The sequence below is a fragment of the Rutidosis leptorrhynchoides genome, chromosome 9 (assembly GCF_046630445.1).
Source record: "Rutidosis leptorrhynchoides isolate AG116_Rl617_1_P2 chromosome 9, CSIRO_AGI_Rlap_v1, whole genome shotgun sequence".
Taxonomy (NCBI): Eukaryota; Viridiplantae; Streptophyta; class Magnoliopsida; order Asterales; family Asteraceae; genus Rutidosis; species Rutidosis leptorrhynchoides.
Genome location: NC_092341.1, coordinates 284,875,400 through 284,947,488, shown reverse-complemented (window position 1 = coordinate 284,947,488; position 72,089 = coordinate 284,875,400). Strand labels below are relative to the sequence as shown.

The following is a 72,089-nucleotide window of genomic DNA, read 5'->3' as shown; positions in this document are numbered from 1 at the left end:
GTGGTGGTGGTGGAGCTTGGGGTTGCCTTTCAGCTAGAGCAGCAGCAACACGCTCGTTAATCATTTCTTCAATTTGTGCTGCGGTAGGGGTTGATCTCCCGTTGGCCATGATGTTCTAAACAAACATTTTTGACTCAAGTCAAAATCCAGTATGCAAATAATAATAATATAGTATATAACAATCAACATGAAAACAGCACAACACATGTTGATTAAGTAACGCAAGCAGATATAAGTACCACAAAACTATGATAATGTAAATAGAACACTTGTGCAAAAAGTAAACAACACAAATTTCCATTCATTAAAGATAATAAGTTCCATACATTACAATAAGTTCGTACGATACATAAGTGAAATATGAAATTTCAAAAGAGATTACAATACAGAATCTAATACAAAGTCCTACGGTGATGGTGGGTGCAAGATGTCCAAAACCTGAGCCAACTAAATCATCATGTACGGACCATCATCAACAGGATCATTACAAGGTTAAGTACTATATGCGTTTTCAAAACAGAGTTTGCATTCATTAATAAAAGTGACGTCATAACAAACGTCGAATGTTTTACAATCCAAAAGTAAGCTTCACTAAGTAGAAGCATTAAATAAGTGTACGTGACCACAAAGATCGTTACATAACATAGTTCCAAAAGTATATAAGTTTGAATGCAAGATAAGTAGTCATGCGATAACAACTCTAAGCAGCGGGTTCTACAGCACGACTAGTATGATAGCGGAAGCGACTTCAAGCACCTGAGAAATACACGCTTAAAAAGGTCAACACAAAGGTTAGTGAGCTATAGTTTAAGTATAACAGTAATGTAAGTAGGCCACGAGATTTCGGTGCTACAACGAGCGTTTCAAAAGTATGTAAAAGTATATGCTTAACCGCGGGCACCCGGTAACTAACTTAACGTTTATGTACCCCCTGAAAGTGCACTTGGCAAGTGCGTATAACCTCGAAGTATTAAACACTCGTTAAATGCTAGCGCGACTAGCCCGAGTGGGGATGTCACACCCTATGGATCCATATCTAAGATTCGCGTTCACGGTTCAAAAACCAATGACTAAACGTTACCGAGCTAAAGGGAATGTTTCTGCCGTTATATAACCCACACATATATAAAGTTTAAGTACTCGTGCCTATTATGTAAAACATAAAATGCGCATGTATTCTCAGTTCCCAAAATAAGTTAAAGTAAAAAGGGAAAGCTATAACTCACAATGATAAGTAGCGGTAAAATAGTAGTAATGTAGAGTCGGGAAAGTGTGCAAGTAATCGGTCCAAAATTCCTCAACCTAAGTCAAAAAGTACTAAGTCAGTAGCTTGTCTTAAAAGGTTTATAAGTATGTAAATAAGGTCATAAGGGTCATCATCAAACATCATCAAACGGAAGGTATAAGTATGTTTTGTTCATAAAGGAAGTTTTAAAACGAAGGCTGACTTCGGTCAGTCACCACGGTCTCTATACCTACTGAAATAAGGTGAGACCAGTGGCCATGGCTCCGTATATTAGTCCCTTAAGCGTGGTAAAAATCTCAGAAGCAAACTCGTCTTAGTTTGACCGTGGCGACGGTTTAAGTGCGAGTAGGTCAGAATTTTCTGCACAACGTTAGAGGACCTAGTGACGATCGGAGGGCCATAAATCCTAAACCGTAACTCGTATTAAGACGAGTCCTAAACAAAAAATTATCTAATAGAACAGAGCTAACTGAATATCACAGTTACAGTAGCCCAGGTGTTTAGGTCTGACTCAGAAAACAGTAAACAGGAAACAGAAACAGAAACAGAAAACTAGAAAAGTAAATGGACTTAGTGACGCTCGGAGGGCCATAGACTCTAAACCGTAACTCGTATGAAGACGAGTCTTATATGAAAAGTTATCTACTCAAAAAGTTCTATCCAAAAATCAAGGTTAGATCAGCCCAGACCTACTGTTCTGTTACGGATTCAGCTGATCAGAAAGTTTGGACAGAACAGTAAGTTTAAGGGAGTTCCGGTGGTTTTGGTGCTTGATGTTCATCATGGTTCTCATCCTTGATGCATATAGCTTCAAGTGTACAACTCATGGATGTGTTTACATCATTTTAACCAAGTCTTGACCATCATAACCCAAGTGAAAGTCTAAGTAAAGTCATTAAGTTAAATCATAATTACCATCCCTTGAATCTTTACTTTAGTGAAACCATAGGTTACAAAACTTTGATTATCAACTAGTAAAGTGTAATTAGAGTGCAAGAATGAAAGTGATAAACTAAATAAACAAGTAACAAGTTCATGAGTTTCATACTTTTAAAGATTCAAGCCTAGGTCTTGATCTTTAGAAAGTAAACTTTTAAGTTTACTAACATGAATGCATGTATGATTTTTAGAACTTATGAACTTTAAATCTTTGAAACACTAATTGTAGAACCATAAACTAGAGAATTTAGATCCTTGTATGTTCTTGAATAACAAGATAATATGAAGAACAAACTAGGAAGTTTGGTTCTTGCAACAAGTAAGTAAACATTAACTAAGAACATGTAACAAAATAACAACAATGAACAAGTAACTAAACAACAAAAAGAATCAAGTAAAAGAGTGATGATGATGGTGGTTTTTAGGAGAGAAAAAGGAGAGGAAATATGCCTTGTTACTTACCAAGTAGAGAGAAAAATGATAGAAAGAGAAGTATCAAAGTGAAGTGTATGTAGAAGTGAGATGAATGCAAGTAATAAGTATCAAAAAAAAAAAAATTGAATCTTCCCCCTCCCCATACAAAGGGGACGGTTTTTGGGCCATCCATGGGGTGGTCAACATGCATTATTCTTGCATTGAAGTGTGGTGTTTGTGTGGAATGGGAAAAGCTAAGTGCATGAGGGAATATTGTTAGCATGCTTGTAAGAAATTGTCTTCCACCTAATTAATTATTCCATGTTTATTATTTACTAGCAATTAGCATAACATGGGCTCCTAGTAGTCCATCATGGGAGGTAGAGTGGACTCATTAGTCTACTAACATTTATAAGGCCCAAGTTCCATTACTTAACAAATAAATCCAACAAGAGCCCAATTAATTAACTAGTAGCCATAATTAATTAAAATGATTAATAAGATTAATCATGAATGTAAATAATATTCTAAAATATTATTCGAGTAATGTACGCATGTCACAAAGACGTTTCGGGCATTAAAGAATCAAGTACGGTTAATCATGGCAACAAGTAAATGGAATAACATACATTCGTTTAATCACAAGTATTAATAATAATTATTAATAAATAAAAGTTGGAAATTCCAGGGTCGTTACACATCGTATACGAGTAGGATGGTTGAAGTGGAGGGCTGCGAAAGGGGTGTTGTGCGACAAGAAGGTCCCACTTAAACTGAAAGGTAAATTCTTTAAGGTGGCAATTAGACCAGCCATGTTGTACGGATCAGAGTGTTGGCCAATGACGAAGGCCCAAGAGAGGAGGATGGAGGTGGCAGAAATGAGGATGCTTAGATGGACGTGTGGTAAGACCATGCTAGATATGATACCAAATGGAGTTTTTAGGGAGAAATTGGAAGTTGGGAACATCATCAACAAACTTAGGGAAGGACGACTTAGATGGTTTGGGCATGTTAGGAGGCGCCCACTTTTAGCCCCAGTTAGGAGAGTCGAGACCCTCGCCGTTGGCGGCGTAAGGAGAAGGGGTAGACCTAGACGTAGGATGGAGGATAGATTGAAGCTTGACATGAAAGAGCTCCTACTGACGGAGGACATGACTTCTGATAGGAGCCTGTGGAGGAGTAGAATTAGAATTATTGAGTAGGTTTTTTTTTTTTTTTTTTTTTTCATTGTGTTAGTTACTTTTATTATACAACTACATATATAACTATAACCAGATATTCAATAACCACACTATTTATACCCCTCTACATGGTTTATATGCCTTTGTATCTATGTATATATTTTTAGGCTATATATATGTACCGATGTATATGTTTGTATCTATATATATATGTATCTATGTATCTAAGTGCATGTATTGGTGTATGTAGGTTTGTCTGTCTTGTATCTGTACCTAGGTATATATATCTATGAATGTATCTATATGTATTTATGTTTAAGCATGAGTTTTTTTTTTTTTTCATGCTTTCGTGTGGTATATATATATCGATGTGTGTGTCTGTGTGGGTGCATATATGTATATGTATATGTATATGTATATGTATATGTATATGTATATGTATATGTATATGTATATGTATATGTATATGTATATGTATATGTATATATTTTGTTTGTCTGTATGTCTACCTAAAATTAAATGGTTATGTGCACTATTTTATTCATGCTCTTTGCCCTACTGTTGTGCATTACTGCTATATGTGTCCCCTTTATAGTTACTGTGTATGGTTGCTTCTTGCTAGGCGCTCATTACTCGTACAGGTACGTATCATTTGCCCTCTCTATTTCGTTCTTATGAGCTCTTCGGGCCGGAGGTCCTTTAGGAAGCAATCTCTTTTGCGCTAGAGTAGAGGGAGGGACGACCTTATCTAGGCGCGGGTTCTATACCCGCGGGTGAAGTAGTGACTTCCTTCTAATCTAGGGTACGAGGAATGATTGTCTACACTCACCTCCCCCATACCCCACTTTCGTTGGATTGGGTATTATTGTTGTTGTTGTTGTTGTTGTATTCTCATCCCAAAATATTAGATTTTAAAAGTGGGACTATAACTCACTTTCACAGAGTTTTACTTCATCGGGAAGTAAGACTTGGCCACTGGTCGATTCACGAACCTATAACAAATATGTACATATATATCAAAGTATTTTCAAAATATATTTACAACAATTTTAATACGTTTTACTGTTTTAAGTTTATTAAGTCAGCTGTCCTTGTTAGTAACCTACAACTAGTTATCCATAATTAGATGTACAGAAATAAATCGATATATATTATCTTGAATCAATCCATGACCCAGTGTATACACGTCTCAGGCTAGATCACAACTCAAACTATATATATTTTTTGGAATCAACCTCAACCCTGTATAGCTAACTCCAACATTACTGCATATAGAGTGTCTATGGTTGTTCCAAATAATATATATAGATGGGTCGATATGATATGTCAAAACATTTGCATACGTGTCTATGGTATCCCAAGATTACAAAATATATTAGAATACATGTATAATACAATATAAGTTCGCTAGGATATGATTAATATAGATTTGTTACCAATTTTCACGTAGCTACAACAAGCAAAAATAACCAATCTTGTTTTACCCATAACTTCTTCGTTTTAAATCCATTTTGAGTGAATCCAATTGCTATGGTTTCATATTGAACTTAAGTTTATGAATATATACAGAAAAAGTATAAGTTTATAGTCGGAATTACAGGTTACAAGTCGTTTTTGTAAAGGTAGTCATTTCAGTCGAAAGAACGACGTCTAGATGACCATTTTGGAAAACATACTTCCACTTTGAGTTTAACTATGATCTTTGTATATAGTTTCATGTTCATAAGAAAAATCATTTTCCCAGAAGAACAACTTTTAAATCAAAGTTTATCATAGTTTTTAATTAACTAACCCAAAACAGCCCGCGGTGTTACTACGACGGCGTATATTCGGTTTTACGGTGTTTTTCGTGTTTTTCGGTTTTAAATCATCAAGTTAGCATATCATATAGATATAGAACATGTGTTTAGTGGGTTTTAAAAGTCAAGTTAGAAGGATTAACTTTTGTTTGCGAACAAGTTTAGAATTAACTAAACTATGTTCTAGTGATTTCAAGTTTAAACCTTCGAATAAGGTAGTTTTATATATATGAATCGAATGATGTTATGAACATCATTACTACATCAGGTTTTATGGATAAACCTACTAGAAATGATAAAAATAGATCTAGCTTCAAAGGATCCTTGGATGGCTTGAAAGTTCTTGAAGCAGAATCATGACACGAAAACAAGTTCAAGTAAGATTTCCACTCGAAATAGGATTGTTATAGTTATAGAAATTGAATCAAAGTTTGAATATGAGTATTACCTTGTATTAGAAAGATATATTACTGTAAATAAAAAAAATTTCTTAAAGTTGGATGATCACTTTACAAGATTGGAAGTAAGCTAGCAAACTTGGAAGTATTCTTGATTTTATGAAACTAGAACTTATAGAATTTATGAAGAATACTTAGAACTTGAAGATAGAACTTTCGAGAGATCACTTAGATGAATAAAATTGAAGAATAAAAGTGTTTGTAGGTGTTTTTGGTCGTTGGTATATGGATTAGATATAAAGGATGTGTAATTTTATTTTCATGTAAATAAGTCATGAATGATTACTCATATTTTTGTAATTTTATGAGATATTTCATGCTAGTTGCCAAATGATGGTTCCCACATGTATTAGATGACTCACATGAGCTGCTAAGAGCTGATCATTGGAGTGTATATACCAATAGTACATACATCTAAAAGCTGTGTATTGTACGAGTACGAATACGGGTGCATACGAGTAGAATTGTTAATGAAACTGAACGAGGATGTAATTGTAAGCATTTTTGTTAAGTAGAAGTATTTTGATAAGTATCTTGAGGTCTTTCAAAAGTGTATGAATACATATTAAATACATATTAAAACACTACATCTATATACATTTTAACTGAGTCGTTAAGTCATCGTTAGTCGTTACATGTAAATGTTGATTTGAAACCTTTAAGTTAACGATCTTGTTAAATGTTGTTAACCCAATGTTTATTATATCTAATGAGATGTTAAATTATTATATTATCATGATATTATGATATATTAATATATCTTAATATGATATATATACATTTAAATGTCATTACAACGATAATCGTTACATATATGTCTCGTTTCGAAATCCTTAAGTTAGTAGTCTTATTTTTACATATGTAGTTCATTGTTAATATACATAATGACATGTTTACTTATAATTTATCATGATTAAACATAGTGTAACAATATCTTAATATGATTCATATGTAATTAGTAAGACGTTGTTATAACGATAATCGTTATATATATCGTTTCGAGTTTCTTAATTCAATAAACACAATTTTATGTATATAACTCATTGTTAAAATACCTAATGAGATACTTACTTATCATAATATCATGTTAACTATATCTATAATCATATATATGTCATCATATGGTTTTTACAAGTTTTAACGTTCGTGAATCACCGGTCAACTTGGGTGGTCAATTGTCTATATGAAACCTATTTCAATTAATCAAGTCTTAACAAGTTTGATTGCTTAACATGTTGGAAATACTTAATCATGTAAATATCAATTTCATTTAATATATATAAACATGGAAAAGTTCGGGTCACTACAGTACCTACCCGTTAAATAAATTTCGTCCCGAAATTTTAAGCAGTTGGAGGTGTTGACGTATCTTCTGGAAATAAGTGCGGGTATTTCTTCTTCATCTGATCTTCTCATTCCCAGGTGAACTCGGGTCCTCTACGAGCATTCCATCGAACCTTAACAATTGGTATCCTTTTTTGTTTAAGTCTTTTAACCTCACGATCCATTGTTTCGACGAGTTCTTCGATGAATTGAAGTTTTTCGTTGATTTGGATTTCGTCTAACGGAATAGTGAGATCTTCTTTAGCAAAATATTTCTTCAAATTCGAGACGTGGAAAGTGTTATGTACAGCCGCGAGTTGTTGAGGTAACTCAAGTCGGTAAGCTACTGGTCCGACACGATCAATAATCTTGAATGGTCCAATATACCTTGGATTTAATTTCCCTCATTTACCAAATCGAACAACGCCTTTACAAGGTGCAACCTTAAGCATGACCATCTCTCCAATTTCAAATTCTATATCTTTTCTTTTAATGTCGGCGTAGCTCTTTTGTTGACTTTGGGCGGTTTTCAACCGTTGTTGAATTTGGATGATCTTGTCGGTAGTTTCTTGTATTATCTCCGGACCCGTAATCTGTCTATCCCCCACTTCACTCCAACAAATCGGAGACCTGCACTTTCTACCATAAAATGCTTTAAACGGCGCCATCTCAATGCTTGAATGGTAGCTGTTGTTGTAGGAAAATTCTGCTAACGGTAGATGTCGATCCCAACTGTTTCCGAAATCAATAACACATGCTCGTAGCATGTCTTCAAGCGTTTGTATCGTCCTTTCGCTCTGCCCATCAGTTTGTGGATGATAGGCAGTACTCATGTCTAGACGAGTTCCTAATGCTTGCTGTAATGTCTGCCAGAATCTTGAAATAAATCTGCTATCCCTATCAGAGATAATAGAGATTGGTATTCCATGTCTAGAGACGACTTCCTTCAAATACAGTCGTGCTAACTTCTCCATCTTGTCATCTTCTCTTATTGACAGGAAGTGTGCTGATTTGGTGAGACGATCAACTATTACCCAAATAGTATCAAAACCACTTGCAGTCCTTGGCAATTTAGTGATGAAATCCATGGTAATGTTTTTCCATTTTCATTCCGGGATTTCGGGTTCTTGAAGTAGACCTGATGGTTTCTGATGCTCCGCTTTGACCTTAGAACACGTTAAACATTCTCCTACGTATTTAGCAACATCGGCTTTCATACCCGGCTACCAAAAATGTTTCTTGAGATCCTTGTACATCTTCCCCGTTCCAGGATGTATTGAGTATCTGGTTTTATGAGCTTCTCTAAGTATCATTTCTCTCATATCTCCAAATTTTGGTACCCAAATTCTTTCAGCCCTATACCGGGTTCCATCTTCTCGAATATTAAGATGCTTCTCCGATCCTTTGGGTATTTCATCCTTTAAATTTCCCTCTTTTAAAACTCCTTGTTGCGCCTCCTTTATTTGAGTAGTAAGGTTAGTGTGAATCATTATATTCATAGCTTTTACTCAAATGGGTTCTCTGTCCTTTCTGCTCAAGGCGTCGGCTACCACATTTGCCTTCCCCGGGTGGTAACGAATCTGAAAGTCGTAATCATTCAATAATTCAATCCACCTACGCTGCCTCATATTCAGTTGTTTCTGATTAAATATGTGTTGAAGACTTTTGTGATCGGTATATATAATACTTTTGACCCCATATAAGTAGTGCCTCCAAGTCTTTAATGCAAAAACAACCGCGCCTAATTCCAAATCATGCGTCGTATAATTCTGTTCGTGAATCTTCAATTGTCTAGACGCATAAGCAATTACTTTCGTTCGTTGCATTAATACACAATCGAGACCTTGCTTTGAGGCTTCACAATATATCACAAAATCATCATTCCCTTCAGGTAATGACAATATAGGTGCCGTAGTTTACTTTTTATTTAACAATTGAAACGCTTTCTCTTGTTCATCTTTCCATTCAAATTTCTTCCCTTTATGCGTTAATTCAGTCAAGGGTTTTGCTATTCTGGAAAAGTCTTGGATGAACCTTCTGTAGTAACCAGCTAGTCCTAAAAATTGGCGTATGTGTTTCAGAGTTTTCGAGGTTTCCCACTTTTCAACGGTTTCAATCTTTGCTGGATCCACCTGAATACCTTCTTTGTTCACTATGTGACCGAGGAATTGAACTTCTTCCAACCAAAATGCACACTTTGAAAACTTAGCGTACAGTTTTTCTTTTCTCAGCAACTCTAGCACTTTTCTCAAATGTTCTTCGTGCTCTTGATCATTCTTCGATTAAATAAGTATGTCATCGATGAAAACAATGACAAACTTGTCAAGATATGGCCCACACACTCGGTTCATGAGGTCCATAAACACAGCTGGTGCGTTAGTCAATCCAAACGGCATAACCATAAACTCGTAATGACCGTAACGCGTCCTAAAAGCAGTCTTTGGAATATCATCCTCCTTCATCCGCATTTGATGATATCCAGAACGTAAATCGATCTTCGAATAAATAGACGAGCCTTGTAGTTGATCAAATAAGTCATCGATTCTCGGTAGTGGGTAGCGGTTCTTGATGGTAAGTTTGTTCAACTCTCGGTAGTCGATACACAACCTGAATGTACCATCTTTCTTCTTAACAAACAAAACAGGAGCTCCCCATGGTGATGTGCTTGGTCGAATGAAACCACGCTCTAAAAGTTCCTGTAACTGACTTTGTAATTCTTTCATTTTGCTGGGTGCGAGTCTGTATGGAGCACGAGCTATTGGTGCAGCTCCTGGTACAAGGTCTATTTGAAATTCAAAGGATCGATGTGGGGGTAATCCCGGTAATTCTTTCGGAAATACATCGGAAAATTCTTTTGCGACGGGAACATCACTCATGTTCTTTTCTTCAGGTTTAACTTCCTCGATGTGTGCTAGAATGACGTAACAACCTTTTCTTATTAGTTTTTGCGCCTTCAAACTACTAATAATATTTAATTTCGCGTTGTTCTTTTCTCCGTACACCATTAAAGGTTTTCCTTTTTCACGCATAATGCGAATCGCATTTTTGTAACAAACGACCTCTACTCTCACCTTTTTTAACCAGTCCATGCCAATTATTACATCAAAACTCCCTAACTCGACTGGTATTAAATCAATTTTAAACGTTTCATCCCCCAGTTTAATTTCTCTCTCCCGACATATATTATCTACTGAAATTATTTTACCGTTTGCTAATTCGAGTAAAAATTTACTATCCAAAGGCGTCAATGGGCAACTTAATTTAGCACAAAATTCTCTACTCATATAGCTTCTATCCACACCCGAATCAAATAAAACATAAGCAGATTTATCGTCAATAAGAAACGTACCCGTAACAAGCTTCGGGTCTCTTTGTGCTTCTGCCGCATTAATATTGAAAACTCTTCCACGGCCCTGCCCATTAGTATTCCCTTGATTCGGACAATTTCTAATAATGTGGCCCGGTTTTCTACATTTATAACAAACAGCGTTGGTATTACTTGCTCCGACACTATTCGTTTCGGCATTACTTGTTCCGACATTATTTGTTCCTTTAGTTCTATTAAACTTTGGTCCATAGACCTCACACTTTGTCGCGCTATGACCATTTCTTTTACACCTGTTGCAAAATGTCGTGCAAAACCCCTGATGATTTTCTTCACACCTATGACATGGCTGTTTTTGGTTTTTGTTGCCGTTGTTGTTATTGAGGTTGTTGTTGAGATTGTTATTGTTGTTGAAACGGTTGTTGTAGTTGTTGTTGTTGTTGAGATGTTTGTTGTAGTTATTGTTAGGATTGCCGTTATTGTTACGATTGTTGTTGCGGTTGTTGGGATAGTTGTTGCGATTGTGGTTGTAATTGTTGTTGTTGTTGTACTGGTGACTCTTGTCACCGTTTTCCTCCCACTTCCTCTTGATTTGTTTCGTGTTGGCTTCTTCGGCCGCCTGCTCTTTAATTCTTCCCTCAATCTGATTTATGAGTTTATGAGCCATTCGACTTGCCTTCTGAATAGAAGCGGGCTCGTGTGAACTCACATCTTCTTGAATCCTTACTGGTAACCCTTTTACAAACGCGTCGATCTTCTCTTCTTCATCTTCGAATGCTCTCGGACACAATAGGCACTGATGTGGTAGCGGGGTGTATATAAAATAGCTATTAAATTTTATAAGGAAATACTATTAAATACGATACAATTTTACACAAGATATTTATTTATTTAGAGAATGGATATACTTAAACCTTGCTACAACACTTATAGGCAGTGTACCTAATCGTACAGTAGTGTAGTTTTTAGTAAGTCCGGTTCGTTCCACAGGGATAATCTTTAAACAAAACTTAACGCTATATTAGTTTACTTTTATAAAAATACAAATATATATATATATAAGTAATATTATTATTATAAAGGGGGGTTTTTACCGTTTAATGACCGGTTTGTCGATTTTAAAACTTTAGTCGCAGTTAAAACCAAATGTAAAATAATAAATAAATACAAGACTTAATTTAAAGCGTAAAGTAAATAACGATAATGAAATTGCGAATAATAAAAGTGCGATAAAATAAACTTGCGATAATTAAAAAGTACGATAATTAAAAGTGCAATTAAATACAATAACAATAAAAATGCGATAATTAGAAGTGCAATTAAATATAAAATAAAGGAAATTAAATATGAAATAAAAGAATTATGCTTATTTAAACTTCCGTAATCATGATGGTTGACGTGTTGATTTTAGTTTTATGCCCATGGGTTAATTGTCCTTTGTCCTGATTATTTAATATGTCCGTCTGGTTTTTGTCCATAACAGTCCATCAGTCATAAATATAAAGTGCGAGTGTCCTCGTCAAATTATCCTTATACCCGAAGTTAAATATTCCAACTAATTGGGGACTTAAACTGTAACAAGATTTTAATACTTTGTTTAATAATTACACCAGGATGTCGACTGAGTGTAACCCAAGGTTTTAATATTTTGTTATCAATTATACCAAGTGTCCTTGTACATAATTTCACCCCTGTTTTAATTATTCTAGTGGCTATTAATCCATTCCCGTGTCCGGTTAAATGAACGATTATTCGTACATATAAATACCCCGCCCATCGTGTCCGATCGAGTGTATATGGTAATTTATAGGGACGAACAATTGTAAATCTTTATATTAACATTAACAAACTATCATTTAGTTAAACAAATATAAAGCCCATTAATAGCCCATAGTCTAATTTCCACAAGTGTCGTTCTTTTGTCCAAACCCCAATTATGGTACAAAGCCCAATTACCCAATTTTAGTAATTAGCCCAACATCATGATTACTTCGGATTAAATAAGCATAATAATAACTTAGCTACGAGAAATTAAATTAAAAAGGTTGAACATAACTTACAATGATTAAAAACAGCGTAGCGTTACACGGACAGAATTTCGACTTACACCCTTACAACATTCGCTAACATACCCTTATTATTAGGATTAAAATTAAAATTAAAATTAAAATATAAATATAAATATAAATATTTACGTATAGATAGAGAGATGGATATATATGGATGATGATAATGATCAGAATTCGGTTGGCTTTATAGGGAATTGAGTTCAGGGGTACTCCGCGACTCGCGGCAACTTTTGCCTTCAAATTCCGCGAGTCGCGGAGTTTGAAAATACAGCTCACCAACTTTGGAGTCTTTCTTGCCGACGGATTTTTTTTATTTATATAATATATAAATAATTATAAGAATTATTTAAATATTATATTATATTTATGTGCATAGTTGACTTGTAATTTTTAGTCCGTTGCGTCGAGCGTTGAGAGTTGACTCATGTCCCGGTTCCGGATTTTCGAACGTCCTTGCGTACAATTTTATATTTTGTACTTTGCGTTTTGAATCTTGTACTCTTGTAATTTCGAGACGTTTCTTATCAATAATTGGAACCTCTTTGATTGTATTTTTTACTTTTGAGCTTTTTGGTCGTTTGCGTCTTCAATTCATCGAATCTGTCTTTTGTCTTCACCTTTTATTATTTAAACGAATATCACTTGTAAATAGAACAATTGCAACTAAAAGCTTGTCTTTCTTGAGGAATAATGCTATGAAATATATGTTCGTTTTTAGCATTATCAGGCACAACTCTGTGAATCATCGTTCATATGTGGTAACGTCGAACCCTTGTGTTCGTAACTCTCTAAGTTCTGCCTTGAGTTTATTGACTTCGTTTCTAGGACGGTACTGCTCGTTCATCAATTGCTTGAATGCCGACCACGGTAGTGCGTAAGCAGCATTTTGTCCTACCTGTTCAAGATAGGTGTTCCACCATGTTAACACAGTACCTGTGAAGGTATGCGTAGCGTACTTAACTTTGTCCTCTTCAGTACACTTACTTATGGCAAACACCGACACTTTCTCGGTCCACCGTTTCAATCCAATTGGTCCTTCGGTTCCATCAAATTCCAAAGGTTTGCAGGCAGTGAATTCTTTGTAGGAGCATCCTACACGATTTCTTGCGCCGTTAGCTGCATTACTAGATTCAGAGTTATTGTTGGTATGTAGCGCAGCCTGTACTGCGGCTATGTTTACAGCAAGAAAGGTACGAAATTCCACTTCGCTCATATTCATGGTGTGTCGAGTAGTCGGTGCCATTTCCTTCAAAATAGCCAACTGAATCAAGTTAATCATACAGAATATTAAGAGTAGTCAATAGTATTTCGTAGCATAATATGAACTCATTTATAAAAGCTTTTTCTTCATATTAGCGTTTTATAAGTTTAAATTCGGGTACTACCTACCCGTTAAGTTCATACTTAGTAGCTAATATACAATTCAACTACTACAATTCCATATGAAAATCTGATTATAATAATATATCACATATAAATATTCTTCAAACTTACAACATCGATATATTACATTTAACATGAAATATAGTACACTTTGATACAGGACAGTTTTAAAGATAAATCTAGTTAATACGCAAGTTGTTCAGCAAAGGAAATAAAGACACGTAATTCATAAGTCCAGAAACAAGTCATGCATTCTGGTTTTACTAAGACGACTTCCCATCCTTGGTCTTGTGGAAAATAACCGTTATGACCATTGGCTAGGCAGCATGTTGTAATGTCGTAAAAAAGGACGAGGGTTTCGTAATGTCCAACAGCCCCGTAATAATCTAAAAACCTTGTTTCTCACCCCAACTACTGAATCTGTCACTTGTGGGAAGGTTTTATTTAAAAGTTGCAATCCGATGTTCTTTTTCTCACTTTGGTAAGAAGCGAACATCACTAACCCGTAAGCATAACATGCTTCTTTATGTTGCATGTTAGAAGCTCTTTCTAATTCACGAAATCCTATGTTGGGATATGTTGAGTCAAAATAGGTTCTTAACCCGTAGCGTAAAATTGCATTTGGGTTCCCCGCATTTAACGCTTTAAAGAAAACACGGCGTAACTTACGGTCTCCCCAATGTGATATACCCCACCTATCAAAGGAAACCCTTTTATAAACTAAGGTATTTCTGGAAAGTCTTTCAAATGTTTGACAAGTTAATTTCGCCATAACTAAATGTGCTGATGAATTCTGACCGACTCTAGACAAGATTTCCTCAATCATATCCTCTGGTAGGTCTTCCAAAATATTCGGTTGTTTACTCTTAACGTCCATTTTGTTTTTATACTGTAAAATAGACAAGGATTAGATTCGTAAAAGATAATTAACAAACAATACAAGCAATTTTTACATAGAACATAAAAGTATAAGCACACTACAATACATATAATACACAACATGATTACAACCTTCTAATCTGAATCACTGGTTTCTTCTTCTTCGGACTTGGTTCGTTTTCCTAATTTTCTAGGAATATATGGTGTTCCTCTAATACGAGCCGTCGTTTTCCATAATGGTTTAGAAAAACCTGGTGGTTTAGAGGTTCCCGGGTCATTGTTATATTTTAGGAAATACGGATGTTGTCGATACATATAAAGTTCATCGGGGTTGGAATCGGGTTTCTCTATTTTTATACCTTTTCCCTTATTATTTTCTTTCGCTTTATTAAATTGGGTCGAGGTAATTTCTATAACATCATCGGAATCCTCATCGGGATCCGATTCATCGGAAAATTGGTAATCTTCCCAATATTTTGCTTCCTCGGCGGAAACACCGTTGACCATTATTAACTTTGGTCCGTTGGTTGAGGATTTTCTTTTATTTAATCGATTTACTATAGGTATCAATATTTCTTCCTCCGGAACCTCTTCTTCTTCTGGTTCCTCCTCTTCCGATTCATCCTCTTCTGGTTCCTCTTCTTCCGGTTCCTCCTCTTCCGGTTCCTCCTCTTCCGGTTCCTCTTCGAGAATTTATGAATCTTCCCAAAATATATTCGACTCTTCATTATTATTAGGTGAATCAATGGGATTTTTACTAGAGGTAGACATCTATCACACAATATCAAACACGTTAAGAGATTAATATATCACATAATATTTACATGTTAATAATATATAGTTTCCAACAACAAAAAATGTTAAGCAATCGTTTTTGAAGAAAAATACGGTCGAAGTCCAGACTCACTAATGCATCCTAACAAACTCGGTAAGACACACTAATGCAATTTTCTGGTTCTCTAAGACCAACGCTCAGATACCAACTGAAATGTCCCGTTCATATTGATTATAAACGTTCCATATTAATTGATTTCGTCGCGAGGTTTTGACCTCTATATGAGACGTTTTTCAAAGACTGCATTCATTTTTAAAACAACCATAACCTTTATTTTATCTATAAAGGTTTAAAAAGCATTACGTAGATTATCAAATAATGATAATCTAAAATATACCGTTTACACACGACCATTACATAATGGTTTACACTAAGAATATATTACATCAAAAATAAGTTTCTTGAATGCAGTTTTTATATAATATCATACAAGCATGGACTCCAAATCTTGTCCTTATTTTAGAATGCAACAGCGGAAGCTCTTAATAATCACCTGAGAATAAACATGCTTAAAACGTCAACAAAAATATTGGTGAGTTATAGGTTTAACCTATATATTATCAAATCATAATAATAGACCACAAGATTTCATATTTCAATATACATCCCATACATAGAGATAAAAAATCATTCATATGGTGAACACCTGGTAACCGACATTAACAAGATGCATATAAGAATATCCCCTATCATTCCGGGAAATCCTTCGGACATGATAAAAACGAATTCGAAGTACTAAAGCATCCGGTACTTTGGATGGGGTTCGTTAGGCCCAATAGATCTATCTTTAGGATTCGCATCAATTAGTAGATCGGTTTACTAATTCTTAGGCTACCAAGCAAAAGGGGCATATTCGGCTTCGATCATTCACCCATATAATGTAGTTTCATTTACTTGTGTCTATTTTGTAAAACATTTATAAAACTGCATGTATTCTCATCCCAAAATATTAGATTTTAAAAGTGGGACTATAACTCACTTTCACAGATTTTTACTTCGTCGGGAAGTAAGACTTGGCCACTGGTCGATTCACGAACCTATAACAAATATGTACATATATATCAAAGTATGTTCAAAATATATTTACAACAATTTTAATACGTTTTACTGTTTTAAGTTTATTAAGTCAGCTGTCCTTGTTAGTAACCTACAACTAGTTATCCATAATTAGATGTACAGAAATAAATCGATATATATTATCTTGAATCAATCCACGACCCAGTGTATACACGTCTCAGACTAGATCACAACTCAAACTATATATATTTTTTGGAATCAACCTCAACCCTGTATAGCTAACTCCAACATTACTGCATATAGAGTGTCTATGGTTGTTCCAAATAATATATATAGATGGGTCGATATGATATGTCAAAACATTTGTATACGTGTCTATGGTATCCCAAGATTACATAATATATTAGAATACATGTATAATACAATATAAGTTAGCTAGGATATGATTAATATAGATTTGTTACCAATTTTCACGTAGCTACAACAAGCAAAAATAACCAATCTTGTTTTACCCATAACTTCTTCGTTTTAAATCCGTTTTGAGTGAATCCAATTGCTATGGTTTCATATTGAACTTAAGTTTATGAATATATACAGAAAAAGTATAAGTTTATAGTAAGAATTACAGGTTACAAGTCGTTTTTGTAAAGGTAGTCATTTCAGTCGAAAGAACGACGTCTAGATGACCATTTTGGAAAACATACTTCCACTTTGAGTTTAACCATGATTTTTGGATATAGTTTCATGTTCATAAGAAAAATCATTTTCCCATAAGAACAACTTTTAAATCAAAGTTTATCATAGTTTTTAATTAACTAACCCAAAACAGCCCGCGGTGTTACTACAACGGCGTATATCCGGTTTTACGGTGTTTTTTGTGTTTTCCGGTTTTAAATCATTAAGTTAGCATATCATATAGATATAGAACATGTGTTTAGTTGATTTTAAAAGTCAAGTTAGAAGGATTAACTTTTGTTTGCGAACAAGTTTAGAATTAACTAAACTATGTTCTAGTTATTTCAAGTTTAAACCTTCGAATAAGGTAGTTTTATATATATGAATCGAATGATGTTATGAACATCATTACTACCTCAGGTTTTGTGGATAAACCTACTGTAAATGAGAAAAATAGATCTAGCTTCAAAGGATCCTTGGATGGCTTGAAAGTTCTTGAAGCAGAATCATGACACGAAAATAAGTTCAAGTAAGATTTCCACTCGAAATAAGATTGTTATAGTTATAGAAATTGAATCAAAGTTTGAATATGAGTATTACCTTGTATTAGAAAGATATCTTACTATAAATAAGAAATATTTCTTGAAGTTGGATGATCACTTTACAAGATTGAAAGTAAGCTAGCAAACTTAGAAGTATTCTTGATTTTATGAAACTAGAACTTATAGAATTTATGAAGAACACTTAGAACTTGAAGATAGAACTTGAGAGAGATCACTTAGATGAAGAAAATTGAAGAATAAAAGTGTTTGTAGGTGTTTTTGGTCGTTGGTATATGGATTAGATATAAAGGATGTGTAATTTTGTTTTCATGTAAATAAGTCATGAATGATTACTCATATTTTTGTAATTTTATGAGATATTTCATGCTAGTTGCCAAATGATGGTTCCCACATGTGTTAGGAGACTCACATGGGCTACTAAGAGCTGATCATTGGAGTCTATATACCAATATTACATACATCTAAAAGCTGTGTATTGTACGAGTACGAATACGGGTGCATACGAGTAGAATTGTTGATGAAACTGAACGAGGATGTAATTGTAAGCATTTTTGTTAAGTAGAAGTATTTTGATAAGTGTCTTGAAGTCTTTCAAAAGTGTATGAATACATATTAAAACACTACATCTATATACATTTTAACTGAGTCGTTAAGTCATCGTTAGTCGTTACATGTAAATGTTGATTTGAAACCTTTAAGTTAACGATCTTGTTAAATGTTGTTAACCCAATGTTTATTATATCTAATGAGATGTTAAATTATTATATTATCATGATATTATGATATATTAATATATCTTAATATGATATATATACATTTAAATGTCGTTACAACGATAATCGTTACATATATGTCTCGTTTCGAAATCCTTAAGTTAGAAGTCTTGTTTTTACATATGTAGTTCATTGTTAATATACATAATGACATGTTTACTTATCATTTATCATGATTAAACATATTGTAACAATATCTTAATATGATTCATATGTAATTAGTAAGACGTTGTTATAACGATAATCGTTATATATATCGTTTAGAGTTTCTTAATTCAATAAACACAATTTTATGTATATAACTCATTGTTAAAATACCTAATGAGATACTTACTTATCATAATATTATGTTAAATATATATATAATCATATGTATGTCATCATATAGTTTTTACAAGTTTTAATGTTCGTGAATTACCGGTCAACTTGAGTAGTCAATTGTCTATATGAAACCTATTTCAATTAATCAAGTCTTAACAAGTTTGATTGCTTAACATGTTGGAAACACTTAATCATGTAAATATCAATTTCATTTAATATATATAAACATGGAAAAGTTCGAGTCACTACAGCCGACTTGACCGACGCGTCGGTCGATGCGTCGTTTTTTGGGCATGACCGATGCGTCGTTGCTAAAAAGTCGGTCAAAGGTAAAAAGTCGGTCAAAGTCGGAAAAAGTCGGTCAAATTCAGAAAAAGTTGGTCAAAATCGGTCAGAGTGGGTCAAAGTCGGTCAACGTTTTTTTCTTTTTTTTGTAATATTGTTAGTAATTGTTAATTGTTTATGTTTATTGTAAATATAGTTTATATTTTAAGATTCGATCTATATAATATTATATATAAATATATATTTATTATAACTTTTTTAAAAAGTCAACGTTAGTCAACGGCCGTTGCGTCACCGTTGCGTCCTACGCGTCGTTTTTTAGGCATGGTCGATGCGTCCCCGACTCGCGTCTTTTACAACCTTGCATAACAGTGAATTTGGAGGTATGTGGCGGTTCCTCATTGGATGTCATTTACAACAATTAGTATATAGTATAATGTGTATTGCCCGATTGATTCGGTAAGCATATCAATAAAGGATAATTTGTTATATATATATATATATATATATATATATATATATATATATATATATATATATATATATATATATATATATATAACAATACCTAACAAAATATTTTAACGTATTTATCTTTCTGTTCGTCGCGAGTTAGGTTCCACCGACATCACCGTTCAGCTCGAAATAATTTTACGAACAAAACACAATAAATTGTATTCGAAACGGAGTTTCGATACACTGCCAATGTAGTTTTTCTTTTACAATAAATATGGAAGTGGTTTAAATTTACAGTTTAAGCCCTTAAAATATTTATGAACACGCAAATATAACTATTATAATATTAATTATACATGACGACTCCCCGGAGTACCATTATTTTATTGAAATAATTAACAACTTTTCTAAATTAAACTCGCGGGTTACTACTTTCTTCATAAACATTTTGTATATTATAATTTTTAAAATAATATAATTTATATTTTACTAATATTACGTTCTATGACAAATTTTTAACGTACTCTAAATATTACTCGTACGTAGTATATAATTTATATATTAAAAGATATTAATGGTGAGAAAAAAAATTGTAGACATTAAGTTACTAACACCACCCAAAACTACTTTTAAAATTTGTCAACACCGCGGACTCTTAAACTTAAAAGAACTTTTAAAATTTGTCAACACCCGGAGTCTTAAATTCAAAAGGAATTTTTAAAATTGTCAACACCACGGGCTCTTAAACTTAATTGAATTTATAAAATTTGATAACACCACGGGCTCTTAAATAATTTTTATATTTTTTTTATTATTTTATTGTCGCTATTTACATATCAATATTAATTGCAAATTATATTTTTTGCATGTTTTTTACACACCTGTACAATGCACGGGCTAAAAAATTAATATATATATATATATATATATATATATATATATATATATATATATATATATATATATATATATATATTAGGATGGCACATTTTTATAAACACATGCAAAGGACAACTCAAATATTATATTATAGTCACGACCAGATCTCAGCAGATAGATATGTCTGGGAAGAATCAGCCATTTTAATAAGGTTTAAATAAAACAAAAATAATGATAAACGTACAATTTCAAAAAAAAACGCGCGCACACACACACACACACACACACACACATACATATATATATATATATATATATATATATATATATATATATATATATATATATATATCTGCTTTTTTTAACAGTAGTTTAGTTTGTTATCACCTAGAAGGATTATATTATCTATGCCATCATCTTTCACGGTAGCATAAATCGCTCACAACTGTTGCCTTGAAGGAAACTCAAATCAATCCGAATGCATGACCGGTAAAAACTCTTTTCCACTGCCCCCACAACGCAATGTGCAAAAAGCAACCTTGGTTGAATTTCAAGGTCAAGAAATAACCTTGTGTGCGATGTTGTAGACCCGAGGGTCGAGCTCCTGACCTCTAACAAAGAGTGTCAGACACTACCATTTCAGCTACAAGGATAACAAATATATTGTTTTAAAAAAGAAAACAAGTTCATCAAATAATATGACATTAAAAAAATACTCCAAATTTTAATTAGGTAGAGACATTAAGGGGTTTTAACTTATTATATTTGGCAAATCTAATCACATAATAAATTTCAATTTACTGTAGATAGTGTTGGATATAATCGGTTAAGGATATTCACAATAGTCCTACATTAAAAACTGATAGAAAGAAATGCATACATATAAGCTTAGGGAAACATCTCTCTGACACCAATTAGTTTTAAAGTACGGGACTAATGAGCTAATATGTTGTACATGTTGGCGGACTTGAAACGATTCTACACGTGGTTGAAACGGTGCTAATTGATGTTTAGGAAGAAATTCAGACTCGGTATTTAGGAGCCGATCGAGTTCAAAAGGTGCGCTTACAAAACCTTAGGAGTGAATTGGAAATGCTAAAGATGAAGGAGAACGAGATTATAAATGAAATTTTCCGACAAGTGGATGGTAGCAAAGTTTAAAAGTGTCGGTACAAATCTTGAAGAAGAAGTGGTCGTGGGGAAGATTCTCAATTCAGCCCCGAAGAAATATCTACCAAATATTGCCCGGATCGAGCAATATATGAACCATGTAATCATGTCATTATAAGAAGTCATGGGAAGACTCAAAACTTATGAAGAGAGACTCCACAAAGAAGGGGGTGAAGAAGAAGAACAATTTTTGCTTACTACTGGTGAGCAATATGCATGGTCGAGGATGAGGCTTTAGTAGAGGTGAAATAGGTCGTGGAAGAGGCTCGGGTCGAGTGGTAGTGAAGATTTTGGACTCTTCAAAGATGAGTGTACAAAATGGAAGGATAAGAAACATGAAACAAATTTGTATTAAGAGGAAGAACATGCATTATTGTGATCAAGAAAAAGGTCAAGAATCAAGATTATCAAACCAATTAGGAAGGTGATTGTTGAAAGTAATTGGTTTGTAGTTAATTAGTTTGTTTATAGTTGCTAGAATTTAATTAGCATGTATTTAATAAATTATGTTAATGTTTAGTCTTAGTTTTTTGTAGTTTTTTGTAATTGGAACTAATAGTACTAGTTTGACCGGATATTATGGTTTAAATGCACATTGGAGAAAAGTGGGTCATAGGTAGTACCGGTTCTTTAGTTTAATAACCGCAGAAATAGGATACGTTAACGTCTGTCCAATCAGTTTTTAACAGCACTTTTATAAAATCTTATTTTGATCATACCTTTCAACCCGCTCAACGAAGAATCAGTCATTTTATATGAAAATATATGTACTCGACACGAATAATCCAATGCTCAACTAATACCAATTAATTAACATCATCTACTCATCCAAATCAGCATATATAAATACGAACATTAAACAAAATAACTCAAAATTAATTAAATCAACACATACGCATATATAAGCAATGACTCGAGCACTAGACATGATTTTGATATAAATAGATAATTAAAACACATAAAATAAAATTAGGGTTTATGTTAATCTTACAAAGATGCTATTAAACCCGAAAGATATCGATTAGGGATGACTAGATACGATCAACTGATGAAGGAAGGTTCAATTCTTGCTTGATGATGAAGATTTTGGTTAAAAATGGTGATGGATGTCGTGGATGTAGGTCATGGCTCAAAGAGGTGTAACTGTTGCAACTTTACAAAAGGAAATGGTTTAATTTCAGCATAACTGCTGTAACTTTGAAATTCTATGCAACTCAAATTCAGTCGAAGCCAATTGGAGAAGTTTATAGTAAAATTTTGAATACCTAACTAATCTAAATTTTTTTTTGTTGCCAAAACGGCATACGTTAACGTCTATTCAGTTAGCTTTTAACAGCACTTTAATAAAATTTTGATCATATCTTTCAAACCGCTCACCGAAAAATCCAGTATTTCATATGAAAAATAATGTACTTAGACACCAAAAATCCAATTCTAAACTAATCCAATCAATTAGCATCATCTACTAATCCAAATCAGCAGATATAAATACGAATTTTAAACAAAACAACACAACGTTAACTAAATCAACATATATGTAACACCCGCGTTTTGGGCCTAGCTGAAATGACCCTTTTGACCTTGGACGTGTTTGTATGTTGTTATAATAATTATTTGTTTATAATTATTTGGTTGTTTAGTTGAGACCAGTTTGTGACAAGGGTCACAGAACCGGTTTGTTTGTTTAATTTGAACTCCGTTAGGGCCTCCAAGCGAGGTACGAATGATATCAGATAACTGGTAAATACCCGTGTATTGTACAGTGTGGGAATTAATCCCAAATAAGTGTATTGTGCTGCCCTTTCCTCTCATTTTCTTCCTCCCTCTAGAAATTTCCTAAACCAAACCGTACCCACTTCATCTCCTATCTCTAACCCTAGATTCCTAAATTGTGTTCTAGAGCTCAAATTGTTCATACCATCTTGTTTCTTACAGATTACTGAGTCTATCAAGGTAAGTAACATGTGTTTTTGTGTTCAATTCGTTGTTAAATTCATGGTTTTATGTGAGTTTTGTAAAAAGCTTGAATTTGTGTCAAAACAAGTGATTTAAGTGTTGTTATGGTCAAATTGTTGTGGGTTTTGAGTCTATAACAAGTAGTGAACAAGTTGTGGTCGATTTTGGTGTTTAAAACGAGCTCTAGATCGAGATTTGAGGATTTCATCGTGAAGTCTGTAGCCTTTGTTCAGTTTCTGAGGAAGATGAACACAGTCGGCCGACTGTCGGTCGACAGTCGACCGACTGAGGGTGAACCGACCGACTAGCAAGTGAACCGACCGACTGAGTTTGACTTTCGGCCGATTGTGGAAATACCAAATAAGTCGACCGATTGGGAAAATCAGTCGACCGGTTGTGTCAACAGTCGACCGACTGTCTACGTCAGTCGACCGATTAAGGAGACAGTCGACCGACTGTGTGTCCAGGGCAGAATATTTTACCAAAGTGCCTTTTTCTAGCTGTTATGCTGCCCGTTTGTATTTTGGTGTTCAGGATGTAAATTTTGAAAGTGCATAAGTGTTAGGTGGACTTTTAGCGGCGCTTTTGTGACTGATTTATGTACTGTGTTGTTTTGTGTTAACGGATAGAAACTAACTTGATTTGCCTTATGTTCAGGTGATAAGGATAAGGAAGAAGCTCAGTGATAGTTTATCTGAGCTGGTTGCTGGTAATCGGTGAGTGGGATTATCTCTGGGTGTAGTATAGAGTAGCAAGTTGCGCTACTATGTTTATATTGTTAATAGTTGCCATGATTAGTTGTTATGTTGTATAGTTGATCGCAGTTAAGGTTGCCATGCTTTTAGTAGTATTAATTTCATGTAGTAGTAGTAGTAGTTGACTGGTTGTATGTGCACAAGTTGTTGTTGTTGTGGTTGTTGGAACCTATTGTTGTTAGGTTCAGCTCAGAGAGGTCAACCTAGTTGTGGTTGGATCTAGTTGGCTACTGTTTGTTGAGTATAGTGCTGAATGACGCATCACCTGCGTGTGGATGACTATACTGGGGATTCAGTAGTAAAGACTATCGGTAGACTCTAGCTCGATCAACTAGTAGTCGTGTGCCCGTACAAGCTGCCGATCCTCTAGTTGGAGCATAGTTGCCAGTTGTTGTTGTTGTTGTTGTTGTTGTTGTTGTTGTTGTTGTTGCTTGTTGTATGTGGTTGCTTATAGTTGTTGCTATAGGAGTACAAGTTGGTACTGTATACTAGACCTTTTGATAGTTCCATTCACTTAGCCTTGTGCTAACCCCTCACCTCCTCCCTTGCAGGTTTTGGATCTTAGTGCTGGTAGGGACGGGAGTCGGGCTGACGATATGTTTTACAAGACGAACTCTGATGTTTTAAGTTTTGTAAATATGTAACTAGTCTTTTAACGTAACACCTGTGGTTTGTAATAAAGTAATTAACTTATGATTTGTGATAATCATGTTTGTAACTAACTAAGGGTATTTACGTAAACTCAGTCTTTCGCTGTGATATAAAAAAAAAAAATTAAGGTGTTACAACTTGGTATCAGAGCATAGGTTTGGCCGCATGTACATTGTGTTGAATGTCAAGTTCACAAACCTTGTGTTGTGTCAAACATATCTGAGGGGACGGGTTAAGTGAATGTAGGGATTACATGCGTTAGTTGATAGGTACTAACCTGTTTTCCACTAAGCGTTTGTGTGAGTTGTTGTGGTAGTGCAGATATGGCAGATAATACAGGAAACGCAACTGGTCCGTCAACCCCCGGAACATTCAGAGCCCCATATGAAGACGGGTATGTGTCAGAAGAGGATCCGCAGGAACAAATTCTAGATTTAGAAAGTAAGTTAAAGGAAGCACATGACCGAATAAGGGAATTAGAACAACGCCAGTTAACAGTGAATCCCGATGGTAGTGTACCGAATCAGATGTTTAGTGGGTATCCGATGCAGTCAAATATTTACCACCAAACAGGAAGTGCTTTCCAACAACAACAATGGTTACCACCTCAGTGTCAATTTCCTTAACAGATCACAAATCAGATGTGGGGTCAGTATCAGATGCCGACGTTTCAACAACCGAAAAAATGTACCTTCAAACAGTTTCTGAATTGTAATCCACTAGAGTACGTAGGAAGTTCTAACCCAACGGTAACCCTTAACTGGTTAAGAGAGATAGAAAAAGTTTTTGACGCATGTCAGTGCAAACCAGAATTACAGGTTATTTATGCTAGTCGTATGTTAAAAAATAGGGCAATGGTTTGGTGGGATACAGTTATTTCTAGTATACCGAAAGAGCAAGTGAACATGATTACTTGGGAACAATTTTATAGTAAAGTTTGTGAGCAGTATTGTTCGTCCTACGACCTCAATCGAATTAAGACATAATTTTTGGCAATGAAAATGACACCTCAGATGACCATCGTTGAGGTGATTGAGCAGTATATGGATAAATTAAGGTTCGTGCAACAGTGGGTTCCAGACGAACAGTCCAGAATTCAACATTTTGTTAATATAATTTTACAAGAATACAGAACGATGGTTAGGATGGCGACGATGCTATCGCAAGCGTTTGTTATGTCCAAGATGGTAGAAGATGACGTTAAAGCAGCAAGAAATAGAATGGTAGGTTATGTGGTACCACAACAAGATCAGGAGATGAGTCATTCAGACCCTAGGTCAAAGAAGTCCGTTAAGTTGAAACAGAAAAGTGGGTCAGAACAGAGTGGGACAGCATCAAGTCAGAATTCTTGGTGTTATAGTTATAGATCATCTCATAGTGGTCCTTGTTCAGATTCAACCAAAAGATGGTTGAGATGTGGTATTGTGGGGCACGAGATTCGGATGTGTTCATTCCAAGAGGATGTATGTTGAAAATGTCATTAAGTGGGGCATAGGTCAGCTCAGTGTTCGTATGTAAGAGGATCAGGTTCTGGGGCGGGGCCAGGAGCGCAATCGGGATCAGTAGGTGGATCTTCTGGTTCTTCAGTTGGGCAGAAAAGAAAGAATCCACCTACGACAACAACAAGAGCTTATCAGATGGTTGCAGATGCAGATGTTGAATATGATGTGAATACAGGTTTGCTTCAAAATCCTCGTACTGTTTAGTTGTATATATGTATGTGATTGTGTATATATATATATATATGTGTGTGTGTGTGTGTGTGTGTGTGTGTGTAGATTGGTAGATCTTGATTGTAGTGTAAGATTTATTCTGTTGCATTATGTTGTTTATGTTTTGGTTGCGACCCTTGTGTGCCATGTGGGGTAAGGGTGATCCTTAGGTTGACTTTTTGAGATTGAAGACCGTGACTTTGATAGAGATGTGTTTGGTATCTTTATGGAGTGGACATTTGAATGACAAAATTTGTTAGATAGTGACACGAGTATGAGTGATATGCCGATAGTGGACTTTATTGACCAGACATTTCCTATGCTTGTTGGATGTGTAATGATGTTGGTAGATTATAGTTGAACATTTGATGGACAGTGTTTTAATATCCATGATTGAACAGATGGTGCAATTGATTAATTATAAAGTAGTTAAATTAATTACCGATGCTTATTGAGGAGATTGATTGGACATAAGTTAGTGAATCAGAGAAGTAGAATTTTTTGGTTACGAGCAACTCAGAATGAAGGTATGATTTAGGATAATATGCTTGTGTCCGGCCAACAAAAGTATATTATGATAAATCATACGGAATTTCTGGGAAGCTGAAGGAAAATTAGGTGGTTTGTGCTATATTGGATTGTGATGTGACTGGACATGAGACGAATAACCTGTGAAGCTCTGTTGACTTAAGAAACAGTTTCATGGACACAGGTATAGATTTTAGCATGATGACTAATTCTATTGCCTAAGCTTGGGATAATTGTGAAAAGTGGACTGTATAAAGAATTGAATTGGATGACAAATCGTGAAATTTATGATCCCGAATGGTGTAGAAACATGAATTTGACTCTGATTATTTGATTTGATCGTATAATTTGTGGGCTTAAGTGGATTAACGGACGTTGATCAATGAAGATTGTGACAAATTATATTGTATCAGAAGTGTATTGACCTCAAGAATCTCGTTTCCCTATGCAATTATGGTGGATAATGTCGCTTTCGGGGATAAGATCGATAAAGTTAACCGTGTGTTTTGGCAGTTCGAGTAAGAATTTTGGGTTTGTTGACCATAGTTGAACCGATTCCGAGGACGGAATCTCTTTTAAGGAGGGTAGATTTGTAACACCCGCGTTTTGGGCCTAGCTGAAATGACCCTTTTAACCTTGGACGTGTTTGTATGTTGTTATAATAATTATTTGTTTATAATTATTTGGTTGTTTAGTTGAGACCAGTTTGTGACAAGGGTCACAGAACTGGTTCGTTTGTTTAATTTGAACTTCGTTAGGGCCTCCCAGTGAGGTACGAATGATATCAGATAACTGGTAAATACCCGTGTGTTGTACAGTGTGGGAATTAATCCCAAATAAGTGTATTGTGCTGCCCTTTCCTCTCATTTTCTTCCTCCCTCTAGAAATTTTCTAAACCAAACCGTACCCACTTCATCTCCTATCTCTAACCCTAGATTCCTAAATTGTGTTCTAGAGCTCAAATTGTTCATACCATCTTGTTTCTTACAGATTACTGAGTCTATCAAGGTAAGTAACATGTGTTTTTGTGTTCAATTCGTTGTTAAATTCATGTTTTTGTGTGAGTTTTGTAAAAAGCTTGAATTTGTGTCAAAACAAGTGATTTAAGTGTTGTTATGGTCAAATTGTTGTGGGTTTTGAGTCTATAACAAGTAGTGAACAAGTTGTGGTCGATTTTGGTGTTTAAAATGAGCTCTAGATCGAGATTTGAGGATTTTGTCGTGAAGTCCGTAGCCTTTGTTCAGTTTCTGAGGAAGATGAACACAGTCGGCCGACTGTCGGTCGACAGTCGACCGACTGAGGGTGAACCGACCGACTGGCGAGTGAACCGATCGACTGAGTTTGACTTTCGGCCGATTGTGGAAATACCAAATAAGTCGACCGATTGGGAAAATCAGTCGACCGGTTGTGTCAACAGTCGACCGACTGTCTACGTCAGTCGACCGATTAAGAAGACAGTCGACCGACTGTGTGTCCAGGGCAGAATGTTTTACCAAAGTGCCTTTTTCTAGCTGTTATGCTGCCCGTTTGTATTTTGGTGTTCAGGATGTAAATTTTGAAAGTGCATAAGTGTTAGGTGGACTTTTAGCGGCGCTTTTGTGACTGATTTATGTACTGTGTTGTTTTGTGTTAACGGATAGAAACTAACTTGATTTGCCTTATGTTCAGGTGATAAGGATAAGGAAGAAGCTCAGTGATAGTTTATCTGAGCTGGTTGCTGGTAATCAGTGAGTGGGATTATCTCTGGGTGTAGTATAGAGTAGCAAGTTGCGCTACTATGTTTATATTGTTGATAGTTGCCATGATTAGTTGTTATGTTGTATAGTTGATCGCAGTTAAGGTTGGCATGCTTTTAGTAGTATTAGTTGCCTGTAGTAGTAGTAGTAGTTGACTGGTTGTATGTGCACAAGTTGTTGTTGTTGTGGTTGTTGAAACCTATTGTTGTTAGGTTCAGCTCAGAGAGGTCAACCTAGTTGTGGTTGGGTCTAGTTGGCTACTGTTTGTTGAGTATAGTGCTGAATGACGCATCACCTGCGTGTGGATGACTATACTGGGGATTCAGTAGTAAAGACTATCGGTAGACTCTAGCTCGATCAACTAGTAGTCGTGTGCCCGTACAAGCCGCCGATCCTCTAGTTGGAGCATAGTTGCCAGTTGTTGTTGTTGTTGTTGTTATTGTTGCTTGTTGTATGTGGTTGCTTATAGTTGTTGCTATAGGAGTACAAGTTGGTACTGTATGCTAGACCTTTTGATAGTTCCATTCACTTAGCCTTGTGCTAACCCCTCACCTCCTCCCTAGCAGGTTTTGGATCTTAGTGCTGGTAGGGACGGGAGTCGGGCTGACGATATGTTTGACAAGACGAACTCTGATGTTTTAAGTTTTGCAAATATGTAACTAGTCGTTTAACGTAACACCTGTGGTTCGTAATAAAGTAATTAACTTATGATTTGTGATAATCATGTTTGTAACTAACTAAGGGTATTTACGTAAACTCAGTGTTCCGCTGTGATATAAAAAAAATAAAAATTTAAGGTGTTACAATATACGCATATATATAATCAGTTACTACTATACATGATTATGATATAAATAGATGATAAAACACAGTAATTAAAATTAGGGTTTATGTTAATCCTTACAAAGATGCTATTAAACCCGAAAGATAGCGATTAGGGATGACCAGATGCGATTAATTGATGAACGAATGTCCAATTCTTGCTAGATGATTAAGATTTTGGTTGAAAATGGTGATGGAGGTCGTGGATGTAGGTCACGACTTAAAGAGGCAGAGGAAATATTTTTCGAATTTTAATTTTTGAATGTTATGGGATAAGCCCGAACCTAATCAATAGATAAAAAAAAATTACACAACGCCCCCTTGGGCTTCCTTGGCCGATCGGCCCTAATAGGGTAGGGAGTACGAAACTTTTAATTATTTGTAATATGGCCACGAACATTAAAAGTCTAGCAAATAAACAGATACGTAAACGATAAATCACTAACGGTTTCTAACGGTCGTCAATTTTAAACATAAAATTAAGCATAGAAATTAATCATCATAGTAGTCCTCAAATAAATATTACAAATACACGAAAGTCAAGTAACTGTCATTAAATATTACAAATACACGAAAGTCAAGTAACGGTCATTAAATATTTAAATGTAAAAATTTACGGAAAAAGTAGGGTTATTACAAGTTATGTGTTGTAATAGAGCCTCTGAGGTGCTCATAAGACTCTCTCTTTGTGTGTGTGTGAGTGTCTGTGCGTGTGCGTGCGTGCGTGCGTATGTGGATAGTGTATCATTCATTAAGGAGTATGCATCTTAATAGTCTCTCATCAAGACTATTTAATTACGCTTCCTTATGATATTTAATAATTGTTTAATTGGGATTAATCTTAAGAGTCTCATAACTGAAGATTTTTTAGGAGGATGATTAATAAGATCACTCCAAAAGTTTATTATCATAATGCCTATTAAATCGATAATCATAAATAGGATAAGACATACTATTATAGGTGATAATAATAAAGCATAAATATTAAGTCTAACAATTCAAAGACTCTTGGTGATGAGGTGAATACTAGTTTTTGAGATGAGATTTGAATAGAGGAAGTCCGACTTAAAGAAAGATTCAAGTGACTTTATGGTTTTAAAACCGAAAATACAACGTGCATTAAGGATAGAGTTGAATGGAAGGACGGATCATGAAGGGGAAAATGAAAATGGTCAAAGGATCTAAAAGGGGGTGTAAGCGGAGAACTCATTGAGATTTCTAACGTCTTATATACTTTTGTGAATCTTAACATGAACATGGACATGTGGAAGTGGTCTTTAAATGATAGTGGATAATTGAATATCAAGACAGTTGATGTGATTCTGCTTAGGGGAAGGGATCATGGTGAAGAACTTCAAGAAACAATCTTTTTCCGCAAAAGATTAGTGTACTCGTTTGGAGAGCAAAGAAAAGAAAATTACATGTGCGATTGAAACTTGATAGAAGAGGAATAGACCTAGATTCGGTAAGTTGTCCTATGTGTGACGTAAATTTAGAGACGGTAGAGCATGCACTAATCTTATGTAAGCACGCATGGAGATTTGAGATAGAGTTTATAGATGGTGAGGCTCAATGGATTGGAAAATTTTAGCAATCGATAACTGAAAAAAAAAAATTATGTTAAGCGGTCGAATGGACATAGAGATATTTAATTTAGATAGCTAGAAATTAGAATGTGTTCGGAAAAAAGTTGTGGGCCAGTCCCACCATAATAAGTGAGATTCAGATAAAAAGTTTTGATTGAATTTCTAGAAAGAATATGACAACTAATTGACACCAATGACTACTAAACACGAGTTCATGCTTATTATCACTTTCTTTCGTTAGAGTTAAAATCGGGTAGCATAATATAGGTTCAACTAATTGTAAATAGTTCCTATTCACCTTAGTATATATCTAGATGTACTTGTAGATTTGTAGAGCGCAAGGTGTTCGTAGTTCATTTTCAGTGTCTATTTCAAAGTCGAAAATGGACCTTAAAATTGATTAGAGTGGGGTGTGGTTCTGGTGTCCAATTCCATGTTCATTTCAAGATCGAGTATGACGTGGACCAATAAAAAATAGAATAATTTAAAAAGGAAAAAAAAATTTAAAACCACTATTGCTAGGGGAATGATGGGAGGAGAACGGTAGAATCGACGATGGGGCTGGGCGGTGTTTTAGCCCGTCAATTTCATCGACAGTGAAAGAGACAGGGGACACCCAGTGCTCTTATAGTAATAATTGTCTACTATTTTAATGAGATCTTTCAAATTAATTATTTAATTTCATAAAATGATAAAAATAATGTGATAAATTTCTTTTAAACCCTTACTTTACTGTATGTATGTAAGATAAAATAATATGTAAAATATAAAGAATAAAACTATTAGGTGTCACGGCTTTAGAAAAAGGTCTCTTCAAAGGGGTGGAAGTAGGTGAAGATAAGGTGTTAATATCGCATCTCCAATATGCAGATGACACTATCTTTTTTGGCGAATGGAGTAGATTAAATGCTTCAAACCTTAGAAATCTTTTGAAATGCTTTGAACTCTCCTCGGAGTTCGAAGGTAAACTTTAAAAAGAGTTGTTTATTTGGGGTAGGTGTTGAGATGTCGGAAATTGATCTTATAGCTTGTTACATGGGTTGCCAAGTGGGAAAATTTTCCTTCACTTATTTAGGGTTACTTATCAGGGCAAATATGTCGAAGGTAAATAATTGGAATCCGGTGATCGATAAATTTAAATCTAGGCTGTCTGGATGGAAAATGCGTTTGTTGTCATTCGGAGGAAGATTAGTGCTAATTAAATCGGTCCTTAATAGTCTTCCATTGTACTATTTTTCGCTATTTCGTGCTCCGTCTAGTGTAAAAAAAATACTTCAGAGTTTGAGAAGATCTTTCTTTTGGGGCGGTTCGGGTTCGTGGTCAAAAATTGCTTGAGTAAAATGGGAATATGTTCAAAATTCTTACGGCTTGGGGGGGTTTAAATGCCGGGTCTCTAAAATGCAAAGGTCTTGCTCTACTTGGGAAATATTTGTGGCATTTAAAAATCGAGAATAACTCTCTTTGGTTCAAGCTTATCAAAAGTATCTATGGTGCTTGTGGCGGGTTGTTGACGGGGAGTGAGGCCACTCAATTCTCTTCTTCATCCGTTTGGTGTAATATTATAAATGCAGGATGTTCCATGAAAGAGTTGCAGGTTCCTTTCAAGCATTCGTTTATCAAGACTATTTGTGATGGTGGTTAAACTTTATTTTGGTTAGAACATTAGATTGGTGGGGATAAACTCAACAACTTGTTCACGCGTCTATTTCGATTGGAAGCAGAAAAACAGGTGGTTATCAAAAGCAGGTTTCAAGAAGCTGATGGGTTTTCGTCGCTTGTTTGGAATTGGATCCGAGAGCCTTCAGGGAGAACAGCTGGGGAACTACAAAGGTTAATTGAATTGCTTTCGTCTACTTCTTTATGTTGCAGGTCAACAGATTCATGGAAGTGGTGTCTTGCTTCAAACGGGCTGTTTTCAGTCAAGTCATTCACGATCACTCTCGAAAGCAACATGCTGGAGCAGTTTCTTCGCAGCATAGCACTTTGAGAAATGTACTCGTACCAAAAAAAGTGGAGATCTTCGTTTCGAGAGCACAAAAAAAGGCTACCGGTTCGACTCGAACTCGACAAAAGAGGCATTGATATTCATAGAGTTAGATGCCTTTTATGCGATGACGAGTTGGAATCGGTGGAACACTCACTCCTCCGATTTAATCGAGTAAATGAAATTTGGATTCGAATATTCAAGTGATGGGGTTTAAAGAACTATACTTTCACCAACTTATCAGATCTGATAAATGGAAACTGTATAGCATCGGTGACATGTCAAGGAAACATGGTTTGGCAAGCGATAGTGTGGTGTTGTTTGTATTTCATTTGGAGCCTTCGTAACAAATTAGTGTTCCATGGTAAAAAGTGGAACGCGCCTATGATGCTAAATGAGATACAATTAAAATTGTTCGAGTGGATTCATCCGAGAGCAAAAAGATTTAATATCGAGTGGTTAACTTGGATTTCCAACCCAATTGGACTACTTTTCAACTCACGATTATTAGTTCAAGCAAGTATAAGTATTGAACTAATTCATTCGTGTTTGTATAGTCGAGTAGGTAATGTAGGTTGCCCACTTTGTGACCCTCATTTATTTGTGTTGTCTCGTTGAGATGTTCGGTTTGTTTGGGCATCTATCTCCTTGTACTTTCGTGGTTAATTGCTTAATAAAATTGCTTTTGAAAAAAAAAATGTTCGTTTTGGTTTGGTGATAATAAAATTGCAAAAGAGAAAGAAAAATAAATAAAATTACCCTGCCTTAAAAAGGAAAAAAAAAAAAAAAAAGAACTTTTCACTAACAATAAATGTAACAAAGGAACCTTCGTAAGAAATATCATGATTGAATATTAGGCAAATACACCTCCCCTCGTACTATTTTTCACAGGGAAACATATATTACATTGCATTTCCCAATTTTACTTCATCCACCACTTTTTCATTGCATTTCCCAAATTGCCCTTATAGGATACGGAGTGGTACGTTTTACTAATCTTGCTAAAATACTTCTCTGTTCCACATCCCACTTCTTGAAACACATCTCACTTCTTTTGTCTGTTTATTTCTCTTCCCCCATTTGTTTCTACTTACTCAATCATTATTTACTACCGTAATAATATGGTAAACCACCTTCTAATTGCTTGTATTTTTATTAAAATGGAGGACTATCTTCTCAATCACTCAATTATAAAGTGGGTAGCTATCATTGTTTTGATTTCTATCAATTCCTCAAATAACAAGAAATTGAAAAGTTTTTTTTTTTTATTACGTTCTTTAATAGTATAGTACTATTGTATACATGTATAATTTATAGGATTCTATTTCTTACTTAGGGATATGATGATGATAATATTGAATATAAACAGGTGATGGATGGAATGTAACGAATAGATTTAAGCTTATGGATAGAAATGAAAGTGACTGTATGTAAATTGGTATAGCCGCCATACAGATGTTCCGGTCACCAGATCTTGAAGCATCGTTACCGCCGCTGACGTACAGATCTGATCGGTGGTGGTAAAGGGTTACTTCCGAGGTGCCCGTTGTAAACATGGTATCTTAATCTAATCTAATAAAACATTATTTGAAGTAGATATAAAGCAATTGTTACCACGCTTACCACCATCTTCCGGCAGCCACTCAGACGAAGATACCGAGCTCCGGCAGCCACTCAGACGAAGATACCGAGCTCCGGCAGCCACCTCATGAGCTCCGGCGGCCACCTCCGACGAAATCCTCAACTCTGGCCTTTTATGCAGTCACCTCCGCCAAACCCTCAACCACCGGCGATGGGATTTGTACGTTGGTGGCAGTGGTATGAAACACGGTGCTTCAAGATCTATACACGTACTCGAGAAAAGTGACATACTCCGTATAATATATTAACAGTAGCTTTGGGGGAAATGAATTTTAGATACAATAGATCTTGTAAGGGCATTTTAGGCAATGTAACAAAAATATAGTGGATGTAGTAAAACTAAGGGTGGAAATATCACCTCCCATATTACATACAGCTAGCTTATGACAAAAATGAGGTCACTAATTAGTATTACTCTATACAGTTTATGAAATATAATTATTTCTGTTGTTTGTTTTTAAATTTTTATATTTTTCCCCTCAATAAATTAATTAAAATATTCTTTAACTTTTATAATTCAATTAACTCAATAGAAATAATATGGTAAACTTTATTAAATCTATATTTCATATTTAAAAGTGAACAGTTAATTTGGGAAAAAAAATAATGGACAATTAATTTGTGACTTTGTGTAATAAATTAGGAGTAATAATATATGAGTAACAAATATGTACATTTGGTATTGATATTGCGGTTGATTTGGTTCATTCATTTCATTTTTTGTCGTTGGGTATTTAGTATGCTTGATGTTGTTGCCGGCGTTGTTGACTTCGGTAAATAGGCCTCGAGTTAGGTGTTCTTGGATTGCCCGGTGAATGGTTTGGATTGGCGGCTTCGGAGGGTGATGATGCGAGGTTGGATACGGGGTCGGGTTTATGTGTCTGTATTAGGCTTAGGTAAGGTGGTGTTTGTTGTTTGGCATTTAAGTGTAACTCTTAATGTACTCGCTCTGTATTTAATGTAGTCGTTCAGTGTGTTTAGAACGAATAAAGTGAGTGTCATGAAGTTTTGGTCGTCTGTGACCAATACACCCGTTACAGATCGTTTTGATCTGCTTTATGTTGAACCACCGGAACCTTAGTTCTATTATATAAATATACATATTAATATTTTTACAAAAATATATATATATATATATATATATATATATATATATATATATATATATATATATATATATATATATATATATATAACAAATATGTGCATTTATGTTTTAAATTTGAATTTGAATATGACTATTTCTGGGACATGTCACATGGCCAACTTCACCAAACGCGGATACTGCTCCAACTATAAATAGTACTACCTGTAACACTTGTTTAATTACCATACCATCAATTCAATTTCAATTTCAATCAATCAAACAAACAAATACACTACTACTCCACTACTTACAATGAAGTTAACTGTACTACTACTACTTCTTGCTCTTATCTTCATATCGGCTAACGCGATTTCTACAACTGCTGCTTCAGTTCCTGCTCCAAGTATTTCGCTATATTTGTTCTTGTCTAATTTAATTACTTGATGTTTGTATTGTTAGAAATTTAGTGTAATTGAGGGATTTAATCTATACTTGTAAATGGGTTAGGAGGTACGGAGTGTACACCCATTAAGTGATAGATTGCCCGGACCCGAAAATGGTTTTCCATTATCACAAATTTGAGTGATTACGGAAGTATTATTCTTGCACTAGGTGGAAATAAAACAAACAACTTTATGAAAAGGATTTAATCTAGATTTCCTTGATTTGGTTGTTGGAAATAAAACAAACAACTTTATATAAAGGATTTGTTTTAGATTTGAAAACGATTTCCTTGATTTGGATGTTTGAAATAAAACAAACAACTTTATGTAAAGGATTTGTTTTAGATTTGAAAACGATTTCCTTGATTTGGATGTTTGAAATAAAACAAACAACTTTATGTAAAGGATTTGTTTTAGATTTGAAAACGAAATTAGTTAGTGAAACATCTCCATCGTGGAATAATACTTGTTTTTGGGTGCCTATAAATAGAGACTATCATTTATGAGAATAAGATATACGAAAAACACCTTAATACTCTTATGCAAAAGAGTTCTTGTTTACTGCCAATAACAAGAACTAATCTCTGTCTTATCCCAAAGTGATATTCGTGTAACCCAGGCAATAAGGGTCGAATAATTACTTTCGGAAAGTGATACCACGATTCAGTGATTTATCCGGCTATCGATTATTTTACCCTACACGAAATCTCAATAAAACCTCCAACAATCGAAAGTAATTATTTGTTATAATCGATGGCGGCTACGATGAAACACATGACGGCGAATTTCTCCAAACTTGATAAGTTTGAGGGAATTGATTTTAGGAGATGGCAAAAGAAGATGCACTTCTTTCTGAGCAGCATGAGTGTGGTGTACGTACTCAGCACACCAATTCCTGAAGATCATGGTGATGATGCCACTATTGAACAAATTCGGAAAAGGTGCAAGTGGGAGAACGATGACTACATCGCTAGAGGTTTAATCCTCAATGGTATGGCTGATTCCCTTTTTGATATTTACCTAAATGTTGAATCTTCTAAAGAACTATGGGACTGTTTAGAAACCAAGTATATGTCTGAGGATGCTTCTAGTAAAAAGTTCCTTGTTAGTAATTTTAATAATTACAAGATGGTCGATTCTAGACCGGTCTTGGAACAATACAATGAGCTCATTCGTATACTTGGTCAATTCACACAACATAAGATGAACATGGATGAGTCTATTCAAGTCTCAAGCATAATTGATAAACTACCTCCATCTTGGAAAGAATTTAAACATTCTTTGAAACATAAGAAGGAGGAGTTAACTCTTGTTGAGTTGGGTAGTCATCTGCGTATTGAGGAATCCCTCAGGTTGCAGGATAATGACAAGCCAAAGAGCAACGAAGTTGCTGGTACGTCTGTTGTCAATATGGTGGAACATAAAAAGTTCACTAGTAATAATGACAAAAAGGGCAAACGTAAACATCGAGGTTATAACAAGGCTAATCCGAACAAGAAGTCTAAATTGACTTGTTGGAAGTGTGGTAAAACTGGACACATAAAAAAGGATTGCAAGGTTATTTTTGGTAATAATAATGCCAAAGGATCTAGCACAAGCGGTTCGGGAAATGGTTTAAACAACCACAACTCGAAAGGTCAGAATATATTTAATAATTCAAATAAGAATTATTATGTTTCATATATATCTGAGGCTTATTTTGTGCAGGATGATGATGTCGCGTGGTGGGTTGACTCGGGAGCCACCACCCATGTATGCAAGGATAGATTTTGGTTCAAGACTTACGAGTCCGTGACTGATGGATCAATTCTTCATATGGGAAATGAGTCAACAGCCTCTGTTCATGGACGTGGAAGTGTGGATTTGTGTTTTAGTTCTGGAAAAACTATTTGTTTGTTTGATGTTTTGCATGTACCACAAATAAGAAAAAATTTAGTTTCCAGTAGTGTGTTAAATTGTTGTGGTTATAAACAAGTGATTGAATCTGATAAGTTTGTTTTGTCAAAACATGGTATGTTTGTTGGTTTTGGTTATTTATGCAATAGAATGTTTAGACTTAACATTAATCACTTGAATGTTAATTTTGCTTTTATATCTACTTCTAGCATAAATAATTCTACACTTTGGCATGCTAGACTAGGACATATACACTTTAAAAGAATGCAAGATATGTCTAAAGATGGATTAATACCGGTTTTTGACATGAACAATGAAAAGTGTAAAACGTGTATGTTAACAAAGATCACTAAGAAACCATTTCAAAATGTACATCGTGATACTGAAATTTTGGAATTAATACATAGTGATTTATGTGATTTGCATGCTACTCCTACTTTAGGAAACAAGAAATATTTTGTGACTTTTATTGATGATGCTTCTAGATTTTGCTATGTTTATTTGTTACATACTAAGGATGAAGCATTAGATAAATTTAAAATATTTAAAACTGAAGTAGAATTACAACAAAAGGCTTTGATTAAAAGACTTAGAACAGATAGGGGAGGTGAATACATTGACCAATCGTATTTCCAATCCGTTGGTATTATCCATGAGACCACAGCTCCTTATACTCCACAACAAAATGGTATATCTGAAAGGAAGAATAGGGTCCTTAAGGAAATGGTTAATTCCATGTTATCCTATTCGGGTTTAAGTGAAGGATTTTGGGGGGAAGCTATGTTAACAGCTTGTTATTTGCTTAATAGAGTTCCTAACAAAAGAAACAAGATTACACCTTATGAACTTTGGAATAAAAGGAAACCTAACTTGAATTATCTTCGTGTATGGGGTTGTAGGGCGGTTGTAAGACTGCCTGATCCCAAAAAGAAAAGTTTAGGTGAAAGAGGTATAGATTGCATTTTTATTGGATATGTTGAACATTCCAAGGCATATAGGTTCTATGTAATAGAGCCTAATGAATTTGTCTCAATCAATTCTGTGATTGATTCAAGGGATGCAATCTTTGATGAAAATCGATTTTCATCTATACCTAGACCAAAGGATATGATTCCAAGTAACAATGGAATCAATAAGGATTGTAATGATGAAGTCTCTGAAAAGGCTGTTGATCAGTCACTTGAGCTTCGGAAAAGCAAAAGAGAAAGGAAACCTAAATCATTCGGACCAGATTTTCAACTATACTTAGTTGAAGGTTCTAGGGATGATGTTTCTACCCAATATTCATATTGTTTCAATGTTGATGATGATCCTAAAACATATGATGAAGCAATGAGGTCTCAGGATGTTGCATTCTGGAAAGAGGCAATTAATGATGAGATGGATTCCATCATGGGCAATAACACTTGGGTGTTAGCTGATCTACCTCCCGGTTGCAAACCTTTGGGTTGCAAATGGATCTTCAAAAAGAAGATGAAGGTGGATGGAACTATTGAAAAGTTCAAGGCAAGGTTAGTCATTCAAGGCTTTAGACAAAAGTCTGGAATTGACTATTTTGATACTTATGCTCCTGTGGCACGTATCACTACCATTAGACTGCTGATTGCTTTGGCTACAATTCACAATCTGGTTATTCACCAGATGGATGTGAAGACAGCATTCTTGAATGGTGATTTGGATGAGGAGGTTTATATGAACCAACCTCAGGGCTTTGTCATGCCAGGAAATGAAAGCAAGGTGTGCAAACTTGTGAAGTCCTTATATGGTTTGAAACAAGCACCTAAGCAATGGCATCAGAAGTTTGATGAAGTAGTTTTATCTAGTGGTTTTAGATTGAACCAAGCAGATAAATGTGTGTATAGCAAATTTGATGATTCTGGTAAAGGAGTTATAATTTGTCTATATGTTGATGACATGTTAATCTTTGGGACTGACCAAAGTCAAGTTGATTTAACAAAAGAATTTTTGTCATCAAAGTTCTCCATGAAAGATATGGGGGAGGCTGACGTTATCCTTGGTATTAGGATCAAACGTGAAAGCAAAGGAATTTCAATTTCTCAATCTCATTATATTGAGAAGGTGTTGAGAAAGTTTAATTGCTTTGAATGTACTCCTGTGAGTACACCTGTTGATCCAAGTGAGAAGCTTATGCCTAACCAAGGTAAAGCTGTATCACAACTTGAGTATTCTCAGGTGATTGGCTGTTTGATGTACGCCATGACATGTACAAGGCCAGATATTGCTTTTGCTGTGGGAAAACTGAGTAGATATACTAGTAATCCTAGTACTCATCACTGGCAAGCAATTAGGCGGGTACTGAAGTATTTAAAGAAAACTATGGCATATAGTTTATCTTACAGTGGATTTCCTTCTGTAATAGAAGGATATTCTGATGCGAGTTGGATAACCAATATTGAAGATCATTCTTCAACGAGTGGTTGGGTGTTCTTGCTTGGGGGAGGTGCTATTTCATGGGCTTCTAAAAAGCAGACATGTATTACCAACTCAACGATGGAATCTGAGTTTGTTGCTTTAGCTGCTACTGGTAAAGAAGCAGAATGGCTTAGAAACTTGATCCATGAGATACCATTATGGCCTAAACCTATAGCACCCATGTCTATCCATTGTGATAGTGCTGCGACATTGGCAAAAGCTTATAGCCAGATGTACAATGGAAAGTCTAGACACTTAGGTGTCAGACATAGTATGATTCGTGAACTCATCATGAATGGGGTGATTTCTATAGTGTTCGTAAGGTCACAACAGAATTTAGCTGATCACTTGACGAAGGGATTGGCAAGAGACTTGGTTGACAAGTCTGCTGTGGGGATGGGTTTAAAGTCCACATAAATTTCTAATTATAAGATACCCAATTCCCTTCTGATGAAAATTAGAAGTTGAATTCAATGCGGAAGGCTTATACTTAGAAATTTGGAGTACATAAATTTTATATCATCCCAAGGTAAGGTATGTACTCGGACCTGCTGAAGGTCAGGTTGAAGTCTAGCTTCTTAATAGTTCATTTGAAAAAGTGCAAGAGCAGGTGCATGACTGAAGTGAACTACCTATGTGAATGTGAAGTTTTGCCGCTTCAACAAAGCTTGGACTTTTAGCTTTGGATACATTCATGAAAGGATATGGACACATGGCTTGTAAAGTGTCAGGATAGCTTTAGAGTATTTGAAAACTTATGTGTATGTTATTTTCAGTTATTCAAAATGGGTTGAAGGGTTCAATTCTTAGAACACCCTGATTCTCGAATATTTGGAATGTGTAATGTACTAAGGTGAAAATTCAATCTTCAAGATATTTTCATTTATGCATGAGTTTTTGTTTTAATTTGTTTAATTCTCATGAAACGAATTGCACTAAATTGGGGAGGATTGTTAGAAATTTAGTGTAATTGAGGGATTTAATCTATACTTGTAAATGGGTTAGGAGGTACGGAGTGTACACCCATTAAGTGATAGATTGCCCGGACCCGAAAATGGTTTTCCATTATCACAAATTTGAGTGATTACGGAAGTATTATTCTTGCACTAGGTGGAAATAAAACAAACAACTTTATGAAAAGGATTTAATCTAGATTTCCTTGATTTGGTTGTTGGAAATAAAACAAACAACTTTATATAAAGGATTTGTTTTAGATTTGAAAACGATTTCCTTGATTTGGATGTTTGAAATAAAACAAACAACTTTATGTAAAGGATTTGTTTTAGATTTGAAAACGATTTCCTTGATTTGGATGTTTGAAATAAAACAAACAACTTTATGTAAAGGATTTGTTTTAGATTTGAAAACGAAATTAGTTAGTGAAACATCTCCATCGTGGAATAATACTTGTTTTTGGGTGCCTATAAATAGAGACTATCATTTATGAGAATAAGATATACGAAAAACACCTTAATACTCTTATGCAAAAGAGTTCTTGTTTACTGCCAATAACAAGAACTAATCTCTGTCTTATCCCAAAGTGATATTCGTGTAACCCAGGCAATAAGGGTCGAATAATTACTTTCGGAAAGTGATACCACGATTCAGTGATTTATCCGGCTATCGATTATTTTACCCTACACGAAATCTCAATAAAACCTCCAACATGTATATATGTATAATTTAAACTAACTGATATGATGATAAATGATGATGTACGTAGGTAAGTTTGGGTGCGATAATAAGTGCGAATTAAGGTGTTCTAGATCCGGATGGAAAGATCGGTGCCTAAAGTATTGTGGGATTTGTTGCGGAAAGTGCAATGGATGTGTTCCTTCGGGTCCATTTGTTAGCAAGTCTCAATGTCCTTGCTATCGTGACTTGAAGAACCCTAAAGGCAAAGACAAGTGCCCTTAATTTTATTTGGATCGGAGTTATATTTTGTTCATTTAGTAATTGTTTTGTTATTGTCTTGATTAGTTGAGAGTTTGTTTCAATAAATTTCTTCGGTTTTACGAAGAATGTATCGTGTGTGTACTGTTGAAATACTTCATTTCGAATAATTGTACTCCGTCTTATTATAGTCTTCGGTTTATATTATATAATACAAATAAATATATTTAAAGTTAACTGAAAAAAACTTTTAAAAGTGTAACGCAAGCTGCCCTAACAAATTATGTCGAATATGCATCTTTAGTGATGATTTATATGGCTTCTAAATCTAAATGACTATAAAAGCTTGGGCTTTAGGAGTGATTAATCTCTTAATCCTTTATATAAAATAAGGGGCATGATTCTCACACACACTTTTTTGATCCTCACACACCAATTGAGTATTATTAGAAGAGTAAAAAGTTAAAATAGGTGTGTGAAGATTAAAAAAATGTGTGTGAGAATCATCCCCTATAAAATAAGTATCTTCAAACTTATAAAAATAATATGCCACTTTCTAACAAAAGATCCTTTCAATTAAAGAATGAGATTTTACTACCAACTCGAAACAACAACCAACTTCAAACTTTAGCAAAAGGACAATGATTAATTTACAATTATTTATATGTGATAAAATACATCACAACTATGTACTACTCGTAATTAATTGTATTACATGTATAATTAGTTGTACATCATTATGGATGTATTGAATACGAATTGTGGTGGAATTATCATTAGTCTTAGCTAAAAGGTTACAAGGATAGTCTTTTTTTTCTTTTTTCTTTTTTTTTTCTTCTTTTTGCTAACTTGGGTATCTAAGACCAATTGTATCGGAGAAAATCAATTCTCGTTGCAGGGGCGAAACTTAGTGTATCACAAAGGAGACGTCGGATTGGATCGTGAGAATTTTCAAATTGGGTTGGGTCGGGGTTCGTGCTTGTGTTCGGGTTGGAACTACCCTCGGTTCGAACATTTAATGGTATATCATCGGCTTGTTTCGTTTGTTGGCAGCCGCTATACCTTCACCTTCTAAAAACTTCGGACAATCCCTTAAAACTCGCCATGCATCCTCAAAAGCGAATTGTCGGCCCTTGATTTGAATTTTCAATTATTTTCGGGTCGCGTTCATAACGTCTTCCTCCGCACAACTACTTTGCCACATTTTCTCGAGCTTTGAATAAGTTCCAATAAATATCTTTCATCCCTTTGAATATTAGCTCATTTCTCACTAATTTGATCCGCACGACTTTTCTCCGAAACTAGCAAATTATATTGTTTTCGGACCTCACCCCAAAACGACTCCCGGGTTTGTTCGTTTCCCGTATCCGGATGTTCGAAAACATACACATAACGCTCGGCTAAAATTTTAGTTTCCAAGTCGGACCAAGCAACTTTCGGACACCTCACTTTCGTTCCTTTTGGATTGGCTACGGGTTTTGTAACGACCCGGAAATTTCCGACCAAATTTAAACCTTAAACTCTATATGTTTCCGACACGATAAGCAAAAACCCTAATGTTGAGTCTAGAAAGTCTGAAATCACTATTTGGATAATCAGTTACCCTTTGACCAAGCCTGACGATTCACGAACATTTATGTGTATATACGATATATACTTATTAATTGTATGATTACTTAATTAAATATAATATCAAATGTAATTACAAGTTAAATGCATAAATGTTATATTAATAATGATATTATCATTTTCATTATAATTATTAAAAGTAACATTAACATTTGTACTATTATTTTTGATATAATATATATATATATATATATAAATAAATGAAGTTTATTGCATTTAATTTGTTAAAATATTTATTAATATTATTGTTATCATTCTTAATAACATTATTATTAATAAATCTTCGATCTTAGTAATTAAGAAGATTACTATTATTATTATTACTACTATTATTTTTAGTTATTTTAGTATTCATTAGTATTATTATTATTTATTATTATTATTATTATAAAAACAACACCATTTACTAATATTAAAAATATCATTATTATGATAAGTATTATTAGGATAATTATTATAAAATGTATTATTCTTATGTTAATATTATTAATAATATCTAGAATAATTATTATTATTACTAAAATTATTATTATTATTATAATTAATATATGTACAATCATATAAAAATAGAAATATCTAAATATATATATATATATATATATATATATATATATATATATTATATATATATATATATATATATATACCGAGTTATGTATAAAAAAAAATATATTTTTGGAATCAATGGAATCTGTATTACATTTAAATTTAAATACATATTATACATCTACATATAAATACAGTTATATTTATATAAATACTGATTCATACGTTTTCTTTAAAAGAATTATATCTGATTATATAAAACTAATTACAGGATATAAGCTGGTATAAATCGCTATCCTCACTGTTTAATTTGTCTGATTGAATCTTGAATATGTCGACATCCAAAACACTAAATAACAGAAACAGGATTTAATTTGTTAACCACTTTATGTTATTTAATTTAGTCTCTGTACGAATTAGGATCTTTAACGATTTCACTTTGCTACAAAACAACTACAACCGAATCTAATACTGTGTTAATATTTAGATAATGTTTTATATAACACTGAATTCAATTCAAGAAGAGAAGAAAGAGAAAAATCAACAATTTATAAAAAATAACTGGGTCGATATCTCTGTTTCTTCAAATTTTCTAAAAACTTTGAATTCGAAAATAAATTTAAAAAGTAATAATGTCATTGTGTTTGAAATCCTTCATTTAATCTTTCTTCAAGGTCTCAGATTCCAATTTTTGATATCAAGCATGAATTTTCGAGTTAAACTTATTTTTTTTCAAAAGACAATCGATTGTTCTTTAATCGAATTCGGATTACCTGTTATGTTTTAAGTTTAGTTAGCGATTCAGAAAGTTTGTATACATAATTTAGGACCTATTTCGTGTTATAAGTTTGAGCTGAAACCCTCCAAAACTTTAAAATCGATATGGAGTTTGAATGTGTTCTTCGTGACCTTTCAGCAACAAGCGGTTTCCTTTTTATTTATTTTTTTTTTTCAGTAGATTATAATTGAGAAATGTTTCCAAATCGTTTACAAGTTTTAAAACTAAACTTTGTATGAATTGATGGGTATTATGGGTGCTGAGTGGGTTTAGTTTACGGGGAAGATGAAGAAGGAGAAACAGAAACACAATTATATTAAATAGATGTTGGATCCTTTATATTTCGGAAAAAGGGCACAGCCCAACTGGTTTAAGCAAGTGTCGGGGAAGCAAGGGGTCGCGAGTTCGAGTCCCGGCTTGGACTGATTACTATTTTTTTTTTGAGCTTTTAGAGGTTCGTGAATCGAAGGCCAACCTTATATGTTACTAATGGTGTTATATGTATTTTTACTACAAAATACATTAGGTGAGTATATAGTCCCTTTTAAACTTTAAATATTTTTGGGCTGAGAATATATGCGCTATTTTTATAAATGATTTACGTTATGGACACAAGTGACTAAAATTACGTTCTACATGGGTTTGAATCAAAAATCCCCTAGCTTGGTAACTTTAACTATTGGTTTATGAACTGGTAGGCGCGAATCCTAAAGATAGATCTATCGGGTTTTACACCCCCACCCAGATGTTGTTCTAGTCACTACTAAACTAGAAGAACGGGTGTTTAGTACTTCGAGGTTAACGGAACGCACTTGATTCGGTGCACATATTATTATAACTCAGGGGTACACACTCTTGTTAAGGCTAGTTACCGGGTGCCCACTGCTTGGAATGCTTTTCATACACTTGCGAGTGTATTATGTTTATGAATAAGAAATCTTGTGGTCCATAGTTATAACGCTGCTAGTATCAAATCTATATATCTCACCAACTTTATGTTGACTTTTTAAAGCATGTTTATTCTCAGGTACAAATTAAGTCTTCCGTTGTGCATTAGCTCATACTAAAGACATTACTTGGAGTCGATCATCGCAATGGAACCAGATATTGATGATTTCGTCCAGGGGGACTTGGACGGGGTTTGACAGAATGGTATCAGAGCGTTGGTCTTAGCGAACCAGGTCTCCCATTAGTGTGTCTAACTGGTAGTTGTTAGGATACATTAGTGAGTCTGGACTTTGACCGTGTCTGCCTGTCAAAAGTTTTGCTTATCATTTCTAGTCGGAAATCATCTGCTTATCATCCTTAGGAAATTTCCTGCTTATCATTCTCAAGTCTAGACACGTCCTACTGCATTTAGTGCATCGATAGTGTATAGACGAAATTTATATCTTAGCGTATCTGATAATTCATATCTTAGCGCATCTGTAGACTTGCTTGTCATATGCCGTAAGATCCTTTGTAGGCTACAAAATCTTTATTATTATAGATATTCTATGACATTAGAATATCATTCTATATTCGAAAATCATTTCACGTTAAAGATTCTTCTCAAATTGCCCTCCTGTCGATGAACCTGAAAGCACTTATCAACAAACCTGTTCGAGAAACCATTTACCCTCTCATTTCTAGAGTATTCCGTCACGATTATATATTATCCTATATTTCGAATCTTACTCAACCGCTCGTCTCAACCGTCAATCATTCCATAGTACTAGAAGAAATTAACGAACTACGCGCTCGTGTGACGACTTTGGAGAACCTGGTGCGACGGTTACGAATACCAGCAGTAACACCAGCAGCAACACCAGCAGCATAATCAGTACCACCATTATCGACGTCGACAGTACCCTTATTATCTCTGAACCATAATCGCGCCGTAACTCTTAACATCACAACCTATACCTCGAATATCAACATTTCACGCTTCAATATCACCATTTGTACTTCGAGTATGATCTTCGTTCTACATATTGTTCCACATCGATTATCATCGTTCTACGTATCGTTCTACATCATTCGTTTTCGTTCTACATGGCGATTATGTAATCTCTAATGTTCTAGAGATTATGTAATTTAGTATTAACGATAAATCAAATGAGTATAAAATCTTTTTGACTCATTAAATTCATAATTACATCTGAAGAAAATATATATGCAAGTATATTTTCATAAAGATCGTAATTAAAAATTCTTTCATACAAACTGTTAATGATGAAAATATTTTAACGGGTGGGTAGTACCCAAGGAATATTTAAAATTCACATTAACAAGTTACACTGTACATTCTTCGAATCTGATTCAACGGTCATTTATTATCCTACTTACAACCACCGATATTCATATCCGCTCACCCCGGAATAACCATTTTCATTCAAATTTCATATTCGGATTTTGACCTATCGGAATCCAACAAGTGGCATAAAGAAGAAAACATTGGACAAAATAAAATTTGTTAGAAACAGACGAATTAACTAAATTGAAATATTGTTAGGAATCCACGCTAACTGTTCCTAGCTAACTGTTCCCGGTTAACATTTAATTTATCGCAATTTACATTCTCGCAATTTTAATTTCTGCACTGTACATACTGTCGGGACACGTATGCAAGGTTTCGACTTATCATATCGACCCATCTATATATATATTTTGGAACAACCGCAGACACTCTATATGTGAAGGTGGGAGTTGGTTATACAGGGTCGGAGTTGATTCCAAAATATATATATACTTTGAGTTGTGATCGACACCGAGACCGGTACACGGGTCACGATACGTATTAATATTATATAATAAATTATATATGAATATGTTGAACTATTGGACTGTTGGACTGTTAATTTTGGACAATTAAAATGAGTTAAAATGCTGATTATATATATATGAAACTAAACAATTCTTCAAGTTTGCCACTTGATTCTATTTTAAACCTCATTCGTATCTTGACGATTACAATTCGCAATCACAACTTTTCATGATTCTTGAAAACACCTCGATCGAGAAGTTGAACCAGCCGCATCTCGTCTATGGAAGAAAGATTCATGCATACAGTTATGCACCTGAAAAACTTTCGAAACCGAAGTTATAGTTAGAAACTATCCGTGTCGAATTCCTTATCATTCATTAGCAAAAACAACCATACGATTCCTTTTCAAGAAGCTAATTTTGTCACAGCTCCACTTCGACTTCTCAGTGAGACTACTCCTATTATAACCTCGATATTTATACCTTGTCCTTTCGCCGTCGTTACCGGAGAACCTTTTATATTTCACAACATCAACAGCAGATGTACCAGCAACTCGTTATCTTTTTGGCGAAATCCGTAATTGGTATTTTGAAAATCTCATAGAAATTCTCCCAGTTATACCGAAAACATCTATCCCTAAGAATTACATATTTCGAATGTGAAGTTTCTTAAAAACACCCTGAACTATGAAGTAGTTCTTGAAATGCTAATGAAGCAGCAAAAACTGTAAATGACTTTAACAGTCAAAAGTTTGACGATAAAATACAGTATGTTGGTAAAGCTCAGAAAAAGAGAAGGATGGAAACTGGAAAACGAATTAAACAAAGTATGAAGGAGGCTGTGTACAATCACAAAGAATAAGTTTGACTTCAAAGAATCCATACGATTCAGTGCCTGCTGAAGCCGTTAGTAAGAACCCTACTCCTTATTCTAAACCTTTCCAGATGATATTCTTCATCATCATCTTATCTTAGATATTATAAGATATCTTCATATTTTCCGTTATACATGTTTTTCATATTCCTGGAAATATTTTCATAACTATTATTCGAGATCATTTATCTCTCCGTAATGTCTGCAATACAACACAAAAGAAACTGTGAAACCCTCGAATTTAAAATATGAATGTTTTGAAGTAGTGTTGGGAACTGATGCATGAATTAGTATAATATAATGGAACTTGATCAACTTCATTATATTATAGTAAGTCATGTTAAGTTTCTAATAGAATGTGATGATTCACAGTACCATCATCATATGCCATGTTACACGGCTCTTACATTCTATCCAATCCTAAAACATATTAAGAACAAATCATCTTGATAGTTCTATTTTCCTGGATATTCTGGTAATTTAACAAATCAAAATTGTGCCGTTACCATTTCTTTCTTAAAGCATTAGCTATGTTCATTTCGAATTTCATACCTACTAAATCCGAACCATTGCTCGCTTGACTCAAGGACGGAAATAAGGAAACGAAGGGGGTAGATTTATAGTAAAATATCTGACAGAGCAATCGAGACAGATAATCGCATTAAAGAGGATCCTAATTTTCTATAAACTTTGAAGAATCTAATCCTATAGATTTCCAAGATTTTCTTTAAATCCCTTAAGTTTCGGAAATCAATAGTAGTCACGTCATTGATTAAAAAGATTCCATATTTACTCATTTCACTCTTTCGTGATAGCTTCGCTCGCACGCTTCACATGATCGAAACGTTTTATATATACCTATCAAACTCTATTATTACCTCATATTCGTCATGAAAATATTCCTATCGTTATTTATGACAACCTCTACCAAATTTCGGGGACGAAATTTATTTAACGGGTGGGTACTGTAACGACCCGGAAATTTCCGACCAAATTTAAACCTTAAACTCTATATGTTTCCGACACGATAAGCAAAAACCCTAATGTTGAGTCTAGAAAGTCTGAAATCACTATTTGGATAATCAGTTACCCTTTGACCAAGCCTGACGATTCACGAACATTTATGTGTATATACGATATATACTTATTAATTGTATGATTACTTAATTAAATATAATATCAAATGTAATTACAAGTTAAATGCATAAATGTTATATTAATAATGATATTATCATTTTCATTATAATTATTAAAAGTAACATTAACATTTGTACTATTATTTTTGATATAATATATATATATATATATATATAAATAAATGAAGTTTATTGCATTTAATTTGTTAAAATATTTATGAATATTATTGTTATCATTCTTAATAACATTATTATTAATAAATCTTCGATCTTAGTAATTAAGAAGATTACTATTATTATTATTACTACTATTATTTTTAGTTATTTTAGTATTCATTAGTATTATTATTATTTATTATTATTATTATTATAAAAACAACACCATTTACTAATATTAAAAATATCATTATTATGATAAGTATTATTAGGATAATTATTATAAAATGTATTATTCTTATGTTAATATTATTAATAATATCTAGAATAATTATTATTATTACTAAAATTATTATTATTATTATAATTAATATATGTACAATCATATAAAAATAGAAATATCTAAATATATATATATATATATATATATATATATATATATATATATATATATACCGAGTTATGTATAAAAAAATATATATTTTTGGAATCAATGGAATCTGTATTACATTTAAATTTAAATACATATTATACATCTACATATAAATACAGTTATATTTATATAAATACTGATTCATACGTTTTCTTTAAAAGAATTATATCTGATTATATAAAACTAATTACAGGATATAAGCTGGTATAAATCGCTATCCTCACTGTTTAATTTCTCTGATTGAATCTTGAATATGTCGACATCCAAAACACTAAATAACAGAAACAGGATTTAATTTGTTAACCACTTTATGTTATTTAATTTAGTCTCTGTACGAATTAGGATCTTTAACGATTTCACTTTGCTACAAAACAACTACAACCGAATCTAATACTGTGTTAATATTTAGATAATGTTTTATATAACACTGAATTCAATTCAAGAAGAGAAGAAAGAGAAAAATCAACAATTTATAAAAAATAACTAGGTCGATATCTCTGTTTCTTCAAATTTTCTAAAAACTTTGAATTCGAAAATAAATTTAAAAAGTAATAATGTCATTGTGTTTGAAATCCTTCATTTAATCTTTCTTCAAGGTCTCAGATTCCAATTTTTGATATCAAGCATGAATTTTCGAGTTAAACTTATTTTTTTTCAAAAGACAATCGATTGTTCTTTAATCGAATTCGGATTACCTGTTATGTTTTAAGTTTAGTTAGCGATTCAGAAAGTTTGTATACATAATTTAGGACCTATTTCGTGTTATAAGTTTGAGCTGAAACCCTCCAAAACTTTAAAATCGATATGGAGTTTGAATGTGTTCTTCGTGACCTTTCAGCAACAAGCGGTTTCCTTTTTATTTTTTATTTTTTTTTCAGTAGATTATAATTGAGAAATGTTTCCAAATCGTTTACAAGTTTTAAAACTAAACTTTGTATGAATTGATGGGTATTATGGGTGCTGAGTGGGTTTAGTTTACGGGGAAGATGAAGAAGGAGAAACAGAAACACAATTATATTAAATAGATGTTGGATCCTTTATATTTCGGAAAAAGGGCACAGCCCAACTGGTTTAAGCAAGTGTCGGGGAAGCAAGGGGTCGCGAGTTCGAGTCCCGGCTTGGACTGATTACTATTTTTTTTTTGAGCTTTTAGAGGTTCGTGAATCGAAGGCCAACCTTATATGTTACTAATGGTGTTATATGTATTTTTACTACAAAATACATTAGGTGAGTATATAGTCCCTTTTAAACTTTAAATATTTTTGGGCTGAGAATATATGCGCTATTTTTATAAATGATTTACGTTATGGACACAAGTGACTAAAATTACGTTCTACATGGGTTTGAATCAAAAATCCCCTAGCTTGGTAACTTTAACTATTGGTTTATGAACTGGTAGGCGCGAATCCTAAAGATAGATCTATCGAGTTTTACACCCCCACCCAGATGTTGTTCTAGTCACTACTAAACTAGAAGAACGGGTGTTTAGTACTTCGAGGTTAACGGAACGCACTTGATTCGGTGCACATATTATTATAACTCAGGGGTACACACTCTTGTTAAGGCTAGTTACCGGGTGCCCACTGCTTGAAATGCTTTTCATACACTTGCGAGTGTATTATGTTTATGAATAAGAAATCTTGTGGTCCATAGTTATAACGCTGCTAGTATCAAATCTATATATCTCACCAACTTTATGTTGACTTTTTAAAGCATGTTTATTCTCAGGTACAAATTAAGTCTTCCGTTGTGCATTAGCTCATACTAAAGACATTACTTGGAGTCGATCATCGCAATGGAACCAGATATTGATGATTTCGTCCAGGGGGACTTGGACGGGGTTTGACAGGTTTGTCCTCGGGTTCGATATGGCGTGGAGTTTTGGGAACTTGTTCGTCGTCTGATTCGTCACGTAGTGTTGGATAATAAGGTGTTTGTTGTTGAGATTGTTGTTGGTTCGGGATGTATGGATATTGTTGAGTTTGTTGTTGGTTCATAACGTATGGATATTGTTGGGATTGTTGTTGGATCGGGATGTATTGTTGTTGTTGGGTGTGAACATTTGGAAACATACCCGTAAACAGATTATCATTTGCAAATTGAGAAAAACCGGTTGATTGATGCGTAGAATCAATTAAAGATTGCAACATATCTTGTGAGACGACCCGTTCTAATCCATAAGGACGAATACAATAACATATGGTTACATCGCGAGGTATTTGACCTCTATATGATACATTTTACAAACATTGCATTAGTACTTAAAAGACAAACTTTCATTTACATCGAAAGTTGACAGTATGCATACCATTTCATAATATATCCAAACTATAAATGACGTAATCTGTCATTTACTTAATAATATTCTTTACTGAACTCAACGATTTGAATGCAACGTCTTTTGAAATATGCCATGAATGACTTTAAGTAATATCTTTAAAATGAGCAAATGCACAGCGGAAGATTTCTTTCAAACATGAGAATAAACATGCTTAAAAGTGTCAACCAAAAGGTTGGTGAGTTCATTAGTTTATCATAAACAATCATTTCCATTATTTTAATATACACAAGATTTTCATTTCCATTTCTTATAAACATCCATCTCATATCAGACATTTCGCAAACTGCATAGAGATAAAAATCATTCATATGGTGAACACCTGGTAACTGACCTTAACAAGATGCATATAGAATATCCTCATCATTCCGGGACTCTCATCGGACATGATAAATTTGAAGTACTAAAGCATCCGTAACCTGAATGGGGCTTGTTGGGCCCGATAGATCATCTTTAGGATTCGCGTCAATTAGGGGCCAGTTACCTAATTCTTAAGCTACCAAGCTAAAAAGGGGCATATTCGGTTCGATAATCCAACCATAGAATGTAGTTTCGATGACTTGTGTCTATTTCGTAAATCATTTATAAAAACAGCGCATGTATTCTCAGTCCCAAAAATATATACTGCAAAAACATTTAAAAAGGGAGCAAATGAAACTCACGATACTGTATTTCGTAGTAATTACGCATATGATGGCACTGAACAAATGCAAGGTTGGCCTTGGATTCACGAATCTATATTTGTATATGTTGGTCAAATAGATGTCTAACAAACTAGGTCAGGTCATAGTGTATCACAATCCTAATGCTCGAGATTATCATGCAAAAGTCAACAAAAGTCATCTAATCCAAAATGACTTTCAAAATCTATACATGTTTATTATATAATTATGTTACCAGAGTATAAGTCTTTGATAGTTGAATGAATCGATAATTTACAAAACTCAAATTATCACCTAACTGATTAAATTGTCATATTCGGAAATTCTTAGATAATCAATGTAACTAGTTTATATATATTTATTTGTAATCTATATGTTATTTTAATGAATTAAATAATTTATATTTATTCTAAATATTTTATGTAATTAATATTTATAGTAAATATTTCTTAAATTATTTCGTCATTTATTATAATGTATTAATGATACAAATTTATGTTAATAAATGATAAAAATATAATTTTATATATTAAGTATTATAATTTGTATATCGTTTACATAATATCCTTTTAATGATAAAAATATAGTGATATGTATTATTAATATAATTGTATTATATGTAATAAATATATATTTGTATCAAATATTTATTTGATTAAATAATATAATATTGATAATAATAATATTGAACCAAAAGTGGTATTATTTTATAATAATAATAATATTAATTATTTTAATAATAATAATAATAATAATAATAATAATAATAATAATAACAATATTTATATTTACTAATGATGATATTAATTATAATAAAATGATAATTCTAATCATGTTAATTTTAATAATAATGATACTTTTTAATATTAACTGTAATAATAATAATATTTTATATAAAAATAATAATTCTATTCAAAATGATAATTTTTAATAATGATAATACTAAGATGATAATAATAATGGTATATTATAATAACAATGATATTTCTATTAAAAATGATAATTTTAATAAAAATGATAGTTTTAGTATTAATGATACTTTTAATAATAATAATAATAATGATAAAAATAATAAAAACGATATTTTTATCTAAATCAATATCTTACAATATTTTAATTTCATCATGATACTTATACTCATTACTTCCTAAGCGATTTGTTTAATAGATTTTAGTCCTCTTTTATAAAGCATTCATAATAATGATAATAATAGTAATCATAATAATTAGATGATACTAATATTAATTTTAATGATAATGATACTAATAATAATAAATATTATAATAATATTAATGATAATACTAATAATTATAATAACAATAATAATAATAATAATAATAATAATAATAATAATAATAATAATAATAATAATAATGCTAATATTAACAATAATCTTAATGATAATAACGATAGTAATAATAATAACAATAACAATGATAATACTTATATTAATAACGATAATGATGATAATAATAATAATAATAATAATAATAATAATAATAATAATAATAATAATAATAACGATGATAATAATGACGATAGTAATAATAATAATCATTTTAATAATTGTAACAACCCAACTCGTAATACAAACAATCACACGGAAATATCAATTTTTTTTTTTTGCTGGAACAGCATATGGCGCGGCGCGCCAAATGGCAGCGCGGCGCGCCAAATGGCAGCGCGGCGCGCCAAACTGGCCTGTCCAAAAAGTCATGAAATGCGAAAATGTTTGACCACTTCCCGACGTATTTAGACAAAACGCTTTTCACAACCTATTCATATATGAAAAACTAACACGTTCCATTCATAAAATAAGTTTTACGAGGCCGGGCCCACATCGGCCGTTTTACGACTTTCATACGAAAATACAAGTTTTCAATCACATGATTTGTAACACAAAATAAAGCCAAGCATGGCGATTGGGGATACTCTACCCAATCCTAATCAATCCAAAAGCAAGCCTTCTAAAGCAACTACGCGAGTCCACTAGTCCCACGCTTACCCGAACCACCGCATCCATGCAAATCTATAAAAAGGTAAACAACAAGAGGGTAAGCTAACGCTTAGTGAGTGAGAATATACTACATACATATATATGTATAAAATGGACACGCCACACAAATATCAAATACCGCATACCGAAGCATCCATGAATAAGGCAACTACACTAAGCATACCGTACGATCTCTAAGCAACAAGCTAAAGATATCAACAAAATATAAGTTCACCAACGACGATGTGAACAATGCCAAATAAGCTACACCCGGAGGTTTAGCTACATTACAACAACACGTCAATATATATATATATATATATATATATATATATATATATATATATATATATATATATATATATATATATATATATATATATATATATATATATATATATATATATACAACAATATATAAACGCCCAAGGTTAACCAATCGTAAAAAGGAATGGTACTCGAATTTCCCATCGGTATTCATAACAACCGTTAGTGTACAACACATATATCACTAACCCTTAGACAACACATATCCGTTTATAAAATCGTTAGTGTACAACACATATAACACTAAATTAGACAACACATATCCATTCATAAATCATTAGTGTACAACACATATAACACTAAATTGGACAACATATATCCATTCATAAAACCGTTAGTGTACAACGCATATATCACTAGCTTGGACATCACATATCCATACAATAAACCGTTAGCATACAACACATATATCGCTAACTCGGACCATATACATCCGTTCATAAAAGCCGTTAGTGTACAACGACATATATCACTAACTTGGACAACACATATCCGTTCCTACAAATAAATACATTATATACATACATGTATACTTATTCCACTCACAACCACGTGTGATAACGTACACCCAAAGTGTGTACTTCGTCAAAGGTGGTCAACCAAAACGCACATCCGTGCTAATTGGACCTATACACAAGTCCATCAAATCCACCTATATGTGAAGTGAGCTCTATAACCGAGAACCACTTCACCCGACCCGCACCCATCCTACACATACATATGCACATAGGATATTAACACTCACCTTGTCGCCTTGATGAATGCTTCCAAGTAATCCACGACTCGTCAATGGAAAGTACCTATTCCATTATCACGATACAAGGAACACAATTAGGGTTGACTTACAAACCAACCCAATTCGACACTTGATGCCATTTTGACCCAAATGCACTTCCAAGCACAAACCGTGCCCAAACTAACCAATAATCACTAACACAAGTGAGAATGGTCCTAATATGCCAATTAAACCCAATCATAGGTGTTAAACACCTATCTTGCCCATAATGACACTTAAACCCTAATTTTTGACCCAAAGGAGTCAACATCGCGCCGTTAGCGAGTTTTGGCACCAAAACATATTTAACTCGGTTTTATACTTCAACTTAATCCATTTTAAGTTTATAAACCTCATTAAATCGACAATTGGGTCATAAGCATCACCAAACCCTAATTTTGACTCTAGTCAAAATTAGTCAACCCAAATTCACCTAAAGTGGTTCCAACACTTCCATAATTACTAAACCTAGTGATTAAACTCAAGATTAAAGCCTAATCAAGGTCAAATCGTCAACCAACCAAAAACCCGCCAAGTGACAAGAATAACTAGTCACCATAAACCCATTTCATCATCTAAGAGGGTTTCACAACAAATCAAACTCAAATCCTAACTTGAATATCAAATCTAACAAATGTAATTCGGAGTTTGAACTTACCAATACCACCAAAATGATGCCGTTGACGAGTAGAACAACTTTAAAACCCGAGCTTTGGTGAGAATCCAACTCCTTCTTCTCCATTTCAAGCTCTCTCACTCTAGAACCCTTCCTCTCTCTCTAGATATGGATGAGAGTGTTTGTGTTGGTGAGAAATGAGCTCCAGTGGAGTTCTAGATCAGTTTTGGTGACCCTAAACCGACCCTAAATGAAAAGACCAAAGTACCCCTCATTTAAACCTTTTAAAAAGGCTGAAAATTGCATCAGACGGGATTAGCGCGCCGTGCCAAAAGGTGGAGCGCCGCTCCAACCTACAGGTCAGTTTTCAGAAACTTGTTTTGGCCATAACTTTTTGACCGTAGCTCCGTTTTCGATGAATCAAATATCGTTGGAAACGTAATAAGATTTTCTTTCCAATGGTAAGGCTTTGAAACATCAATACAAATTTATTTGGGGTTGAAAAGATACGTACACACCTTGTCACTTCAGACAACGTCCAGTTTCCTTCGACGTTCGAGCGAGCAACACGTACATGCTGCGTACACTTCATAAACACATCGTACATCATAAATACATTATGTACAATAAATATTTGGGTCTTACAACTCTCCACCACTTAAACTCGATCACGTCCTCGTGATCTTCTCCACTTAACCAATCCAGACCTACTCAACGGTCCTCAATCATAAGTCCCAATCCGAACCTTCCTAGACAATTCTTCCCAATGAATCACCTTAAACAACTAAAATCGTCACCCGCGATTTATCAAAACCACAATCCTAGCACTAAAACCTGCTCAAGTCCCCATATCGAGAAAAACTCAACCAATCTCGTACCGAGATATCAATTCCTTAGCGTACCTTTACCAAGGACAACGCTAAAAACGACCAAGTCTCAACCTAAAGTCAACAATCCGAGCGTTGAAGATCGAACCACCTGAATCCTTACGGATTACACTTACCACTAAACATCCTTTGTAGTGCGTCATACAACCAATACCCCACTATCCTAGCATCATAAGCAACGGTTAAAACCAAAAGCGCCCAAAACGACTATGGCAACGCTAATCCTAAGGTGTACAAAATCGACTATTGTCACACCCGTAACAACATGTGAGCGAAACACGGCTATCGCCTCACTAATCCCACAACACGGTCCTCACGATCCCACCATCGGTGTATAAAACAACCGATAGATCACTCAACACCGGATGAAGTCAGCGGACCCCGAAGGTCATGCTTCACCGATATAATAATATCATGATGAAGTCAGCGGACCCCGAAGGTCATGCTTCACCAATCAACACCTTTTTGGCCTCGAACAACGAGTAGCGTAACAACGCGCTCTGCTACGCCATAGTGAATCCTAACGGATACCACTAACCATTCACACAATCGAACAAGAACCACCTATATCGAACATAGGCACAAAACAAAAATTCTCTAAAAGAGAATCCGACACACACATCCCTTAACCAAGGGATTTCACCTTGCTCGCCAAACACGTCCATTATCTCTCAACGAGATTTACCACATTACCACCTCGATGTTAATTTCCAAATCCAAAATCATAAGTACAATTTAACCAAAATTGTACTCTATCACAAATCGACCAAAAATAGGTCCCAACACAAGTTTCGGATCTACCATAAGCATTATCCAAATTCTCACCCTAAGGATCTCCTCGTGCGGGAGTGTAACTCCCCCACTTGGAACTACGTTCCATATCCACAACTCGTACAATGCTACCAAAGGTAGACTTTACCAACAATTGGGCTCACACGACCCATCACCACATCTTGCTCCAATCTTGGGCACATGAAGGATTTCAATCAATCCTTAAACACTTCGAATGAAAAGTGTACCACAATTACACAAACCATACCCTCGCAATCATCCAATTGCTTTAGTTTGTCAAATTCCACCCGATCACTCATGTAACTAAGGGTTTCACCTCGGTACCCTAAGTACAATGTAACCGCAACACAATCGGAGTCGAACACCACGCTAGTAGGTATAAAAGAGGCACCTAATGTCGCGTCACGTAGACTCCTTTACCAACATACATTGAGATCCAAAACACTCGATTTCTCGGGTTTCATCCCACCCGTCGAACCTCATGGTTCATCAACTTCAACACGAGAGCGAACAAGCTCTAACATCCGAACACCAAAACTCATTTCCATGGCTTGGTAGAAACATTTCCCAAATACTAAGGAATGCTTGGTTAGGCCAAGTCTTACGCCCTTCGCCCAACAATCAAAAGTCACCATAGGGTACTTCCATTAGGAACGTCACCCATATCAATAACATGCACAACACAATTGAGACCTTAAGGGTCTCACTCGAATGAGCTTAACGACCCGATATCAACTAAAATGCTTAAGCACCCAAGGATTTGCACCATAGGATCAAGGCACAACACACCACTTATACACTCTACTGAGAGCAAATTGGAACCATAAACGTAAACCGCCCGCTTGCTACGAATTATCTCCAACGGAGAATAAAGTTTAGCTAAGACTTACGCACATACCGCATGTTATTACAAACGAACAACATATAATTTCGTACTAAAAGTACCTGATGTAGAACTGTTGGGCTTCCGTGCTCCACTTTGTAGTGACCCGAACTTTTCCATGTTTATATATATTAATTGAGATTGATATTTACATGATTAAATGTTTCCAACATGTTAAGCAATCAAACTTGTTAAGACTTGATTAATTGAAATATGTTTCATATAGACAATTGACCACCCAAGTTGACCGGCGATTCACGAACGTTAAAACTTGTAAAAACGACTTGACGATATATATATGGATATACATATGGTTAACATGAGATTATGATAAGTAAGTATCTCCATAAGTATATTAACAATGAGTTATATACATATAAACAAGACTACTAACTTAAGGATTTCGAAACGAGACATATATGTAACGATTATCGTTGTAACGACATTTAAATGTATATATATCATATTAAGATATATTAATATATCATAATATCATGATAATATAATAATTTAACATCTCATTAGATATAATAAACAATGGGTTAACAACATTAATTGAGATCGTTAACTTAAAGGTTTCAAAACAACACTTACATGTAACGACTAACGATGACTTAACGACTCCGTTAAAATGTATATACATGTAGTGTATTTAGATGTATTAAAATACTTTTGGAAGACTTCAAGACATATATCAAAACACTCATACTTAACGAAAATGGTTACAGTTACTTTCCCATTCTTTTCTTTCATCAAGAATTCTAGTCGTATTCTTACCCGTATTATACACAGCTTCAAAACGTACTTACTATGGGTATATACCAATAGGAACTAGTATGGGATTCCACTCTTGATTATGTCATGTATGACTAATCAATTTTAACTTCTACCATGAGCTAGTCAACTAACTAGAACTCCTTTTAACCCCACTCACCACTCACCAATTAACACTCATCATTCACTCCATTTCACTTCCAAATCTCTTTCTAATTCTCTCTCAACACACCCACACTATTATGAACGTATTTTTCCAGTATTTAATCATCATCTTCATCAAAAATCACTTCAAGAATCAAGCTATAATCATCATAGGAAGAACACTTCAAGAATACTTCAAAAATCCCTTCAAGTTTACTAATTTACTTCCAAGCTTTCTAATCCATTCCAAGTAATCATCTAAGATCAAGAAACCTTTGTTATATACAGTAGGTTATCTTTCTTATTCAAGGTAATATTCATATTCAAACTTTGATTCAATTTCTATAACTATAAACTATCTTAATTCGAGCAAAAATCTTACTTGAACTTGTTTTTGTGTCATGATCCTACTTCAAGAACTTTCAAGCCATCCAAGATCCTTTGAAGCTAGATCATTTCTTGTCACTTCCAGTAGGTTTACCTACTAAACTTGAGGTAGTAATGATGTTCATAACATCATTCGATTCATATATATAAAACTATCTTATTCGAAGGTTTAAACTCGTAATCACTAGAACATAGTTTAGTTAATTCTAAACTTGTTCGCAAACAAAAGTTAATCCTTCTAACTTGACTTTTAAAATTAACTAAACACATGTTCTATATCTATATGATATGCTAACTTAATGATTTAAAACCTGGAAACACGAAAAACACCGTAAAACCGGATTTACGCCGTCGTAGTAACACCGCGGGCTGTTTTGGGTTAGTTAATTAAAAACTATGATAAACTTTGATTTAAAAGTTGTTATTCAGAGAAAATGATTTTTATTATGAACATGAAACTATATCCAAAAATTATGGTTAAACTCAAAGTGGAAGTATGTTTTCTAAAATGGTCATCTAGACGTCGTTCTTTCGACTGAAATGACTACCTTTACAAAAACGACTTGTAACTTATTTTTCCGACTATAAACCTATACTTTTCTGTTTAGATTCATAAAATAGAGTTCAATATGAAACCATAGCAATTTGATTCACTCAAAACGGATTTAAAATGAAGAAGTTATGGGTAAAACAAGATTGGATAATTTTTCTCATTTTAGCTACGTGAAAATTGGTAACAAATCTATTCCAACCATAACTTAATCAACTTGTATTGTATATTATGTAATCTTGAGATACCATAGACACGTATACAATGTTTCGACCTATCATGTCGACACATCTATATATATTTCGGAACAACCATAGACACTCTATATGTGAATGTTGGAGTTAGCTATACAGGGTTGAGGTTAATTCCAAAATATATATAGTTTGAGTTGTGATCAATACTGAGATACGTATACACTGGGTCGTGGATTGATTCAAGATAATATTTATCGATTTATTTCTGTACATCTAACTGTGGACAACTAGTTGTAGGTTACTAACGAGGACAGTTGACTTAATAAACTTAAAACATCAAAATATATTAAAAGTGTTGTAAATATATTTTGAACATACTTTGATATATATGTATATATTGTTATAGGTTCGTGAATCAACCAGTGGCCAAGTCTTACTTCCCGACGAAGTAAAAATCTGTGAAAGTGAGTTATAGTCCCACTTTTAAAATCTAATATTTTTGGGATGAGAATACATGCAGGTTTTATAAATGATTTACAAAATAGACACAAGTACGTGAAACTACATTCTATGGTTGAATTATCGAAATCGAATATGCCCCTTTTTATTAAGTCTGGTAATCTAAGAATTAGGGAACAGACACCCTAATTGACGCGAATCCTAAAGATAGATCTATTGGGCTTAACAAACCCCATCCAAAGTACCGGATGCTTTAGTACTTCGAAATTTATATCATATCCGAAGGGTGTCCCGGAATGATGGGGATATTCTTATATATGCATCTTGTTAATGTCGGTTACCAGGTGTTCACCATATGAATGATTTTTATCTCTATGTATGGGATGTGTATTGAAATATGAAATCTTGTGGTCTATTATTATGATTTGATATATATAGGTTAAACCTATAACTCACCAACATTTTTGTTGACGTTTTAAGCATGTTTATTCTCAGGTGATTATTAAGAGCTTCCGCTGTTGCATACTTAAATAAGGATGAGATTTGGAGTCCATGCTTGTATGATATTGTGTAAAAACTGCATTCAAGAAACTTATTTTGTTGTAACATATTTGTATTGTAAACCATTATGTAATGGTCGTGTGTAAACAGGATATTTTAGATTATCATTTTTTGATAATCTACGTAAAGCTTTTTAAACCTTTATTGATGAAATAAAGGTTATGGTTTGTTTTAAAATGAATGCAGTCTTTGAAAAACGTCTCATATAGAGGTCAAAACTTCGCAACGAAATCAATTAATATGGAACGTTTTTAATCAATAAGAACGGGACATTTCAGTTGGTATCCGAGCGTTGGTCTTAGAGAACCAGAATTTTGCATTAGTGTGTCTTATCGAGTTTGTTAGGATGCATTAGTGAGTCTGGACTTCGACCGTGTTTACTTGAAAAATGATTGCTTAACAAATTTTGTTGGAAACTATATATTTTTAACATGTGAATATTATGTGATATATTAATATCTTAACGCGTTTGATATTATGTGATAGATGTCTACCTCTAGAACAAGTCCCATTGACTCACCTAATAATAATGAAGAGTCAAATGTAAATTGGAATGATTCGTGGACTGATTCACAAGTTCCCGAAGAGGAACCGGAAGAAGAGTCGGAACCGGAAGAAGAATCGGAACCGGAAGAAGAATCGGAACCAGATGAAGAAATAGAACCGGCGGGGGAAATAATAAAACGGTTAAGTAAAAGAAAATCCTCAACCAACCGACCAAGGTTAATTATGGTCAATGGTGTTTCCGCCAAGGAAGCAAAATATTGGGAGGATTACCAATTCTCCGATGAATCGGATTCCGACGAGAATTCCGATGATGTTATAGAAATTACCCCAACTGAATTTAAAAAGGCAAAAGAAAATAATAAGGGAAAGGGCATAAAAATAGAGAAATCTAATTCCAACCCCGATGAACTTTATATGTATCGTCAACCCCCGAAGTCCTTAAGTTGTAACAATGACCCGGGAACCTCTAAACCACCAGGTTTTTCTAAACCAATGTGGATCACGACGGCTCGTATTAGGGGAACATCATATATCCCTAGAAACTTGGCAAAACGAACCAAAACCGAAGAAGAAGAAACGAGCGAGTCGGAATAAGATAGTTGTATTCGTGTGGTGTAATATATGTAATATAGTGTTCGTATGCTTTATGATATATGTAAAAATTGCTTGTATTAATAAGTATTTTTTTTATGAATCTAACTCTTGTCTATTTTACAGTTTAAAAACACAAAATGGATAGACAACCCAATATTTTAAGAGACCTACCCGGAGACATGATTGATGAAATCTTGTCTAGAGTCGGCCAGAATTCTTCGGCACAACTATTTAAGGCGAGATCAGTTTGTAAGACATTCGAAGAACGTTCCAAGAATGTCTTGGTTTATAAGAGACTTTCGTTTGAAAGATGGGGGATATCACATTGGGAAACCCATAAGTTACGATGTGTTTACTTTGACGCATATATTGCGGGGAACCCAAATGCTATTTTACGCAACGGGTTAAGAAATTATTTTGACTCAATATATCCGAATATTGGACTTCGTGATTTAGAAAAAGCGGCTAACATGCAACATAAAGAAGCATGTTATGCTTACGGATTAGTAATGTCCGCTTCTCACCAAAGTGAGAACAAGAACATCGGGCTACAACTATTAAACAAAACGTTTCCACAAGTGACGGAGTCGGTAATTGGGGTAAGAAATGAGGTTTTTAGATTATTAAGGGACTGTTGGACATTACGTAACCCTCGTCCCTTTGATGACGTTACAACACGCTGTCTTATCAACGGCCATAACGGTTATGTTGCACAAGACCAAGGATGGGAAGTAGTCCTAGTAAAACCAGAATGCATGACTTGTTTCTGGACGTATGAATTACGTGTCTTTATTGCCTTTGCTGAACGACTTGTGTACTAGCTAGAATTGTCTTCACAACTATCTTGTATCAAAGTTATTGTGTGCTATATTTCATGCTTTATGTAAAATAAGCGGTATTGTAAGTTTGTAAAATATTGTATAAAAGTTTGAACGAGAAATATTATTATAATCAGTTTTTCATATAGAATTGTAGTAGTTGAATTGTATATTAGCTACTAAGTATGAACTTAACGGGTAGGTACTACCCGAATTTAAACTTATAAAACGCTAATATGAAGAAAAAGCTTTTATAAATGAGTTCATATTATGCTACGAAATACTATTAACTACTCTTAATATTCTGTATGATTAACTTGTTCCATTTAACTATTTTGAAGGAAATGGCACCGACTACTCGACACACCGTGAATATGAATGAAGAGGAATTCCGTACTTTTCTAGCTTCAAACATAGCCGCAGTACAGGCTGCGTTACATACCAACAATAACCTTGGATCTAGCAGTACAGGAAATCGTGTAGGATGCACCTACAAAGAATTCACTGCCTGCAAACCTTTGGAATTTGATGGAACCGAAGGACCGATCGGATTGAAATGGTGGACCGAGAAGGTCGAATCGGTGTTTGCCATAAGTAAGTGTACTGAAGAGGACAAAGTGAAGTACGCTACGCATACCTTCACAGGTTCTGCGTTAACATGGTGGAATACCTATCTAGAGCAAGTGGGACAAGACGATGCGTACGCACTACCGTGGTCAGCATTCAAGCACTTGATGAACGAGAAGTACCGTCCCAGAACCGAGGTCAATAAGCTCAAGACAGAACTTAGAGGGTTACGAACCCAAGGATTTGATATTACCACGTATGAAAGACGATTCACAGATTTGTGCCTATTGTGTCCGGGAGCATTCGAAGATGAGGAAGAGAAGATCGACGCGTTTGTGAAAGGATTACCGGAAAGAATCCAAGAAGATATAAGTTCACACGAGCCCGCCTCCATACAACAGGCATGTAGAATGGCTCACAAACTAGTGAACCAGATTGAAGAAAGAATTAAAGAACAGACTGCTGAAGAGGTCAATGTGAAGCAAGTCAAAAGAAAGTGGGAGGAAAACGGTGATAAGAATCACCAATACAACAACAACAGCAATTACAACAATAATCGCAACAATTATCCCAACAATCGCAACATCAATCGCAACTACAACAAACGGCCCAACAACAACAACAACAACAACAACAACAGCAACTACAACAATCATCCCAACAACAATAATAACCGCAACAACAACAACAATCAGAAGCAACTATGCCAAAGGTGTGAAAAGAATCACTCGGGGTTCTGCACCAAATTTTGCAACAAGTGTAAAAGAAATGGTCATAGCGCGGCGAAGTGTGAGGTCTACGGACCAGGGGTTAATAGAACGAAAGGAACAAATGGTGTCGGAACGAGTAATGGCGGAGCAAGTAGTGTCGGAGCAAGTTATGCCAATGTAGTTTGTTATAAATGTGGAAAACCAGGCCACATTATTAGAAATTGCCCGAACCAGGAGAACACGAATGGACAAGGCCGTGGAAGAGTTTTCAATATTAATGCGGTAGAGGCACAGGAAGACCCGGAGCTTGTTACGGGTACGTTTCTTATTGACAATAAATCTGCTTATGTTTTATTTGATTCGGGTGCGGATAGAAGCTATATGAGTAGAGATTTTTGTGCTAAATTAAGTTGTCCATTGACGCCTTTGGATAGTAAATTTTTACTCGAATTAGCAAATGGTAAATTAATTTCAGCAGATAATATATGTCGGAATCGAGAAATTAAACTTGTTAGCGAAACATTTAAGATTGATTTGATACCAGTAGAGTTAGGGAGTTTTGATGTGATAATCGGTATGGACTGGTTGAAAGAAGTGAAAGCGGAGATCGTTTGTTACAAAAATGCAATTCGCATTATACGAGAAAAAGGAAAACCCTTAATGGTGTACGGAGAAAAGGGCAACACGAAGCTACATCTTATTAGTAATTTGAAGGCACAAAAACTAATAAGAAAAGGTTGCTATGCTGTTCTAGCACACGTCGAGAAAGTACAAACTGAAGAAAAGAGCATCAATGATGTTCCCATTGCAAAAGAATTTCCCGATGTATTTCCGAAAGAATTACCGGGATTACCCCCACATCGATCCGTTGAATTTCAAATAGATCTTGTACCAGGAGCTGCACCAATAGCTCGTGCTCCTTACAGACTCGCACCCAGTGAGATGAAAGAACTGCAAAGCCAATTACAAGAACTTTTAGAGCGTGGTTTCATTCGACCAAGCACATCACCGTGGGGAGCTCCTGTTTTGTTTGTCAAGAAGAAAGATGGTACATTCAGGTTGTGTATCGACTACCGAGAGTTGAACAAACTTACCATCAAGAACCGCTACCCACTACCGAGAATCGATGACTTATTTGATCAACTACAAGGCTCGTCTGTTTATTCAAAGATTGACTTACGTTCCGGGTATCATCAAATGCGGGTGAAAGAAGATGATATTCCAAAGACTGCTTTCAGAACACGTTACGGTCATTACGAGTTTATGGTCATGCCGTTTGGTTTAACTAATGCACCAGCTGTGTTCATGGACCTTATGAACCGAGTGTGTGGACCATACCTTGACAAGTTTGTCATTGTTTTCATTGATGACATACTTATTTACTCAAAGAATGACCAAGAACACGGTGAACATTTGAGAAAGGTGTTAGAAGTATTGAGGAAGGAAGAATTGTACGCTAAGTTTTCAAAGTGTGCATTTTGGTTGGAAGAAGTTCAATTCCTCGGTCACATAGTGAACAAAGAAGGTATTAAGGTGGATCCGGCAAAGATAGAAACTGTTGAAAAGTGGGAAACCCCGAAAACTCCGAAACACATACGCCAGTTTTTAGGACTAGCTGGTTACTACAGAAGGTTCATCCAAGACTTTTCCAGAATAGCAAAACCCTTGACTGCATTAACGCATAAAGGGAAGAAATTTGAATGGAATGATGAACAAGAGAAAGCGTTTCAGTTATTGAAGAAAAAGCTAACTACGGCACCTATATTGTCATTGCCTGAAGGGAATGATGATTTTGTGATTTATTGTGACGCATCAAAGCAAGGTCTCGGTTGTGTATTAATGCAACGAACGAAGGTGATTGCTTATGCGTCTAGACAATTGAAGATTCACGAACAAAATTATACGACGCATGATTTAGAATTAGGCGCGGTTGTTTTTGCATTAAAGACTTGGAGGCACTACTTATATGGGGTCAAAAGTATTATATATACCGACCACAAAAGTCTTCAACACATATTTAATCAGAAACAACTGAATATGAGGCAGCGTAGGTGGATTGAATTATTGAATGATTACGATTTTGAGATTCGTTACCACCCGGGGAAGGCAAATGTGGTAGCCGATGCCTTGAGCAGGAAGGATAGAGAACCCATTCGAGTAAAATCTATGAATATAATGATTCATAATAACATTACTACTCAAATAAAGGAGGCGCAACAAGGAGTTTTAAAAGAGGGAAATTTAAAGGATGAAATACCCAAAGGATCGGAGAAGCATCTTAATATTCGGGAAGACGGAACCCGGTATAGGGCTGAAAGGATTTGGGTACCAAAATTTGGAGATATGAGAGAAATGGTACTTAGAGAAGCTCATAAAACCAGATACTCAATACATCCTGGAACGGGGAAGATGTACAAGGATCTCAAGAAACATTTTTGGTGGCCGGGTATGAAAGCCGATGTTGCTAAATACGTAGGAGAATGTTTGACGTGTTCTAAGGTCAAAGCTGAGCATCAGAAACCATCAGGTCTACTTCAACAACCCGAAATCCCGGAATGGAAATGGGAAAACATTACCATGGATTTCATCACTAAATTGCCAAGGACTGCAAGTGGTTTTGATACTATTTGGGTAATAGTTGATCGTCTCACCAAATCAGCACACTTCTTGCCAATAAGAAAAGATGACAAGATGGAGAAGTTAGCACGACTGTATTTGAAGGAAGTCATCTCCAGACATGGAATACCAATCTCTATTATCTCTGATAGGGATGGCAGATTTATTTCAAGATTCTGGCAGACATTACAGCAAGCATTAGGAACTCGTCTAGACATGAGTACTGCCTATCATCCACAAACTGATGGGCAGAGCGAAAGGACGATACAAACGCTTGAAGACATGCTACGAGCATGTGTTATTGATTTCGGAAACAGTTGGGATCGACATCTACCGTTAGCAGAATTTTCCTACAACAACAGCTACCATTCAAGCATTGAGATGGCGCCGTTTGAAGCACTTTATGGTAGAAAGTGCAGGTCTCCGATTTGTTGGGGTGAAGTGGGGGATAGACAGATTACGGGTCCGGAGATTATACAAGAAACTACCGAGAAGATCATCCAAATTCAACAACGGTTGAAAACCGCCCAAAGTCGACAAAAGAGCTACGCTGACATTAAAAGAAAAGATATAGAATTTGAAATTGGAGAGATGGTCATGCTTAAAGTTGCACCTTGGAAAGGCGTTGTTCGATTTGGTAAACGAGGGAAATTAAATCCAAGGTATATTGGACCATTCAAGATTATTGATCGTATCGGACCAGTAGCTTACCGACTAGAGTTACCTCAACAACTCGCGGCTGTACATAACACTTTCCACGTCTCGAATTTAAAGAAATATTTTGCTAAAGAAGATCTCACTATTCCGTTAGATGAAATCCAAATCAACGAAAAACTTCAATTCATCGAAGAACCCGTCGAAATAATGGATCGTGAGGTTAAAAGACTTAAGCAAAACAAGATACCAATTGTTAAGGTTCGATGGAATGCTCGTAGAGGACCCGAGTTCACCTGGGAGCGTGAAGATCAGATGAAGAAGAAATACCCGCATCTATTTCCAGAAGATTCGTCAACACCTTCAACAGCTTAAAATTTCGGGACGAAATTTATTTAACGGGTAGGTACTGTAGTGACCCGAACTTTTCCATGTTTATATATATTAATTGAGATTGATATTTACATGATTAAATGTTTCCAACATGTTAAGCAATCAAACTTGTTAAGACTTGATTAATTGAAATATGTTTCATATAGACAATTGACCACCCAAGTTGACCGGCGATTCACGAACGTTAAAACTTGTAAAAACGACTTGACGATATATATATGGATATACATATGGTTAACATGAGATTATGATAAGTAAGTATCTCCATAAGTATATTAACAATGAGTTATATACATATAAACAAGACTACTAACTTAAGGATTTCGAAACGAGACATATATGTAACGATTATCGTTGTAACGACATTTAAATGTATATATATCATATTAAGATATATTAATATATCATAATATCATGATAATATAATAATTTAACATCTCATTAGATATAATAAACAATGGGTTAACAACATTAATTGAGATCGTTAACTTAAAGGTTTCAAAACAACACTTACATGTAACGACTAACGATGACTTAACGACTCCGTTAAAATGTATATACATGTAGTGTATTTAGATGTATTAAATACTTTTGGAAGACTTCAAGACATATATCAAAACACTCATACTTAACGAAAATGGTTACAGTTACTTTCCCATTCTTTTCTTTCATCAAGAATTCTAGTCGTATTCTTACCCGTATTATACACAGCTTCAAAACGTACTTACTATGGGTATATACCAATAGGAACTAGCATGGGATTCCACTCTTGATTATGTCATGTATGACTAATCAATTTTAACTTCTACCATGAGCTAGTCAACTAACTAGAACTCCTTTTAACCCCACTCACCACTCACCAATTAACACTCATCATTCACTCCATTTCACTTCCAAATCTCTTTCTAATTCTCTCTCAACACACCCACACTATTATGAACGTATTTTTCCAGTAGTTAATCATCATCTTCATCAAAAATCACTTCAAGAATCAAGCTATAATCATCATAGGAAGAACACTTCAAGAATACTTCAAAAATCCCTTCAAGTTTACTAATTTACTTCCAAGCTTTCTAATCCATTCCAAGTAATCATCTAAGATCAAGAAACCTTTGTTATATACAGTAGGTTATCTTTCTTATTCAAAGTAATATTCATATTCAAACTTTGATTCAATTTCTATAACTATAAACTATCTTAATTCGAGCAAAAATCTTACTTGAACTTGTTTTTGTGTCATGATCCTACTTCAAGAACTTTCAAGCCATCCAAGATCCTTTGAAGCTAGATCATTTCTTGTCACTTCCAGTAGGTTTACCTACTAAACTTGAGGTAGTAATGATGTTCATAACATCATTCGATTCATATATATAAAACTATCTTATTCGAAGGTTTAAACTCGTAATCACTAGAACATAGTTTAGTTAATTCTAAACTTGTTCGCAAACAAAAGTTAATCCTTCTAACTTGACTTT

The 72,089-nt window shown here is 34.4% G+C and overlaps 1 long non-coding RNA gene across 1 annotated transcript; it reads left to right on the top strand.

Moving 5' to 3' along the window:
• The first annotated feature begins 36,714 nt into the window (after positions 1–36,714).
• LOC139865620 (uncharacterized) lies at positions 36,715–43,303 on the top strand. Its single transcript, XR_011765038.1, has 2 exons — positions 36,715–36,851; positions 42,944–43,303. It is a non-coding gene; the product is annotated as an uncharacterized lncRNA (long non-coding RNA).
• Positions 43,304–72,089: the final 28,786 nt, after the last annotated feature.